This window comes from Lissotriton helveticus, chromosome 1_2, assembly GCF_964261635.1.
Source record: "Lissotriton helveticus chromosome 1_2, aLisHel1.1, whole genome shotgun sequence".
NCBI lineage: Eukaryota > Metazoa > Chordata > Amphibia > Caudata > Salamandridae > Lissotriton > Lissotriton helveticus.
The window spans coordinates 417,263,723-417,335,811 of NC_136058.1; the positions used below are offsets into that span (position 1 = coordinate 417,263,723).

The 72,089-nt window shown below is 48.2% G+C and overlaps 1 long non-coding RNA gene across 1 annotated transcript; it reads right to left on the reverse strand.

Moving 5' to 3' along the window:
• Positions 1 to 6,496: 6,496 nt before the first annotated feature.
• LOC144807296 (uncharacterized) lies at positions 6,497 to 26,450 on the reverse strand. Its single transcript, XR_013606178.1, has 4 exons — positions 26,374 to 26,450; positions 17,358 to 17,425; positions 7,588 to 7,658; positions 6,497 to 6,931 (listed from the first exon to the last, which is right to left on the reverse strand). It is a non-coding gene; the product is annotated as an uncharacterized LOC144807296 (long non-coding RNA).
• Between the last annotated feature and the right edge of the window lie 45,639 nt (positions 26,451 to 72,089).

The window sequence follows — 72,089 nt, forward strand, 5'->3', positions numbered from 1 at the left end:
TTGTGACGTGAATGTTTAGGCCACCAACTTTCGGACCACAACCACCTCAAAACGATGATTCAGTGGAGCAGAAGACATGCACCAGTACCTATTAGGAGGCGGTGAGCCCCGGCCCTACAGGACAGAGTCTTCTGTGATACTGTAAGTACACATATCGCCATCTTTGAGGAGAACAAAGGGACTGCCTCTACGACAGTGATAGAGTGGGATACCTTTAAGGGTGTCACATAAGGCCTGTGCATCAAGATGTAGCACGGTGTAAAACATGCCTTGTGAGCCAAGAACCTCTCCTATGAACAAACAATATGAACAGCGGAAATATATGTGTGGTAGCTGCATGAAACGAGAACCTAATCACCCCTCTCTGAAAGGAGTAAAGAGAGGCGATGGTCAGACTAGGAACACTACACTATCAAATAGTAGCAAGGCTCCTATGGTCGTTGACCCCAAAGACCCCAAGAAACGGCAGTAGATCACCGGTGGGAGAGATATTGAATGTGCAAGCAGATATAAAACAGGCTTTCCAGTAGAACCAGACGTCTGTATACCAGGCTGTGTTGAGAGTGCAGGCACCCCAATTAGATGAGTATTTGAAAAGACTGACGATCCCCAAACTTAAACATCTTCAGGGACATACATCAGATGAAACCCTGACCACTGAGGAAATTGGCTTCATGATTGACTAGATCGCGTGCAACAAAACTTCTGGGATGGACGGGTTACCGGTGGACTTTTACTTAACCTACAGAGCAACCCTCTCGCCAAAGCTACTCCAAATGTACCAACAGGCCAGGTAGGAGGGCACATTGCCGGGATCCCTATGGGAGGCTATGATATTGGTACTGCCTAAGCCCAACAGGGACCCACTGGAGCTACGCTCCTACTGGCCACTGTACACCAACCACAAGATTTGCAGGAAGGTCCTTTCAAACAGGTTGCTCCCCTGCCTCTCTACATTGGCATCAAGACCAGAATGGTTTCGTACTTGGGAGGAAAGTATATCTTAACCTATGGCGCCTCTCCGGCTGATGGAAAAGAATCTTCATGAATTGCCTCCATACACAGCACTCTCACTAGATATAAAGAAGGCCTTCAACACCCTGGAGTAGTTTTACTTAACGAAAGTGCTAATGTGCATGAAACTAGTCCCAGAAATATTACACTGGATTAATCTCCTCTACACCAACCCGCTGTCCCGCATCCGGACAGGCAGAAATATCAGTTTATTTTGAAGCATGCAGCAAAGATGCCCACTGTCGATTACTTTTGCCCTAGCCATGGATCTGTTTGCTGTCCTGTTTCGGTCACAGGACCCAGCAATCAGTATACCGAGTGAGCCAAATTGAGAGGACATATCACTGTATGCTGATGATGCATTTGTGTACCTCAGGAACGTGCATTCGTATCTACCACAGGTGATGGATGTTCTAGACGATTTTGGTAGGGCTTCTAGACTAAGGCTAAATTTGACCAAATCCAGCTTATATCCCATGGGCAAACTAACAACTTAAAACAGGAAGTGCTGCCACAATTAGCACTGGGGTGGAACCCTAACATCTTCAGGTATTAAGCGATGAACTTACCACACGAAAATGAACGTGTACAGGGCAACTTAGGTGATATCCAAGGTTTGCAGCTCCCTGTTGTTTTGGGGCTCACTGCAACTATCGACCCATGAGTAGAGTGGAAAAGCAAAAATGCTGTAAATACATTTATAGTGCTTCTCGACCCCTCTAGTTTACCTGCCTCTGCGCTTCTTCAGGCAGGAAATTGGACTCTGTTTCTGTTCTTATGGACTTAATCTGGGGAGCGGGCCACGAGAGAGTCGCGCTTCGCAAACTTTATTCTAACTTGGAACGGGATGAGGATGTACATTTAAAATACTAATAAAGAACTACAAACTAGTGTGTGACTTGGAAGACGATTATTTCTCAATACAGCCCTTGTTTGTGATCTCGTTACAGTTCTCACATTATCATCTGCACTAGAAGAGATGGGAGCCTGGGGTGTCTGATCACAGAAACTCATTTGCATACAAAGGGGGGTGAAAGCCTGTTCACAAAGCACAACACAACTTGTTTATGTAAAAGTTTGAACATTGCACAGGGAGTGTGATTCAGTGTGAGTGTTGTATGACAGGAGCGGGCAGTCTTAGTTGCTGAGACATGGATCTCTGACGGGTGCCTCTTGAGCTCTTTCAACTGTTTGAGACTGTTTGAGAGGCAGTCTCAAATTCCCGGGGCACAGCTACCAACAGCTTCCCTCATAATCTTTGATTTTTGCATCTACAGGTGATGCAGAAGCCACCTAAGACAGTAACCTTGGTGTGCTTTCTGGAGTCAGCCTGCTTTGCTTTTCCCAAATTTTGGCCAGCAAAGGTAAATGTGTCTTCTACTGAAGTGTTCTTAGCACGCTTTTGGTAACGTGGCTTGAGCAGTATGGCCTAAGGGGCGCTCGAAGGAAAAGCAAAACAGTGGAAGTCACACATTTCAATACAGTTTATTAAAAATAGACAAGGAACTGTAAGATTCAAACCAAGTTTAGAGCAAAAAGAATATTTAATAATTATTAAGAAGCAAAATCAAAAGGTGGGCTGTGATTTAAGGACAACTGTCAAAACCAAACAAAAAGGTAAATAAATAAAAAACAAGCAGTTCTACTAAATCAATCAGGAAGTCATCTACAAAATTGTAGCTGACTTTGGTAGCTATGCTCGAGAGGACAAAGATAAGTTTAGTCTCTGGTGATGATTAACACTGGAATTTGATGCAAGGTTTTTGGCTGAATCAGTCTCAGAAGATGACGAGCTGCACAGAAGTGGCTTGAAGTGCAAAATGCCCACAGAGTAGAGTTGGGTCATCAAGTTGAACCTGAATCCACGGCCATCAAAATGTGTGAAACTTCAATTACAACAGCTGCGAAGTCTTCGGAGCTTCCAAGTTATGGAGACGGTTCAAAGTTGATGATAAGAGCTAAAGCATGGAACCTGGCAGGCCTGAGGCATGGTTTAGGGGATAGCAGGTTCCATTGGAAACAAAAACAAGATGGAAAGAGGCCACTCATGTGGATCTTTGTAATACGAGGCTGTGTCCTTTTGGAACATAAGTCATTACGACTATTTAGGAAGGGGCCAAGAATCGTTTGCATATGGCTGACCTCATCTGTAGTTACACAAAGACTAGAGAATGATGTGGTGGGATGTTGCAGAGATTAACTACCAGTCCATCCATCACGTTTAGTTTTTCTCAATGATCAGCCCTACGTGGTACAGACATGAACAGATGTTGGTCCCATAGAGACCTATGCCAAAGGGACTCCTTCTGCAGCCCCCTGTGAGGCTCGTTAAGGCTGGAAACAGTTTGAGGTTCAAGCATTCCAGATCCTTGGGGGCGTGGCCTCAAAGTTCAGGATCGAATGGACTTTGTGGGTCAGTCATTGCTTATAAACACTCAGCAAACAAAACACGCTGAATGGAATGAGGCCACAAATAGTTACAAAAGAATGAGGTTAATTCAAGCATTTCCATTCCACGCTGTGTACTTTTCTCAGTAGACGGTTTGTTGGACAATCAATAGAGCGGTGTCTTTGTGGCTGCTTCATCTAAATGTTTTGTGATGCTGAAAGCTCCTCCTCAGGGTTGACAGTGAGCACCTTTTATTCTCCAACATTGTCTCTTTTATGTGGAAAGGTTACATTTACAACTGAAGTTTTTGTCACATTGAGAGCACGGATCATTTTCTTTCACGTTGTGGGTTCTCTCTTGTTGAATGAAACTGAATCTCCAGCAGACCCTTCCCTGGCATTTAGAACAATGACAAGGTTTTTTCCAGGTAAGTTCTCCCAAATTGAGTGAGACCAGATTTCGGACTGAAACTTTTCCAGCATTCAGAGAGCTAAGAAGGTTTTACCCCAGTGTGAGTTCTCTCATGTCTAGTGAGAGTTGTTTTCAATCTGAAGCTTTTCTGGGATTCAGAACACTGATACGGTTTGAGCCCAGTGTGTGTTCTTTCATGCACAGTAAGGTTGGATTTCTGACCAAAGCTTTTCCAGCATTCAGAGCACTGATAAGGTTTTTGCCCAGTGTGAGTTCTCTCATGGTGAGTGAGAGTCTGTTTCAGTCTGAAGCTTTTCTGGCATTGAGGGCACTGATATGGTTTATGCCCAGTGTGGGTTCTTTCATGCACTGTAAGGTTGGATTTCTGACTGAAGCTTTTTTGGCATTCAGAGCACTGATACGGTTTGAGCCCAGTATGGATTCTCTCATGTTGAGTTAAACCGGATTTGTGATAGTAACCTTTTTGGCATTCAGAACACTGATACCGTTTCTGCCCAGTGTGGTTTCTTTCATGCACAGTAAGGTTGTATTTCTGATTGAAGCTTTTACAGCATTCAGAGCACTGATAAGGTTTTTGTCCAGTGTGGGTCCTTTCATGTGCAGTAAGGCTGGATTTATGACTGAAGCTTTTCAAGCACTCAGTGCACTGATAAGGTTTTTGCCCAGTGTGAGTTCTCTCATGGTGAGTAAGAATTATTTTCCGACTGAAGCTTTTCTTGCATTCAGAGCACTGATAGGGTTTGAGCCCAGTATGAATTCTTTCATGTTGAGTTAAACCGGATTTGTGATAGAAACCTTTTTGGCATTCAGAACACTGATACGGTTTCTGCCCAGTGTGGGTTCTTTCATGTGAGGTAAGGGTAGATTTATGACTGAAGCTTTTACAGCATTCAGAGCATTGATAAGGTTTTTGTCCAGTGTGGGTCCTTTCATGTACAGTAAGGGTAGATTTATGACTGAAGCTTTTAAAGCATTTAGAGCACCGATAAGGTTTTTGTCCAGTGTGGGTTCTTTCATGTGCAGTAAGTCTGGATTTATGATTGAAGCTTTTCTGGCACTCAGAGCACTGATAAGGTTTTTGGCCAGTGTGAGTTCCCTGATGTTGAATCAGACTGCCACTAAAACTGAAGCTTTTTTGGCATTCAGGGCACTGATAAGGTTTTTGCCCAGTGTGGGTTCTTTCATGTGAAGTGAGATTGGATTTGCTACTGAAGCTTTTACAGCATTCAGAGCACTGATAAGGTTTATGCCCAGTGTGGGTTCTTTCATGTACCGTAAGGCTGGATTTGTGATTGAAGAGTTTCTGGCATTCAGGACACTGATAGGGTTTTCGTCCAGTGCTAGTTTTCTCATGTTGGGTGAGGTGGGATTGATAACTAAAGCTGTTCTCACAGTCATTGCTCTTATTCGAGTTGTTTGTTTCTCCAAGTTGGGTTTGTTCCTGGATACATGCCATCTTAAGACTAAATTTGATTTCTGATTGTGTAGTTGTTTATGTTACAACTCAGCATTAACTTCTAAAGTACATTTCAGATGCTCTTCTTAACATATATTTAACTAATGATAGTTTTTACCTGGAGATAATTTTTCTACCTTTAAAGGCACCAATCTAACTTGTCTTATTAACTTTCACCGAGGAGCCCCTTGTATTGATTAAGATGCCCTCATGGATTCATTTTCTCCAAGTTATGCCCGGGTGAATTCCCTCTAGTTTAATTAGTCTTATTTAGTGATTCTAGTTTATCACATTTGATTTAGGAGTTTTAAGGTCTTTGGGCTTTAGTGTTTGCCTGTTAGGTATGTTCGTTCATACCAGTAATGACCGATGATTAGGGCATGCCAGGGTGGTTTATGAATTATCAATAGCGTAACACTGGGCCCTTTTATACTTTCTGTGCCAGAATATGCTTTTTTGTTCAGTGGTTAATGATCGACTTTGGAGTTACAGGACACTTTGAAACCACTCGGATCGACCCAAGAGACAGAGTTGGTGGGGGAAAATCTTCCTATATTGGAAGTGGTAATCCAGCATCTTTGCTGTAACGACATCTAAGAAAGTGTATTTAAACAACCTTTTCTCTCCTCTCATCTTCAGGAGACAGAGACAAAAGCTTCCGCTTGTAAACCAGGGATATTAGTCTTTTTGACGGTTCTGTCACATCACAACACGTCTACGGATGCTGATCTGTTGGGGAGGGTTTGCGTCTCCAAAGCATTTCTCATAAATCATCAAACAGAATTTACAACACTGAGTTTTCTCAAGTGCACTGTGTAGGTATCAGTTGTGGCCAATGTTCTCCTCAATCTCAGTTTCCTGACACTTGATAAACATTTATGGTCATTTTCCTTTAGGGATTTGACAACTTTCACATTCACCAGTTTCTTCCGCACCAACATCCTCACCATTCCTGGCACATAGAAAATGTTTTCTTCTCAAGAGCTCGAGAATGTTTTAACTTATTTGAAATAATCCTTTTCGTTGCGTTTCACTAAATTTAAACCTTCTTTTTTTCTCTTCATGCTTCAGTCACCTGTAGAAACGGAGTCAGAAATTGTAAATGAAAACAAAGAAAAAATATTTATGACCTTATACTTTGCACAAAGAATGTATTGACAAAAACAAGCCAGGAAATCTGATAGTGGTGAAACAGCTCAGGGACACTGTAAATCGGGAGCTTCGGATCACTGGAACTCATAGATGTGAGAGAAAACGTAATTAATATTTAAGAAAGAAACACAAGTTGCACATATATTGTGACACAGATTCTCAGCAGCAGCCAACACTATCAATTTACAACTACTGTGGCAAAGGCTGGCATCACAAAGAGATATTTGTAATACTTTTAATTAATTATCTCCTGCCCACCTAGACTGTTAATCTATTCGTTTTTCCAGTGATCTAGAACAATTATTGAACAATTTATTGAACAAAGGTATTTGCTTTGTTGTAATCACTGCTTTAAATGCCACCATAGACTGACGCTGTGTCCAGTTAGGTCAGTGGAATTCACTATTTCAAATTGTGCGGATGATAAGGACTTACTTGGTGCCCAGAACTCATCACACTCCTCCGACAGGCCCCAGGCACTGCAACACCTGAAAAAGAGAAAAAAACAGCACAACAGTAAAGGAAACAAAAAGGGTCTAGAAAAGAAAAACACAAAACAGAAGAAAGAGATAAAAGGCTATCTTCCACTCGCACCACATGTTCCAGCACAGGAAACTGTGCAGCAGGTGCTTGTGAACCCATAGGTTACTTCTAAAGACAGTGCCCCCAAGGTCAGCACCAGGTGCAGCTCCACCGGTTGCACCACCCTAAAGCAAGCCTTGTGTGCATGTGTGTCCACACACATATACTGTGTCTTTTGCTTGTAGTAGATAAGACTGAAAAGGATAGTTTAGGAGGACGTAAAGAGATGGAAGTCAGATCAAGAGAGAAAGACGGCAAAAGAACAGTCAGAGGGGGGAGAGTATCACGTGGTGTAGAGGAGGAGACAAATGTGCCAATAGTTAACGAACTGCTGGGCAAAACCGACCTAAAAAGGAATCGGACCTGCACTACACCCCCAACATTTCCAGGAGGAATGTGGCTCCATCATATTATTATCAGAAGTTTGATAACAAGAAGGTTAGTATACAGAAGGAGTCAAATGTTGAAGCTGAAGAGACAAAAACAAAACAGAGATGAAGAAAGGGAATAGAGAAAGAAGAAACAGGGTAAAAGGAAACTTAAGAGTTATAGGAATCCTTACCTGACAGTTATATTATATTTTGTTCCTCCAAGGGTGGCAGCCCGCTGCACTGCCTGGTCAGCCCAGAATACCTTGAAAGCAAGTAAAGAAATAGTTTTGCGTCAGATGACTATCAGACTTCATCACATTTTACAAAAAAAGTCCTGAACTTACAAAACAAAAGAATCTCTTGTTCTCTGGAGGCCATTGTGAAGCAAATATGGGTATGAATAAACACTTTTTTGGTTCACCAAGAACCATGAACCCTAGCTGGAAAAGGTCTCTGTGAATATAGAGTGCACCCAGAGTCTCAGAGAACAAACCCTAACAACCCGGTCCATGTCTTCATAACCCCCATCTTTCCATTTACAACCTGTGAAACTTGCAAATCAAAACAATCTGGTTTGCAAAGGTATGTTAAATTCCTTGTACATAATTCTGCCCCGTTCATAAATCCGTCAACCAGACTCTTAGATTTATACAAACCATGCTCTCGGAGGAACTGCAATTCATGCTCAAGCTGATGCAGAGTTCGAATGCTGAGCAATGGAAGCAACAAAGCATCAATGTGTTGGCGCTTTGTATTTAAAAATTATCTGAAGGGATGATGCAGAGGGTCAGTGTCTAGTGAGCCCCACAAGATGGAATTCGGAATTGAACCTTCAGAAGACAAAGCTTAGAACATTGAAATGTTAAGATCTATTGAAGACAACGGAGCAGCAGCAGCAGCCTATATATACAACCTGATATTGGCCCGCTGCTCTCAACAATACAATGTCCTAATATACAGCCTCTGCCTCTCCAAAATAATTGGATTGGGCAAGAGAAGGCAGAAGATAGAGGCTGGAATCAGGGCACACAGGAGCCTCCCCCCTTCCTCCTCCCGTAGCTTGCAATGTCACTGGCGTCTCGGAAGGAGGGGGGGTTCTGCTCATCTCCTGCATCTCCCCGGCTCACGTGAATGATGAAAAGCAGTTTAGCCGAGCCCAGGGAGAACCAGGGGCTGACTTCAGCCTCCTTTAACAGCTATTGCTGTGACTGTTCATCAATTAACCACCGTGGTCCAGCTTGCGGCTGTTAACCTTTGAACAACAGCTGTGAAATAAAGGTTTCGGAGTACCGGAGGTGTTTCTACCCCCTTGGTCTCTGGGACACCATTGTTTTATTAATTAACACATTCTGCCCTCATTGTGCAAACAGTGAAACGGCCTTATAGTCGGCCGTAGCAGGCAATACTGCCCATTAAAGGACCGCTCCCTTGGTAAAGGCCCTTGCCTTTGGAGCTACAACAAGCTTCAAAGCTATATTAAAGGTTTCAAATAATTACTGAAGGCATAAACATGGTTACTCAGATAGAGAAATAATTATCATAATATTTGCAGGAGGATCACATATTGGTAACCTCTAAAGTATATCAAAAGCCAGAATCAGAACTAACTCTATCTGTAAAGTCAATAGACAGACCACACACAACAAATGTGTGCTAAGAAATAAGAAAACTTTTTTTATAATATCAAATAGCAAACTGGCATAGAACCTGCTTACTTAGAAATCAAGGAAAAGTTCTTAAGTTTTTAGACAGAGAGAACACATTATTGTTATGGTTCATGAGGAGGTAAAAATGACATCAATCAATGAATGTTCATGAAAACCTGACACAACAAAATGTAATTTAATAAACCACAAGTAACAAAATGAATAATTAATTGTGACTTTTTCCCAAAAACCCACAAGTCATTTTACAAGGTTATTGCCTAACTTAATAACTGGATCTTAATCACAGTTTAAGTTTGTGGCCATTCATTTATGACAAAATTTGTACAGGAACATTTGCTGACAGCTTATTAGTTGTTTATTAGAAATGCCTACAACTTGGACTCCTTTCCCAAGAGGGGTGGGTTGGGAGCTCCTGTCAGTCTGACTGTGGAACGGGAGGCACATTTATTGATTAAAAGTAATGCTGGATTCCCATTTTCTTCTTCTACAAAAGGGCCACTCTGGGTGACCTCCAGGACTGCAACAAGCATGCAACCCTTCTCCCGTCCCAGGCACCGTCATTGTGTCTGATTCAGTCCCGTAGAAACTCCTAGTGTAGATGCAAGTTGTGGAAAATCCTTATTAATCACTAATGGATTTTGTTGAAATCCTGATTTTGTTGAGAATTTGGCATTCTATTCTACTCTGGGCTGTGGGACCATCTGGACAGAAGGCATGTTCCAATTTATCTGCCTTTGATTCTGCATGCTCGTCACAGAGGCCAGTTGGGCTAGGACCATTGACTGAGACATCGCATTCTGTACCATCTGATTCATGTTCCAGTTTCCCAGGTTCCTGCGCAAATCGCAAGGATCATGTCTTATTCGGCACATTATTAGCGTTTGAGGTATTTAAATTGCCACTATTAGTAAAACCTATACCCTAAGCTGGCCGTAACGGGCTTCCGGTGTTTCCCCAGGAGGCTGGAACAGTGGAGACCGATTGTTCAGTGCTTTGAAACATATTGGTCACTGGGGGCTGGTTTTGCTGTGGTGCTGCTATATCACCCCCCAGCAACAAAAGAGGCAGGGAGCTGGTCGGTCATAATTGTCAGGCCTGGTTTGGGCTCCCTGTCTGGCCCTGACCCAGAGGAACAACATTTCCTCCTTGCGCATACTGAACATCATTACTCTGCACACCAACGCCGTGCATATCCAAATTCACACCAGCAACAAACCCAGAATCAAAACGAGAATACAATCCGTGAGAACCACTTTCGTCAACCGTTTGGAATAATTTTGTCTGAGCCATCATTATTTTTATTTTGATCTTCTTCTGCTTAGTAATAAAATTGTCACTAGAGTACTTTGGTTACAACAAAGTCTCATCCAGAATGTTGGTCTGCAGCCTCTCACATTTTGCTGGATATGTGAACTAACCTCTGGATGCAATGCTAAATGATGGGTCCTCTTTCACCCGGTCTTCGACTTTGCAATATTGTCTGTAAATCTGCATTAATCTCTTGTAATATATAATAAAATATTTTGAGGTGCTTCACTCTGTGGCTCTTCAATTGGTCAGTTTACAAACAACTTACACTCATTCCACAAATCTCTTGGGACAACAATTATTAAACTTAGACTCAGCTCTCGACCACCCCGCCTAGACGAACAGGCCTCATCTCCACTGCATCCCTCCTGGACAGGCCCCACCTTCTATGAACCACCCAAACACAGGACAGGCCTCACCTCATCTGCACCCCTGGACAGACCTCTCCCCCTCTGCACCCCTGGACACCTCACATCCTCTATACCCCTGGACAGGTCTCACATCCTCTACACCCCTGGACAGGCATCACCTCCGCTGCACCCCTGGACAGGCCTCACCACCTCTGCACCCCTGGACAGGCCTCACCTCCTCTGCCCCTTGACAGGCCTCACCTCCTCTGCACCCCGGGAGAGGCCTCTCCTCCTCTACACTGCTAGACAGGCCTCACCTCCTCTGCACCCCTGGACAGGCCTCACCTCCTCTGACCCCCTGAACAGACCTTTCCTCCTCTGCACCCCTGGACAGGCCTCACCTCCTCTATGTCCTCCTGGACAGCCCTCTCCTTCTCTGCATCCCTGGACAGGCCTCACCTCCTCTGCATCCCTGGACAGGTCTCTCCTTCCCCTGGACAGGCCTCTCCTCCTCTGCACCCCTGGACAGGCCTCACCTCCTTTGCACCCCTGGACAGGCCTCACCTCCTCTGCACCCCTGGACAGGCCTCACCTCCTCTGCCCCCCTGGACAGGCCTCACCTCCTCTGCACCCCTGGACAGGCCTCTCCTCCTCTGCACCCCTCTAGACAGGCCTCACCTCCTCTGCCCCCCTGGACAGGCCTCACCTCCTCTGCCCCCCTGGACAGGCCTCACCTCCTCTGTACCTCTGGATAGGCCTCTCCTCCTCTGCCCCTCCTCTGGACAGGCCTCTCCTCCTCTGCCCCTCCTCTGGACAGGCCTCACCTCTTCTGCACCCCTGGACAGGCCTCACCTCCTCTGCACCCCTGGACAGGCCTCACCTCCTCTGCTCCCCCTGGACAGGCCTCTCCTCCTCTGCACACCTCTGGACAGGCTTCACCTCCTCTGCCCCCCTGGACAGGCTTCACCTCCTCTTCCCCCCTGGACAGGCCTCTCCTCTTCTGCCCCTCCTCTGGACAGGCCTCTCCTCCTCTGCCCCTCCTCTGGACAGGCCTCTCCTCCTCTGCCCCTCCTCTGGACAGGCCTCTCCTCCTCTGCACCCCTGGACAGGCCTAACCTCATCTGCACCTCTAGACAGGCCTCACCTCTTCTGCACCCCTGGACAGGCCTCACCTCCTCTGCACCCCTGGACAGGCCTCACCTCCTCTGCACCCCTGGACAGGTCTCACCTCCTCTGCACCTCTGGACAGGCCTCTCCTCCTCTGCACCCCCCTGGACAGGCCTCTCCTCCTCTGCCCCCCTGGACAGGCCTCACCTCCTCTGCACCCCCCTGGACAGGCCTCTCCTCCTCTGCCCCTCCTCTGGACAGGCCTCACCTCTTCTGCACCCCTGGACAGGCATCACCTCTTCTGCACCCCTGGACAGGCCTCACTTCCTCCGCCCCCCACTGAGGCTCAGCAGCAGGAAGAGATGAGCTCTTCTGATGTCACCATGAATGCCAGGCCGGGGGGAATCTGATCCATGGATTAATAAATTGCAGCTAAGTGAGTTAGCAGCTCGCCTACCTGAGCAGAAAACTGTCCAGGCTCTCTCCTCCTCCTGGGGGGGCAGATCTGGGAGGAGGGGGGGCAGGGGCAAATCTGGGGTCTGAGAGGGGTAGATCTGGGGTCTGAAGATGGAGGTATCTGCCCACCAGACAGATCTTCCTCCTCTGCAGCACGCTGGACACACCAGGAGAGGCCGGAAGTGTTGTCACCGCCGCTGCTGGTGCTGTCTCTGCCGCCGCTGACCCGGAAGAGGAAACCCTTCTCCTTTCATCCAATGTGCAGCTCAGTGGTTTCATCAGTAGGCGAGGACCGCCCTCTGGTGGCCGCTGACAGAGCCGCCGCCTCCAGGCTCCAGGAGTGAATACATTTCACACAAACAAGCACTTATACCTGTAAAGCCCTGGGATTTCAGATGTCACAGACGTGAATGTTTTTAAGGGTCAGACAGTTCAAGTACAGGGCCTCACACTTTGCTGCTGCTGTAAAAAAGCATTTATAGCTTCACTTCTGATGAGCATCTTCCAAACACTGTAAAACCTTCCTAGCTGACCTAAACTTGATCCAAATATGCAAAAGTCCTACCTAGAACCTGGAAGCGACATTGGATCTAATTACCTCTAAAGCTAATTCCATTCAACTAGAATCTATCATTGCATGTGATTGGACAGACCACCACTGCATCACTTTGCTCATCACTGAATCACTGTCCTCAAAAAAGGTTCACATAAAACAAAAACACTGGAAAAGGAATTCTCGAAACATAAACCTGAATGAACTAATATCTATTAGCAATTATATCCTCCCCGCTCCCGAAGACATGTCAAATGCCTAGGACCTTACTGATCATTACACTAATTCAATGACAAACATTCTAGGCTCTATGGCACCCCTCCAACCAAAAAGAGTATCCACCAAAGACTCCGAGCCTTGGTACAATGGTAGTCTAAAAGCTGAAAGATGCAATCTAAGATTGACTGGATGGTCATGGAGATTCTCCTCCTCGCTTGAACACCTCCAGCAAGTGAGATCTCTAAGAATCATTTACAACAAACACATACATAGCTCAAAAGCAAACATCTTTAGGAAATAGCTAAACAATGCCAGGAATAGACCTAAAAAAACTGTTTGAACTCGTTAAATTGCAATATACCAGGCAGCCCCAACCTGCTTTCTGGGTTTAATCTGCAGCCTAACTGCGAAGAACTTGCCGCCTTCTTCCTGGGAAAGACAAAAAAAATTGAAAGTGACTTAAAGACTTCATTGGATCTACTCCCGACGCCTTCACACGTCAGCCCCCACCCACCCATGTGGCCTGAGCATCCTGCACTCCCCCCCAAAAAATATTGCCACGTGGTGTTCATTCAAATCCTTTGATGAAATGACCATACTACAAATTCTATCAACTTAGCCCAGGGGCATCAAGGCGCTGCGGATAGGGATCATGATCAGGGGTGTCCATAGATACAGGGCTCACAGATTCGTATTGGTAAAGAGCCAGGTCTTCAAGGCCTTACGGAATGAGGAATGAGTTTCCAGAATCGAAATTGAAAGAGGAAGGGAGTTCAACAAATTGGCCGCAGCCAGCGAAAAGGACCCTCCCCCATCTAGATTTCCTGAATCTAGGCGCAGTAACCGAATTCTTGCTGGAAGATCTTAACTGCTTACCAGGGACATATCTCCGAAACAGTTTTTTAATGCCTTCTGACCCCATATTATAAAAAGGCCTTGTGCACCAAACACAGGGCTTTAAACTCAATTCTCCGACCCAAAGGAAGCCAAGGAAGGCTCTTGATGGTAGCCGCAACAGAGAGGAATTTAGGAAGGCCCATCACCAGCCTGGCAGCATCATTCTGCACAAGTTGGAGTCGGTGTAGGAGACCCTTATTGATCCCTACATAAAGGGCATTGCAGTAATCCAATCTGGACAACACAAGGGCCACCACTGCCTGTTTCCACGCGAGGGGGAGAGAAATTGACATATCTTTCAGAGAGTTCTTATCATTCCGAAGCAAGTGGAGACTTCTATTTATTTGGGGGCCCAAGGAGAGGGCGGTATCAACTATGATGCCTGGATTTTTGGCACTGAGGCCAGGACGAGGGCAAGATCCAAGAGTATCTGGCCACCAGGCCCTGGACCAAATCTCCTGATTGTCTCCGAAAATTTAAATCTCAGTTTTATCCCCATTGAGTCTTAGATAGTTCTCTGTCATCCATGCAGCTACGGCCTGCATGCAGCTTTTAAAATTTGCTGCTGAAGCTTCAACACTCTCAGTGATGCTAATCATGATTTGAGTGTCATCAGCATAGGATAACACTTCTAGGCCAAAAGATCTTACAACCCTGGCAAGCGGGGCTACATAAAGGTTAAAAGGGTGGGACTCAATGAGGATCCCTGGGGAGCTCCGCAGAACAGCCGTTTAGGAGCAGAAAGGAATTGACCCATCGTAACTCTTTGAGCCTGTTCCGTAAGGAAAGATGTAAGCAAATTAAGGGCGGAGCACTCAATCCCTATTTCCCGGAGCCCCCCAGCCAATCTAAGGGGAGAGATGGTATCGAAGGCAGCCGTTAGGTCCAGAAGGGTCAGTAAGGTGGTGTATCCTTCGTCGACCTGTTGTCGAATGTTGAGCAACTGATGGTCCTCCAGATAGGTGCTAAGATGGAGGTTCAGGTGTTTCTCCAAGATTTTAGCTGGGACGGGCAACAGGAAATTGAACTGTAGTTCTTTGGTTCCGCCGGATCCAGAGAGGGCTTCTTTAAGAGAGGTTTAACCACAGCCGTTTTCCAGGCAGTGGGATACTGGCCAGAAGTAATAATGGCATTAAGAACTACAGTCAAAGTAGGAACAAGAGCCTCCATTCCTAGTTTCAGGATCTTCAGGGGACAGGGCTCCATAGGGGAGCCAGATCTAATTCCCCTTACCATCCGCTCCATGTCTTCTTGAAGTATAGGGGGAAAGGCGCTCAAGCGGCAATCCTTTGCAGGAGCTACCAGAGAATACGAAGGACGATCGGCCTTTGACCCTCCGACATTGGATATCTCCAGGGAGGAATATACGTCCTTGATTTTGTCAGTATAAAAGCATGCCCTTTTATCACATAGTTCCTGAGAGACCTCGGTGTTGGCAGAGGCCGAGGGGGCTAGGAGGGAATTAATCACAGTGAAGAGTTCCCTCTGGTATTTGATGGATTCCGTCATCTTGGGATAGTAGATGACCTTTTCCTCATTAATAGCTAGCCTGTATTCCTTCAATCAGTGTTTATGCATGTCCCTTTCGGCAGGGATAAGCTCACAGCGCCATATTCTTTCCTGCTGCCGCCATACCTGCCTAAGGTTTCTCAACCTTTCAGTGAACCAGGGCGCCGAAGGGCGTTTTCTGGCCACATAATGCTCCTTAAGAGGGGCATGAGAGTCCAGAGCTGCCAAGAGCCAGGTGGGGGAGACAGCAATAATTAGAAGACCCTCCTTATTTATGCGGCTATGGTTTCTCTTCATCTCCACCCTGTTCTTAAAATTGGGATCTGGGTGGGATTCTGCAATTCGCATAAAAAATGGAATGGTGTTTGATCAGACCAAGAGAGTGGAATGGGATCTTTCACCTCCATCCTCGGATCGTTAGAGAAGATCCCGTCCAGAATGTGTCCCGCCGTATGAGAAGGGCTCCTCACCAGCTGAGGAAGGCCACAGGAGTCCATAGTTTCCAGGAAAACCTGCGTTTCAGAGCACAGAGTTTTCTCCAAGTAGAAGTTAAAATCACCCAAAAGAGTGACAGTGGATCTAGCCAAATAAGGCTCAATACGATTGCTGAAGTCCTAATTAAACATTCCACTGGGTCCGGGAGGCCGGTAGCTGACCACTCCCACAAAACTATCAGTGGGTAGGATCTTCAAGGAGAAATATAGGGTCTGATAAGGATCTGAGGGAGTGGTGAGGGCCTCAGTGAAGCACAAGAAGGTGTCTTTATAAAGTACTCCCAAACCCCCCTATCAAGTCTGGACAGAGCATACCCTGAGGGGATGGCCTCCACCAGGTCAAGCTCTGACCAATCTCTAGCCCAGGTTTCAGTAATAAATACCCAATCAGGCCTACGGGAGGAGACAAAATCATTAAATTCTGCTCTATGTTTAATAAGAGATCAGGAGATACCCTGAAAAGGACTGTTTCATGGGTAAGGGTGGGGCTGACACGTTTCCCCTTGTTTTTTTAGCTACCCCCAATGGAATGACTGTCTTACAGTTACCACACTCATATAGCCCAATGCTCACAGTTCATTGACCTGAAATGCACATCCTTCTATCCTTCTCTCCTTGAAGCTCCAAGAGCTGTCCTCTCGGGTAAACAAGGAGCTTACCAGGGTCTGCAATAAAAAGGACAGCGTCCCTGGCACAAGGCGTAAACTTGGCAGAGACTAACACAGACAGGCGTGCCTTTGGTGCGCCTGCTGCGTGCGTTCACTGCGCGTCCTGATTAAATAGCTGGGCCAGTCAGGAACAACTAGAGCGCTGCCCATCGATCTGGGACAGGAAGTGGAGTAGAGCAGCAAGTGTGAAACACTCACTTCCCTCCATACAATTGGCGAGTCGTGGTGGATCGGGGAAGGAGCAAAAGACCCCCAAAAGCCCCCCACCCCCTTCCCCGAGATGAAGAAAAAAGCAGAAGAGTGCCTGGAAAGAATGCAGTAACCCCACACAAGTAGGCAATTATAATAGTTTTTAAAACATTCCCCCCATTAGAGCGCACACAATGATTCAATAACATTTTAAAATCACAGTCACTTTCTAAACGCAGTACAAGGCAACAGCGTGGCACCTCTAATCAGGGTGAACCACCATCACGTGGTGTAGAGGAGGAGACAAATGTGATAATAGTTAAGGAACTGCTGGGCAAAATGACCTAAAAAGGAACTGGGCCTGCACTGCACCCCCAACATGTGGCTCCATCATATTATTATCAGAAGTTTGATAACAACAAGAATAGTGCACAGAGAGGGCCAAAAGTTGAAGTAAAGAGACAAAAAAAAACAGAGATCAAGAAAGGGAAGAGAGAAAGAAGAAACAGGTGAAAAGGAAACATAGAGTTATAGGAATCCTTACCTGACAATTATTTTTTTCGTTCCTCCGATGGTGGCAGCCACGCTGCACTGCCTGTCATCCCAGAATACCTTAAAAGGAAGTAAAGAAATAATTTTGCATCAGGCGACAATCACACTTCATCACATTTTACAAATAACCGTCCTGGATTTACAAAACAACCGAGCACAGGGAGAACCAGAGTCTGACTTCAGCCTCCTTTAACAGCTATTGCTGTGAATGTTCAACAATTAACCCCCGTGGTCCCGCATGCGGCTGTTAACTGTTCAAGCTTCACAGCAACAGCTTTGAAACAAAGGTTTCGGAGTACTGGAGGTGTTTCAACCCCCTCGGTCTCTGGGACACCGTTGTTTTATTGATTAACACATTCTGCCCTCATGGGGCAAACAGTGTAATGACCTTATAGTCAGCCATAGCAGGCAGTACAGCCCCTTAAAGGACCGCTCCCTCGGTAAAGGCCCTTGCCTGTGGAGCTACAACAAGCTTCAAAGCTATATTAAAGTTTTCAAATAATTACTAAAGGAGTAAACATGGGTACTCAGTCAGAGAAATAATTATCATAATATTTGCAGGAGGATCACATAAAGGGAACCTCTAAAGTATATCAAAAGCCAGAATCAGAAATAACTCTAGCTGTAAAGTCAATAGACAGACCACACACAACAAATGTGTGCTAAAATATAAGATTTTTTTTTTTTATAATATCAAATAGCAAACTGATATAGAATCTGCTCAGTTAGGAATCAAGGAAAAGTTCTTAAGTTTTTAGACAGAGAGAACACATTATTGACATGGTTCACGATGAGTTAAAAATGACAGCAATCAATGAATAGTCATGAAAACATGGCACAACAAAATGTAATTTAATAAACCACACCTACAAAATGAATAATTAATTGTGACTCTTCCCCAAAAAGCCACAAGTCATTTTACAAGGTAATTCCCAAACATAATAAGTGGATACGTATACGTTTCTGGCCATTCATCATTGACCCAATTTGTAAGGGAACATTTGCTGACAGCTTACTAATTGTTTATTAGAAATGCCTACAACTTGGACTCCTTTCCCAAGAGGTGTGGGTTGGGAGCTCCCATCAGTCTGACTTTGGGACGGGAGGCACATTTATTGATTAAAAGTGATGCTGGATTCCCTTTTTCTTCTTCTACAAAAGAGCCACTCTGGGTGACCTCTAGGACTGCACCAAGCATGCAATCCTTCTCCCGTCTCAGTCACCGTCATTGTGTCTGATTCAGTCCAATAGAAACTCCTAGCGTACATGCAAGTCGTGGAAAATCCTTATTAATCACTAAAGGATTTTGTTGAAATCCTGCATTTGTTGAGAATTTTGGCATTCTATTCTGCATTGGGCTGTTCCAATATATTTGCATTTGATTCTTCATGCTTGTAACAAAGGCCAGTTGGGCTGGGACCATTGACTGAGACATCACATTCTGTGTCATCTGATTCATGTTCCAGTTTCCCAGGTTTCTGCAAACATCACACAGATCATGTCATATTCTGCACATTATTAGTGTTTGAGGTATTTAAATGACCACTGTTAATAAACCCTATGCCCTAAGCAGGGCCGGACTGGCCATAACGGGCTTCCGTTTTTTTCCCCAGGAGGCTATAAGAGTGGGGACCGATTGTTCAGTGCTGGGAAAGATATTTGTCACTCGGGGCTGGTTTTGCTGTGGTGCTGCTATATCGCCCCCAGCAACAAAAGAGGCAGGGAGCTGGTCCGTCAAAATTGTCAGGCCTGGTTTGGGTTCCCAGTACGGCCCTGACCCAGAGGAACAACATTTCCTCCTTCCACAACATCATTACTCTGCACACCAACGCCGTGCATATCCACATTCATACCAGCAACAAACTCAGAATCAAAACAAGAATACAATCCGTGAGAACCACTTTCGTCTCCCGTCTGGAAAAATTTTGTCTGAGCGCTCATTATTGTTATTTTGATCTTCTTCTGCTTAGTAATACAATTGTCACTAGAGAACTTTGGTTACAACAAAGTCTCATCCAGAAGGTTGGTCTGCAGCCCCTCACATTTTGCTGGATCTGTCCACTAACCTCTGGATGCAACGCTAAATGATGCGTCCTCCTTTACCCGGTCTTCGACTTTGCAATATTGTCTATAAATCTGCATTAATCTCTTGTAATATATAATAAAATATTTTGAGGCGCTTCACTCTGTGGCTCTTCAATTGGCCAGTTTACAAGCAACTTACACTCATTCCACAAATCTCTTGGGACAACAATGAACAAACTTAAACTCAGCTCTCTACCACCCTGCCTGGAAGAACAGGTCTCATCTCCACTGCATTCCTCCTGGACAGGCCCCACCTTCTATGAACCACCCAAACACAGGACAGGCCTCATCACATCTGCACCCCTGGACAGGCCTCTCCCCCTCTGCACCCCTGGACAGGCCTCACCTCCTCTGCACCCCTGGACAGACCTCACCTCCTCTGACCCCTGGACAGGCCTCACCTCCTCTGCACCCCTGGACAGGCCTCACCTCCTCTGACCCCTGGACAGGCCTCACCTCCTCTGCACCCCTGGACAGGCCTCACCTCCTCTGCACCCCTTGACAGGCCTCACCTCCTCTGCACCCCTTGACAGGCCTCTCCTCCTCTGCACTCCTGGACAGGCCTCACCTCCTCTGCACCCCTTGACAGGCCTCTCCTCCTCTGCACTGCTAGACAGGCCACACCTCCTGTGTACCCCTGGACAGGCCTCACCTCCTCTGACCCCTGGCAAGGCCTCACCTCCTCTGCATCCCTGGACAGGCCTCACCTCCTCTGCACCCCTGTATAGGCCTCACCTCCTCTGCACCCCAGGCCTCACCTCCTCTGCTCCCCTGGACAGGCCTCTCCACCTCTGCACCCCTGGACAGGCCTCTCCTCCTCTGCACAGATAGAAAGGCATCACCTCCTCTGCACCCCTGGACAGGCCTCTCCTCCTCTGCACCCCTGGACAGGCCTCTCCCCTCTGCCCCCCTGGACAGGCCTCACCTCCTCTGCACCCCTGGACAGGCCCCTCCTCTTCTGCACCCCTGGACAGGCCTCACCTTCTCTGCACCCCTGGACAGGCCTCACCTCCTCTGCACCCCTTGACAGGCCTCACCTCCTCCGCACCCCTGGACAGGCCTCTCCTCCTCTGCACTGCTAGACAGGCCACACCTCATCTGCACCCCTGGACATGCCTCACCTCCTCTGCCCACCTGGACAGGCCTCACCTCCTCTGCACCCATGGACAGGCCTCACCTCCTCTGCACTCCTGGACAGGCCTCACCTCCTCTGCACCCCTTGACAGGCCTCACCTCCTCTGCAACCATGGACAGGCCTCTCCTCCTCTGCACTGCTAGACAGGCCACACCTCCTGTGTACCCCTGGACAGGCCTCACCTCCTCTGACCCCTGGGCAGGCCTCACCTCCTCTGCACCCCTGGACAGGCCTCACCTCCTCTGCATCCCTTGACAGGCCTCACCTCCTCTGCACCCCAGGCCTCACCTCCTCTGCTCCCCTGGACAGGCCTCTCCGCCTCTGCACCTCTGGACAGGCCTCTCCTCCTCTGCACGGCTAGAAAGGCATCACCTCCTCTGCACCCCTGGACAGACCTCTCCTCCTCTGCACCCCTGGACAGGCCTCTCCTCCTCTGCCCCCCTGGAGAGGCCTCACCTCCTCTGCACCCCTGGACAGGCCTCTACTCCTCTGCACCCCTGGACGGGCCTCACCTCCTGTGCACCCTGGACAGGCCACTCCTCCTCTGCATTCCTGGACAGGTCTCACCTCCTCTTCACCCCTGGACAGGCCTCTCCTCCTCTGCACTCCTGGACAGGCCTCACCTCCTCCCCACCTCTGGACAGGCCTCACCTATTCTGCACCCCTGGACAGGCCTCAACTCCTTGCACCCCTGGACAGGCCTCACCTCCTCTGCACCTCTGGACAGGCCTCTCCTCCTCTGCACCCCTGGACAGGCCTCACCTCCTCTGCACCCTTGGACAGGCCTCACCTCCTCTGCACCTCTGGACAGGCCTCTCCTCCTCTCGACAGGCCTTACCTCCTCTGCACCCCTGGACCTGCCTCACCTCCTCTGCACCCCTGGACAGACCTCACCTCCTCTGCACCCCTGGACAGGCCTCTCCTCCTCTGCACCCCCTGGCAGGCCTCACCTCCCCTGCACCCCTGGACAGGCCTCACCTCCTCTGCACCCCCTGGACAGGCCTCACCTCTTCTGCACCCCTGGACAGGCCTCACCTCCTCTGCACCCCTGGACAAGCCTCACCTCCTCTGCACCCCTGGACAGGCCTCACCTCCGCTGCATCCCTGGACAGGCCTCACCTCTTCTGCACCACTAAACAGGCCACACCTCCTCTGCACCCCTGGACATGCCTCACCTCCTCTGCCCACCTGGACAGGCCTCACCTCCTCTGCACCCCTTGACAGGCCTTACCGCCTCTGCACACCTGGACAGGCCTCTCCTCCTCTGCACCCCCTGGCAGGCCTCACCTCCTCTGCACCCCTGGACAGGCCTCACCTCCTCTGCATCAACGGAGAGGCCTCACCTCTTCTGCACCCCTGGACAGGCCACACCTCCTCTGCACCCCTGGACATGCCTCACCTCCTCTGCACCCCCTGGACAGGCCTCACCTCTTCTGCACCCCTGGACAGGCCTCACCTCCTCCGCACGCCTGGACAGGCCTCACCTCCTCTGCACCCTTGGACAGGCCGCACCTCCTCTGCACCCCTGGACAGGCCTCTGCTCCTCTGCCCCTCCTCTGGACAGGCCTCTCCTCCTCTGCACCCCTGGACAGGCCTCTCCTCCTATGCACCCTGGACAGGCCTCGCCTCCTCTGCACCCCTGGACAGGCCTCACCTCCTCTTCATCCCTGGACAGGCCTCGCTTCCTCTGACCCCTGGACAGGCCTCACCTCCTCTGCACCCTTGGACAGGCCCCACCTCCTCTGCACCCCTGGACAGGCCTCTGCTCCTCTGCCCCTCCTCTGGACAGGCCTCTCCTCCTCTGCACCCCTGGACAGGCCTCACCTCCTCCGCACGCCTGGACAGGCCTCACCTCCTCTGCACCCTTGGACAGGCCTCTCCTCCTCTGCACCCCTGGACAGGCCTCTCCTCCTCTGCACCCCTGGACAGGCCTCACCTCCTCCGCACGCCTGGACAGGCCTCACCTCCTCTGCACCCTTGGACAGGCCTCTCCTCCTCTGCACCCCTGGACAGGCCTCACCTCCTGTGCACCCCTGGACAGGCCTCACCTCCTCTGACCCCTGGGCAGGCCTCACCTCCTCTGCACCCCTGGACAGGCCACACCTCCTCTGCACCCCTGGACAGGCCTCACCTCCTCTGCACCCCTGGACAGGCCACACCTCCTCTGCACCCCTTGACAGGCCTCTCCTCCTCTGCCCCATCTCTGGACAGTCCTCTCCTCCTCTGCACCCCTGGACAGGCCTCTCCTCCTCTGCACCCTGGACAGGCCTCGCCTCCTCTGCACCCCTGGACAGCCCTCACCTCCTCTTCATCCCTGGACAGGCCTCCCCTCCTCTGCATCCCTGGACAGACCTCTCCTCCTCTGCACCCCTGGACAGGTCTCACCTCCTCTGCACCCCTGGACAGGCCTCTCCTCCTCTGCACCCCTGGACAGGCCTCGCTTCCTCTGACCCCTGGACAGGCCTCACCTCCTCTGCACCCTTGGACAGGCCCCACCTCCTCTGCACCCCTGGACAGGCCTCTGCTCCTCTGCCCCTCCTCTGGACAGGCCTCTCCTCCTTTGCACCCCTGGACAGGCCTCACCTCCTCCGCACGCCTGGACAGGCCTCACCTCCTCTGCACCCTTGGACAGGCCGCACCTCCTCTGCACCCCTGGACAGGCCTCTGCTCCTCTGCCCCTCCTCTGGACAGGCCTCTCCTCCTCTGCACCCCTGGACAGGCCTCTCCTCCTATGCACCCTGGACAGGCCTCGCCTCCTCTGCACCCCTGGACAGGCCTCACCTCCTCTTCATCCCTGGACAGGCCTCGCTTCCTCTGACCCCTGGACAGGCCTCACCTCCTCTGCACCCTTGGACAGGCCCCACCTCCTCTGCACCCCTGGACAGGCCTCTGCTCCTCTGCCCCTCCTCTGGACAAGCCTCTCCTCCTCTGCACCCCTGGACAGGCCTCACCTCCTCCGCACGCCTGGACAGGCCTCACCTCCTCTGCACCCTTGGACAGGCCTCTCCTCCTCTGCACCCCTGGACAGGCCTCACCACCTGTGCACCCCTGGACAGGCCTCACCTCCTCTGACCCCTGGGCAGGCCTCACCTCCTCCGCACCCCTGGACAGGCCACACCTCCTCTGCACCCCTGGACAGGCCTCACCTCCTCTGCACCCCTGGACAGGCCACACCTCCTCTGCACCCCTTGACAGGCCTCTCCTCCTCTGCCCCATCTCTGGACAGTCCTCTCCTCCTCTGCACCCCTGGACAGGCCTCTCCTCCTCTGCACCCTGGACAGGCCTCGCCTCCTCTGCACCCCTGGACAGTCCTCACCTCCTCTTCATCCCTGGACAGGCCTCCCCTCCTCTGCACCCCTTGACAGACCTCTCCTCCTCTGCACCCCTGGACAGGTCTCACCTCCTCTGCACCCCTGGACAGGCCTCTCCTCCTTTGCACCCCTGGACAGGCCTCGCTTCCTCTGACCCCTGGACAGGCCTCACCTCCTCTGCACCCTTGGACAGGCCCCACCTCCTCTGCACCCCTGGACAGGCCTCTGCTCCTCTGCCCCTCCTCTGGACAGGCCTCTCCTCCTCTGCACCCCTGGACAGGCCTCACCTCCTCCGCACGCCTGGACAGGCCTCACCTCCTCTGCACCCTTGGACAGGCCTCTCCTCCTCTGCACCCCTGGACAGGCCTCACCTCCTGTGCACCCCTGGACAGGCCTCACCTCCTCTGACCCCTGGGCAGGCCTCACCTCCTCTGCACCCCTGGACAGGCCACACCTCCTCTGCACCCCTGGACAGGCCTCACCTCCTCTGCACCCCTGGACAGGCCACACCTCCTCTGCACCCCTTGACAGGCCTCTCCTCCTCTGCCCCATCTCTGGACAGTCCTCTCCTCCTCTGCACCCCTGGACAGGCCTCTCCTCCTCTGCACCCTGGACAGGCCTCGCCTCCTCTGCACCCCTGGACAGCCCTCACCTCCTCTTCATCCCTGGACAGGCCTCCCCTCCTCTGCATCCCTGGACAGACCTCTCCTCCTCTGCACCCCTGGACAGGTCTCACCTCCTCTGCACCCCTGGACAGGCCTCTCCTCCTCTGCACCCCTGGACAGGCCTCGCTTCCTCTGACCCCTGGACAGGCCTCACCTCCTCTGCACCCTTGGACAGGCCCCACCTCCTCTGCACCCCTGGACAGGCCTCTGCTCCTCTGCCCCTCCTCTGGACAGGCCTCTCCTCCTCTGCACCCCTGGACAGGCCTCACCTCCTCCGCACGCCTGGACAGGCCTCACCTCCTCTGCACCCTTGGACAGGCCTCTCCTCCTCTGCACCCCTGGACAGGCCTCACCTCCTGTGCACCCCTGGACAGGCCTCACCTCCTCTGACCCCTGGGCAGGCCTCACCTCCTCTGCACCCCTGGACAGGCCACACCTCCTCTGCACCCCTGGACAGGCCTCACCTCCTCTGCACCCCTGGACAGGCCACACCTCCTCTGCACCCCTTAACAGGCCTCTCCTCCTCTGCCCCATCTCTGGACAGTCCTCTCCTCCTCTGCACCCCTGGACAGGCCTCTCCTCCTCTGCACCCTGGACAGGCCTCGCCTCCTCTGCACCCCTGGACAGCCCTCACCTCCTCTTCATCCCTGGACAGGCCTCCCCTCCTCTGCACCCCTGGACAGACCTCTCCTCCTCTGCACCCCTGGACAGGTCTCACCTCCTCTGCACCCCTGGACATGCCTCTCCTCCTTTGCACCCCTGGACAGGCCTCGCTTCCTCTGACCCCTGGACAGGCCTCACCTCCTCTTCACCCTTGGACAGGCCCCACCTCCTCTGCACCCCTGGACAGGCCTCTGCTCCTCTGCCCCTCCTCTGGACAGGTCTCACCTCCTCTGCACCCGTGGACAGGCCTCGCTTCCTCTGACCCCTGGACAGGCCTCACCTCCTCTGCACCCTTGGACAGGCCCCACCTCCTCTGCACCCCTGGACAGGCCTCTCCTCCTCTGCACCCCTGGACAGGCCTCACCTCCTCCGCACGCCTGGACAGGCCTCACCTCCTCTGCACCCTTGGACAGGCCTCTCCTCCTATGCACCCCTGGACAGGCCTCTCCTCCTCTTCACCCCCGGACAGGCCTCTCCTCCTCGCACCCCTGGACAGGCCTCACCTCCTCTGCACCCTTGGACAGGCCCCACCTCCTCTGCACCCCTGGACAGGCCTCTCCTCCTCTGCACCCCTGGACAGGCCTCTCCTTCTCTGCACCCCTGGACAGGCCTCACCTCCTCTGCACTCCTGGACAGGCCTCACCTCCTCTGCCCCCCTGGACAGGCCTCACCTCCTCTGCACCCCTGGACAGGCCTCACCTCCTCTGCACCCCTTGGACAGGCCTCACCTCCTCTGCACCCCTGGACAGGCCTCACCTCCTCTGCCCCCCTGGACAGGCCTCACCTCCTCTGCACCCCTGGACAGGCCTCGCCTCCTCTGCACCCCTGGACAGGCCTCCCCTCCTCTGCACCCCTGGACAGGCCCCACCTCCTCTGCACCCATGGACAGGCCTCTCCTCCTCTGCACCCCTGGACAGGCCTCCCCTCCTCTGCACCCCTTGGAGAGGCCGTGCCTCCTCTGCACTCCTGGACAGGCCTCTCCTCCTCTTCCCCCCTGGACAGGCCTCACCTCATCTGCACCCCTGGACAGGCCTCACCTCCTCTGCACCCATGGACAGGCCTCTCCTCCTCTGCACCCCTGGACTGGCCTCTCCTCCTCTGCACCCCTGGACAGGCCTCACCTCCTCTGCACCCATGGACAGGCCTCACCTCCTGTGCTCTCTCCTCCTCCTGGAAGACATACAGACAGGGCTTCTTCCTCCTCTGCAACCGGCTGGACACAGAGCACAGGCAGGAAGTGATGTCAGCACCGCTGCTGGTGCTGTCTCTGCCATCGCTAACCCGGAAAAGGAAACCCTTCTCCCTTTCATTCAATGTAAAGCTCAATGAGTTTCATCAGCAGGCGAGGATCGCCCTCTGGTGGCTGATGACAGAACCGCCGCCTCCAGGCTCCAGGAGTGAATACATTTCACACAAACAAGCATTGGTGCCTGTAAAGACCTGGGATTTCAGATGTCACAGACGGGAATGTTTTTAAGGGTCAGACAGTTCAAGTACAGGGCCTCACACTTTGCTGCTTCTGTAAAAAAGTATTTATAGCTTCTCTTCAGATGATCATCTTCCAAACACTGATGTAAAGGACTTAGGAGTATTTACAGAAAGGTGACAACTTGAAGTGGCAGTCTGTATTTCAAATAATAATATATCTGTATTTTAATTAATATATCTGTATTTCAATTAATATATCTGTATTTCAATTAATATATGGGTATATGGGTCAGTTTTGCAATTAAACTGGGCAGCTTATTTATTCTTTTAAATAATTTATTTGCAGTTTTTCAAATCCACAACGTCCTAGATAGCAAAGTAAACAGAGGTAAATACCATGGAGTTTAAGACACCAGATCAGTGACAATGAGGCATAGGTCATGTGTCAAAGCGACAATTGAAGGAACAGCTTATTTCTAATTTTCCTGTGCCTGTGGCTTATACCTTATATTTAATACGGTTTTATATTCTTGAACAAGACTGAATTGTAGTTTCTAATTAGGTTTTGACTTTCTGGTTTAAGAGCACAGCGGTCTCCTAAAATATTAAGATAGCGGCCTCTTCCAGGCTTTGTTGTTTTGTTTCCAGTAACCACCATCCTCTCTCAACAAAGATTCACTGACAAAAATAAAGCAATATATCTTTGAAACAATTAATTCCTAAGATAGGGCAACCGAGTATGAACCTGAAATTTCTCACACGGTTTACACTGTATCAAAAAAATGAGTGGGTATTACTGGTCTAAAGAACAGGGGAGGGGCATTTCATTACTCGAAAATATTCTACTCTTTCACATAGGCTCTTATATCATAGTACTCTCGTCATCAATACACCATTGATTAGTGAGTGCGTCAACTCTTTGTAGCATTGTCATGCAAGCAGCCTTGAGTGCCTCGACAGTGACATTAGTTCGGAGGTGCATACATCAGAGCCCTCAAACCTCACTCATCACGAGTGACACTAGCACATTTGGAGGTCGTTCTGAGGGCTCACTCAAACCTGGCCCATTCTTCAAACCTATGGGGATTAACTAGAACTTCACAAGTGACTACTCAGCACAGAGCAGGCCCTCTGTCCCACATTTGGTGGCAAAACCTTTCTCATATTTCACCATGAGTACTGCACATAGTTCAGTAGAACGTTACATTGAATGTCTATTTTAGTGAGACTTGGTTGTAATTTTATCACTTTACATGTGCTCTGATAATATCTATAAATTCAGTAAAGTCTCTTCCTTTGGTATTGTCAAAGTCAAATGTTAAGTGACACCACTCCCTGTGTCTTTTTATACCTCAATTCTCTATTGATTTTTAATATACAATGAGCATATAAAAGGGATGGAAGTTTATCGACTCAGCAAGATACTGTGTAAACTAGAACTTATGAAAAGACATTGAAAACAGGAAAAACAGTAAATGAAATAAACCCTCTAGATAGAGGTGATGTGGCTCAGATGATCCCGCAGATGATCAGGGAAGGAGGATGAGGGAGAACACGAGGGGAAGGGACATGGGAACAGGAACAAAAATATGTTAGGGTGCCAGGCCCAAAAGTCGCCCCCAAAAAAGACAACTCCCACTATGAAGGCCATAGCCAGCTGACTCTTACAGTGGTGGGTAAATCCTGGAATACTAACATTTTGTGAAGCAAGGTCAGACGGGCCATCAATTGCGGTGCCACCCCTAGGTTGGTCATCAAGGTATCCCAAACGGAGGCCCAGTAGCACAAAGTACTGCACAGTCCCCAGGAAATGTAAAAAGTCACAGGTGAGTGCGCCACACCTTCAGCACCGCCAGCACTTGGAATCATCTGCCGTATGTGCTTTATAGATCCACTCCGGCGTCCAGTGCCAGTGGTGTAGGAACTTGAAATAACTGAATTTCAACCTGACCTCCTGGAGCAAACTGCTGTGGTCTTTCCAAAGGTCGTTCCCGTCCTGCTCAGAGAGTGAGAGGCCGAGCTGAGCCTCTGCTCCCACAAACAGCATAAAGTGTGGGCAGTGGTGCTTGAAAAAAGGCTCTCCATAGTGGTAACATACAATCCCACCATAGTGTCCTTGAATCCTTTCCACATCGGGATATAATTCAACATTGGGTCAGTCTCTAGATCATAAGGGGGAGCACCCAGCATGTGTGGCAGGCTCTGCATGAGCTGTCGGTACCGTCAGTGATGCGACTGTGGCAGCCCATAATCACGCATGAGTGTAGCAAAGGGGGCCAACTCACCGTCCCCTACTATATCGTCCACAGAGCGTATCCCTCTGGTCCTCCACTGTGTAATGGGAGTTCAGATCATACTTAGCCCCAAGCAGCTCCTTGAGAAGAGCAGGGATCAGCAATGCGTTATACGTCTGAGCCAGGTGAAGCATGAGGTCAGTCAACCAACGCTGTTGTGCCTCACATTGGCACTTATAGGCAGCCAAATCGTTCATCGGCCTTCATGCCCGCTCACAGCACCTGTGCAGAGGAGATGGACCCGGCGTTCTCCTCCAAATACTGGCTCAGATATTGGAACCGTCTGTGTTTGTTTTCAGGGGCATTATACCATGCTGTATACATTCTCCAATGGGCCTGAAGGGTTTACAACAGTCGAAGATTATGGTCGAGTTACAGAAGATCATGATCAGAGGTACTGTTTGGGAGGATCATGGAGTAAACGTTTACAATAGACGCAGGAGGTGAAAGTATAGTCCACGTCCCTCAGGTGCGTCGTTCACCATGGATCCATCAAAGCATGATCATCAATAATGTCAGAGAGGATGAACCGGTCTCGGGGCTGCCTGGTCGTATGGTTTCTGGACTCGTCAAGGTGCCATATTCCAGCACTCCCTCATGAATACCCTGGCTGTCCAAAGGAGAGCAGGAGTTTGGTCAGCCGCCGGGGCATAGATAGAGCCCACACACAAAGACTCATTGAGAATCTGAACCTTGGCAAAAATATATCTGCCCAGGGGTCCCGCCATGTCCGCAGTGTGCAAACCCCCAGGGATTTGTGAAAACAGATGTCCAACCCACTCTCCCTATGTTCCAAAGGAGTAGATGGCTGTGGAAGGGTAGTCAGGATCCTGCTGGCATGTAGTACCGTACTCATCCAATCCCTTCTGAATGTATCATGTTCACGAGGTGACAGGTGTGTGTCCTGGAGCAATGCTACATCAAGGCGGTGCATCTTCTGAAATGAGAGGATTTTCTGTCTCTTGATAAAATAGGTCAGGCTGTTGTCATTAAGGGGCATATTTACAAGGAAGTGGTGGAGCACGGGGTTGGCCTCCTTGGCTTAACGCCACGCTCTCCACTTCTGAAATGCAGGACTACACCGTATTTACAAGAATACGGTGCAGCCCTGCATTTCTCCCTGTGCTGGTGCTGAATTTAGCTGCTGAGCACCAATGCAGGCAGCCTTGCACCATACTGCAAGGGTGCCTGCGTTGAGGGGAGCAGGCCTGACAAGTACCACGCATCAGGGGTTAGAGTAACACATTTCAATGTGGTGGTCCGCATCACCGTATTGAAATGCAAAGACACACATTTTTATGGCTTCCTGAGCTGTCAAGTGCTGGAGCGATGGTATAATAATTAGAAGTCAAACTGAGCAAAGCTGACAGCGCACATTTAGGGGTTCTGGTTTAGCTACATTAAGGCATGTTATGTATGTTGTTATGTTAAGTTAATTTCTATAGCGCATGACTCACCCGTGGGCATCTCAGCGCTCGCCTAGAAATTTGGCCCAAGGACTGAAAGTCATAACAGAGTTAGAACAGGAATGCTTTTAGTTGTTTCCTAAAGGTGCTGTATATGGAAACTTTGTTTAGGGACAGCAGTAGTTTATTACAGTATCTTGGGGCCAGATACGAAAAAGCTTTTCCACCAGTCTGACTCAAACGTATACAAGGAACCTGTAGAAGGCCTAGAGTACTGGATCTGAGATTTCTGTTCGGTGTATGAAAGGTGAGTTTCTTTTGTAGATAGTAAGGGCCTCTGCCATTCAGCGCATTGTAAGTGAGACAACAGATATTGAAAAAGGATCTCTTCCTTAAAGGTAACCAATGCAGCTCTCTCAACAAGGGAGCAGAAGGAGAGCCTGCAGGGCGGTTCAGTAACATTCTGGCCGCCGTGTTCTGAATCACTTGTAATTTAGTAAGCAGGATCTCTCCCACTTCCGCCAACAGAGTATTACCATAGTCTAATTGGCTGATGACTATGGCTTGAATTAAGGTTCTGCGGTGATTAGTGGCAAGTAGGGAAGAATTTTGCGGAGTAAACGCATACTAGAGTAGCAGGAGCTAGTAGTGGCAGCAATGTGGTCTTTCATGGTTAATGACTGATCTAATTTCAGGCCTAAATTTTTAACACATTTTTTAGGAACAGGAGCTGGTCCCAATTGTGAGGGCCACCATTCATCAGACCAGCTTGCTGAGGCTTTCCCCGTTAGCATAACCTCGGTTTTTCCAGGATTCAACTAGAGGCAGTTCTGTGTCATCCAGCTAGAGATTACAAGCATTCCGCTGGAGAACCGCAATTTCTCTGCTTCTATCTTTGGGCCAATAGTAAATATAAGCTGAGTATCATCAGCATATGAAATTATCTCAAAACCTAGCTGTTCTACAATTTTTTTCTAACAGACATGGCCCTAGCACGATAGTTTGCGTTCTGTCTGACAAAGTTCTGCAACCACTTCAAGGCTGCCCCTTGAATGCCACAGGAAGCTAGTCTCTCCGCGAGCACTAAATGTGAGATGGTATCAAAAGCCGCCGAGAGATCTAGAAGGATCAGTACTACCGATCCTCCAATGTCTATTTTCTGTTTGAGGGAGGCAGTTACAGCGAGCATGGCAGTCTCGGTACTGAAGCCCGGTTGAAACCCGGATTGTGATTGATCCAGAATTTCCTTGGACTCCAGGCATAGACTTAGTTGCTTGTTAATTATACTTTCCAGCAGCTTGCCCAATAAGGGTACCAAAGAAATAGGGCGGTAGTTGCTGAGTTCTTGGGGATCCGCAGTTGGTTTCTTCAATATTGGACGTACGAATGCTTCCTTCCATGTTATTGGAATGGTACCTGATTGTATTGAATAATTATTGATATTTAGAATTGCTGGCACGCAACGAGTGGCTAATAGGGACATTGTCTTTGGAGGACAAAGATCTTGGGGTGAGCCAGATTTTCAGAAGGAGAGAGCATTGGAAACTTCCTCAAGCGTGGTTAATTCGAAACAATCTAAGGTGCTAGCTGCCATTTTTTTAAGCCCTCTGTTCTAATAGAACAGGGTATGCTCAGACGTGAGTCCCTTTCCTTACTTTGCCACTGGATTCAAGCAAGCCAGGCTGAAGACGGCTGGAATGCCAGAAACCGGTCTTCAGGAGCTTGTTTCCGGTCCAGGGAAGGCGTGGCTTGGCAGTTCGGGCTGGACTGTTCCCATGAGGCACAGGGTCAGACTGATTTGCATATAGCCATGTCTGAACTGGGGTGGCAGAGTGGGCTAAAGAACGGTGATGGATCAAACCCAGATCTTTTGACTGGGTGTGAGTGTTTGATTGGTTCAGATGCTCCGTCCATCACCACCCCCTTTTGTACCGCTTTGGCCGCCATAAGTGTGGCAGGGTATGCTCAGACGTGAGTCCCTTGCTCACTTTGCCACTGGATTCAAGCAAGCCGGGCTGAAGACGGCTAGAATGCCAGAAACCGGTCTTCGGAAGCTTGTTTCCAGTCCAGGGAAGGCATGGCTTGGCAGTTCGGGCTGGACTGTTCCCATGAGGCACAGGGTCAGACTGATTTGCATATAGCCATGTCTGAACTGGGGTGGCAGAGTGGGCTAAAGAACGGTGATGGATCAAACCCAGATCTTTTGACTGGGTGTGAGTGTTTGATTGGTTCAGGTGCTCCGTCCATCACCACCCCCTTTTGTACCGCTTTGGGCGCCATAAGTGTGGCAGGGTATGCTCAGACGTGAGTCCCTTGCTCACCTTGCCACTGGATTCAAGCAAGCCGGGCTGAAGACGGCTGGAATGCCAGAAACCAGTCTTCGGAAGCTTGTTTCCGGTCCAGGGAAGGCATGGCTTGGCAGTTCGGGCTGGACTGTTCCCATGAGGCACAGGGTCAGACTGATTTGCATATAGCCATGTCTGAACTGGGGTGGCAGAGTGGGCTAAAGAACGATGATGGATCAAACCCAGATCTTTTGACTGGGTGTGAGTGTTTGATTGGTTCAGATGCTCCATCCATCACCACCCCCTTTTGTACCGCTCTGTTCTAATAGAGGCTTCAAGGTCTTGAGAGGTGATCGATGAAAAGTTAGCATAAATATCAATGATCTTTTCTTGAAAATAGATTGCTAACAAATTACAAAAATCTTGTGTTTCCATAGGCAATTGTCTACAGACATGAAGAGATACAAAGTCTTTTACTATATTAAAAAGGGCCTTTGGGACGTTACTGGAACGTTCAATTTGGTTAATAATAAATTGACGTCTGGCTGATTTTAAATTAAGATTACAGCTAGACAAGAATTGTTTAAACCGTAGTTCGTTTTGTGGGTCTTTACTAACTCGCCAAAGTCTCTCCAATCTCTTGCATTTGGATTTTTCAATCTTTAGCTCCGAAGTGCACCAGGGGGCTGATGGTGGACATTGGGGAGAATCCAAAACTGTCACAAAGGCCGTATTAAATTCTTCCAACGTCGTAGGATCATCCTTATCCTTCTTTGGTGATTCCAGGTGAAAATCCTCATTAAAGGCTTCTACAGAGAGATTTCGCCACGGTCTTGCGCCACTTGATTTTTCCCTGCTCTTAAGTCTGAGCTCTTAGGGCATGGCTGTTGGATAGAGAACTCAATCATTGAATGATCGGTCCAAGTGAGAGAGTCTGGGAGGTTACAGGTTAGATGATCAATATTAGAAAAGATTAGGTCTAGCGAGTGGCCAGCTGGATGAGTTGGGCCTGTAACTCTTTGGGTGAGTTTAATCATGTCAAGAGTAGAGAGGAGTTTATTAACCTCAGGGTTCGTATGATTTTCACCATAAAAATTAAAATCCCCCAACAAAAGAAATGTATTTGAGGAGAGCACATGTATAGCAATTCGATCTATCAATTGGTCCGTGAAATTGGTCTTAGGAGAGCTCTTCCGGGGAACCTTCCCTGCTCCCGGGACCGATGTTACAGAGCCTAACAGCAACCTAGGTCTGCTGCCGATGCCAGACACAATTCTGCTGCTGGGCCATGGCCGAGCAGGGGAAGGTAGTAAAATAGGTTTCCTGTCACAGGGAGGTCGCTACCCACACTGCAACAGCACCACCTGTCTGCCCGTGTCTCCCAGCTCGCTGCTGTTGCCTCGGACACGAGTTCAAGGCCCTCCTTCACCCGCAGGCTACCACCTGTGCCTCATCCCTGGTGGCCAGTGGTAGGTTGCTTTGTGTAATTGTATTTCTTGTTGTATTGTTTATTTTGTTTGCTTCATTCCCCCTGTTACCTCTTGCTCTACTTCTGTGCCCTGTGCCATTCTGCCTTCTCGCCGGTCCTCCTGTGGTTTCCCCGCTGCTGCGTCCCCTGCGGCCCTGCCCCCCGCTCGGTACACTTAACCGTAGTGTATTTTGTATTGCATTTTGTTGGATTGTTAGTTCTTTTCCTTTCCATACCTCATTTTCCTCTTGTGTCATTTCTGTGCCCTTTTTGCTTTCTGTACCCTCACCGTTTTCCGTTTTCCTGCCGCTGCGCCCCCTGCAGCCCCAACCCCCCCACGCGCCCATTCATGCGCCCCCACCTCCCAGATGCTCCTCCCTCCCATCTTCCCTTCTTATGGCGGCTGCTGCACGGTGAGGAGAACGACCCGTGACTCTTTCACAGGCAGGTGGCTCCCCATGCCGCAACAGCACCATCTGTCTGCCCGTGTCTCCCAGCTTGCTGCAGCTGCCTTGGACGCGAGTTCGGGCCCTCCTCCACCTGCAGGCTACCACCTGCACCCCATCCCTGGTGACCAGTGGTAGGTTGCTTTGTGTAATTGTATTGCTTGTTGTATTGTTTATTTTGTTTGTTTCATTCCCCCTGTTGCCTCTTGCGCTACTTCTGTGCCCAGTGCCCTTCTGCCTTCTCGCCGTTCCTCCCATGGTCTCTCCATCGCTGCGTCCCCTCCGGCCCGCCCCCCCCACTTGCTACACTTCGCCTTAGTGTATTTTGTATTTCATTTTGTTGGATTGTTAGTTGTTTTCCTTCCCGTTCCTCCTTTTCCTCTTGTGCCATTTCTGTGCCCTTTCTGCTTTCTGTACCCTCGTCGTTCCTCCCCAGTTTTCCCGCCGCTGCGCCCCCACTCCCCCGCTCGCCCATTCGTCTGCCCCCACCACCCAGCTGCTCCTCCCTTCCACCTCCCCTTCTTATGGCGTCCGCGCCTAGACCGCGCCGACAGCCAGAACACCTGGCCCCCGCAAACGCCACGACGCCCGTCTCCGCTACTACTTCAGCCCCCTCCACGCACTCAACCCCGGACGATCATGCACCTGCTGCCTGGCTGCCCCAAAACGCACCCAAGGACCCTTCTCCTGCCAGAACTGCAGCTTCACCAGCATCCGGCCCGCCAACCCTCCTACCAGGAAAGAACCCAACTACCTTAGATGCATTCATCTCAACACTCGCAACACTAGAAAGCATGTTAAGACTCACTTACCAGCCGGGATGAGATGAAAACTGTGGATCAATGTTTTGTCCATGGGGCAAAGTAACATAATTAGGAAAATTTGTTACATTAGGATTGCTATATAAGATTCAGTGCCAAAGTTCATAATGCCATCTTTGATGTAATCTTTCCTAGTTTTTCAGTGCAGGGCAGTAGAAAAACAAATTTGCAGGAAGTTGCGCTGAGTGTGGCACTTCTTTACGATCCAAAAGGGATTCAATAAGGACAGTATCCACTTGTCCTAGCTCAAATTTACATTTTGTTACAATCAGTCAGGGAACTTAGAGTCAAAGAACTTAAAGTATAAGTAAAAGATTCATATATTCATTTGATATTTAAATGCTCCACGTTCGATTTCTGAAGAACTAATAAATCATTGTGGCTTCTCTCCGCGCTTCTGGTTAACGAAACACAGCAGAGAAGACCTACAACATAAGCGGGATGCAGTTGGCAGGCCCAGAGTGTACATCCACGTTTTTACAGTGTTCAAAGACGGCCAATCAGTTGGGTGGGGGTTTTGCTGCAGCTTGCTGTATGGTACAAGTGGGATGATACGAAGTATGCATCGAAGCCTACCCAAGGTTACAGTCCTGTTTTTCTATCAAAAACTTACCTTAAATGTTTAGTTTAATTTAAGTTATTCCTGTAACTGTTAAAAACGAAGAGATAGATCTTGAGAACACAATTTGTCACAAGGGGAGGCTGAGAATTAAGAAAAACAAATCTCCTGGTTTTATAGATGCCATCTTGTTTGTTATGTGGTAAATAAATAAATAATACCTCTATTTTTGGACTAGATATAACAATAACAGATAGCTCAATAAATAAGAGTCAAGATTCGAGGTAGTAGGAGTTTGCAGGTTTTAATACAGCATAACGGACAGGAACAGGACAACCTGCACTGGCAAGATCTGGGATGGCTAGCTAGCACAACTTTAATAACAGTGCACAAGCATATATACTAAAACAATTGCATTACAGTACATACGATAGGCGGAGCAGTGGGTGGGGTCAGTAACAGTCGCGAAAGATAAGGGTGAAAGTGGGTGTAACAGGAGGTGTGGACAGGGCGTATACATAGACATGTGATGTAAACGTAATAGAATATGTCATAAATGGGGCGGAAACATGGAGGGGGCTACCTAAGGAGCCGGGACCTCTAACCTAGTGGTGCGCGCAAACTGACAATGACGTGTTACTAAGGAGAAGCTGGGGGCTATGACTTCTGCGCTAGAAACAGAGACTGAAGTCTGGAGAGTCAGGGCGACATGTACCTAGACACTATCTAGTATCTGATGTTTAGAGAACATGTTGATAGAATCCAAAAGTTATCGGGGTAAAGGCTAACAGATTCTAAGACTGGTGCATGCATTATTCTACATGTAGTGCGTGTTGAGGAATATTAAATGACCATTAATACAGTATTTCTCTTACATGGAGACGTAAAGGCTAGACTGTGACGGAAACTATTGATGCGATTCAGTAGTTTAGGAATGCAGGGAAGGAGGGCTGGACTGATAACTAGGATCATAACGTACTCTTGGCAGACTGGAGGCAGAGCCAGGCCGAGCCGGGCACTGTGAGGCAGGAAGTAAGTGAAGGGTCAAGAATACAGGTGGGGGCTGTATCGCTCCTCAGCGAGGGTTCAGGAGACAGGAGCTGAATCTGGTGTCCGGGCCCTTTTGAGGCCTGGAAACGGGGACTTTTCAATGAAATAACGTGCACACTGTGAAACGTGGCAACGTAACTTTACATAGGCCTGATATTCGTAGTATTCACGAGAACTGGGGACTGGCATACTAGAGATGGACACAACTGTAATTGCGTCTTTAATCGATCATGGGGAATACATATGCATATTAATCATGCACATATGACATAAGATGGGGAACACGTAGGGACACAGAACATGGCAAAATTTACTTTTCCACATTCCCTCCTTGTCACTACGTTTCCATCAGGAAACATCAATATTCATGATACCATCTATCATTTCATACAGTATCATTTGCTCGTCTCGAATTTTCTTGGAATGGAATTTAGAACGGGACTTGGGACTAGGAATACAAGAGGTAGCACAAATGCCGCAAATCGCAGGGCCACATTGTATACAGAGGCAGCAACTGAATATGATCGCTACTGCAATACCTAGAAATGGCAATACTTTCCATCCCCAGGCAGAAATTATACTCCAGAACCAACCGGACCATGTCCAGGTGCCTGGATTTTGGTGTAACAGATGGGCAATTTTATGAAGTCTGGTTATAGCTGAATAAACAGACGGCGCGTTATTAGGAATGAAAATGCAGCAACTAGATCCGATGACTCTACATGCCCCGCCCCTATCGGCCAGTATGACGTCAAGAACGAGACGATTTTGGAGCACGACAATTCTCATAAAAGATTGCTCTTCGGTTAAGTTACCTAGAGCGGAGGTAGTCTCAATCACTACCGCTTCAAGGGTTCTGGTTAATCTACGTATCAATTTACTATTCACGACAGTACCTAAATAGGGAAAGACACCTTTATTGATATCTATGTATTGTTCTAGAGCAGTTTCAGTATAATCGACAATCGGAAGGTCTCTCTTGTGTCTAGTATGTACTAGGTGGGAGTTTCTATGATAGTCAGGTGGGGCTAGAAAAACAGGTGGCAGAAGGAATGCAATGTAACATGTACCATCCCAATCAAGGGGCAGACGAACATATGCGGTCTGACCACAAATAAAATAAGAATGACGTGAAGCTTTGAAAATAGATTTCCTACTGTCACTATACGTGATAATAGTAGTACAATCACTATGTCCTACATGTACGGAACCATTCTTTCTGACACATAATTCGCCTTTGACTGGTAATACTGACATAGCAGGTAAGTCTGGAGTAGAATCAGACTGAACATTCAGGACCATAAAATTCAAAGAATAATTACCCAAATTATCAACTTCATTTTCTAGATCTAACCCTGTTCTATGGGGAAGACCTTGCTTGTCTGGAAAACATGTACTGTTAAGAAAAGACATATCTGTTGAGGATGACGTTAACGTGGACCATGCTCCACACGAACCATTATGTGAAAATGGATAAGGAAAGAGTGGCAGAACTCCCTTCGGTGTCTGGAAAGGGGGGAGTCGACCACACACCCAACAATTAGTGGCATTGCTGGTCTGGTGTGAATAGTGCAACATACGGATAAATGAATTGTTTCTCATAGCAAGACGATAAGATAGTTCATGAGGAGGCAGATCACTAAACGTGTGCTCTACTGTAGCATTAGAAGACTTATTTACATGAGAAATTGGAAAACATAAATGAAATGCATAACTCGTGCAGCTAACCATCAGGCTGAAAAATAATATGAAACTTAGAAAAACGATACATCGGATTGAGTTTTGACTAACTCTCTCACTATGGGGGTCTATTTTATACATGTCAGATACCTATTTAACCGTTTCACCTAGGGGAGGACTTAGACAATTAAACTGGCTGACTTATTTTACTAGACCGTAATTTCAACTTATACTCCTGTTGCGGAGTTTTCTCTAACAGGGGAGGCTTGGTATCAATGTCATTTGCGGGACAGTCCTTAAGAATAGTATCTCGGCAGTCCTTAAAATCCTGACAATCCTTGGAAAAGTTCTTGGAAACAGTTCGTGGTCGGAGTCCGTGAAATGTCTTTACATGCGACAGGTGGACCCACCCCTTCCTGCCTTCCAACTTGACGGCAGTACGGGTGGTTAATAGGACCAACTTTGGCTCCTTCCAGCGAGGCTCCAGCGGACTTGAACGATCAAAATTCCTGACGAGAACGAAAGAGCCTGGAAGGATCTCGTGTGGCTTGACTTCAGTATTGTCGGGAAATGCAGCGGCAACCTGTGAACGACAAGAGTGTAGGGCAGACATCAAGGAAGCTAGGTAATCTGTCAGCATATTACTGGAAATATATGTAATACTTCGGGGTCTAGGTGTACCCCACATATTTGGGGGGCGGCCGAATACGACCTCGTACGGGGACAGACCTGATCTGGAATGTGCGACCATGCGCATATAGAACAGAGCGACCGGCAGAGCTACTAGCCAGTCTACACCCTTTTCTTGACAGATTTTGGCAATGCGGATTTTCAAGGTTTGATTATGTCTCTCTACGAGACCGGCTGCTTCAGGATGGCGTACACAATGGAACTTCCACTGGTACCCTAACAAAAGGGAAACATGTTTCATCAGTTCAGATGAGAATGGTTGGCCGTTATCAGAATATACGACCCTAGGGAGTCCATAACGGGGGAAGAATTCACGAACCAACTGCTTGGCAGTGGTCGCGGCTGTATAATCTGGGACTGGATATGCTTCTGTCCACCTGGACAAAGCGCATACAACTACAAGGACATACTTGAAACCTCGACATCGCTCCATCTGAATATAATCCATCTGGAGGACTTCAAAAGGGTGGTCAGGGGGCTGGAATCCACCTTGTTCCACCGGGACACTTTTACCTGGATTGAACTGGCAACATATCATACAGGTACGGACTTTCTGCTTGGCTGCAGCTCGTAAATGCTTGTTAAACCAAATGTTCTGGATACTGTCTAACATGGCTTTTTCTCCTAAGTGTGCTGGACTATGTGCGGTATTGATAATGACTTGAACCATTGAGTCGGGGAGAAACCATGTGGCTCTACCCTTCGTCAACCATCCTTGATCTGTCTGGACCCCTCCTTGTTCGGACCATTTCTTGATTTCATCGGGAGTAGCATGTAACTGGATATCTATGACATCTTGAGTAGGGTCCTTAACTGTCATACAGGTAGTCTGTTCTAGAGTGGATGTCGGTGTCTTGTTAACTGGAATGTCTGGTGTCTGAGCTGTAAGCTTGGCTGTTCGATCTGCTAGATCATTACCTTGGGAAATAATGTCTGTAACTTTCGTGTGTGCTTTGCACTTCATGATAGCAATAGATGTCGGTAAGTGTATTGCATCTAACAGAGCTTGAATAAGGAGACCATGCTGAATCTTGGTTCCATGAGAAGTCATGAAACCTCTCTCCTGCCAGAGCACTCCGAAGTCGTGTACAACTCCGAATGCGTAACGTGAATCTGTGTAAATATTAACTTTCAGGTTCTTGGCGTGTATGCAGGCTTGGGTCAGAGCAACTAGCTCTGCTGCTTGGGCAGACAGTGTGTCAATACGGTGTGTTTCAATAACTTCAGTGTCAGTAGTCACTGCATACGCGGCTACTAGTTCTCCTTTACTTGTTCTCATACATGAACCATCCACATACAGTGTCAGGTCAGGGTCTGGTAATGGAATATCTGTCAGATCTTGTCTTGGCTTAGTCATAGTGTTAACAACTTCCACACAATCATGTGTGGCAGGATTTGGATTAACTGACGGTAACAGTGTAGCAGGATTCAGAACATTGCAGCGTCTGATTTCTATGTGTGGCTGGAACAGTGTCAGTTCATAACCTGTCAAACGTGCAATTGTCAAGTGCTGGGTCTGTGTTCGGTTTAAAAGAACTTCCACGGAGTGTGGAACTTGTACTGTCAAGGAATGTCCTAATACTATGGAATCACTTTGTCTGATTGCTAGAGCTGTGGCTGCAACCGACTTGAGGCACGCAGGCAGAGCCTGGGCTACAGGATCTAGTGTGCTCGAAAAATAAGCACAGGGCTTGTATTGTCCTGCTTGATCTTGTGTAAGAACAGATAATGCTGTACCATCACGTTCTGTAACAAAAAGTGTAAAAGGCTTACTGTAGTTAGGTGTTGTTAGAACTGGAGCTTGGCATAAAGCTTTCTTCAACTCATTGAAACTAAGTGTATGTTCAGATGTCCAAGGGAGGACAGTCAATACGGCTGCCTCCTGTGTCGTTAACTGTATCAGTGGCTTAGCTAGAAATGCATACTGAGGAATCCATTGTCTGCAATAAGAAGTAAGGCCGATAAAAGCACGTACCTCCTTCTGGGTCTTGGGCTGAGGAAGACTCGCTATTAACTGGATACGGTCGGGTGTCAACTGCCTACCCCACTTGGACAGTAAGTGGCCTAAGTAGATCACTTGCTGGACACAGAATTGAAGCTTCGAAGGGGACACCTTGTGCCCCATCTCGGCAAGGAAATACAGAACTGTAAGTGACGCTCGCTCGCAAGCACGTTCAGAACGGGCTGTGATCAGTAGATCATCGACATACTGGAGCAGGGCAGTGTCAGCTGGCATGTGAATGTTGTCTAGTTGTCTCTTAAGTGCTTGACTGTAAATACTAGGGCTCTCTGTGAAACCTTGAGGAGCTCGTGTGAATTTATAGCTCCTTCCATTTAAACAAAAACCGAAAAGGTACTGACTATCTGGATGAATTGGAACACTGAAAAATGCATTTTTGAGGTCTATGACGGTAAAAAATATGGCTTCAGAATCAATGGCTGTCAATAGGGATGAGATATCCGGAACAACTGGGTACTGGGGAATAATACATTTATTGAGTTCTCGAAGGTCAATCACTAATCGATATACTGGGGGTGCATTTGGATCAGTACGTTTCATGACTGGAATGATCGGAGAATTACATACATTGGAGTCAGTTTCTACAACTACTCCTTGAGCCATGAGCTCGTCAATAATTTTAGATAAGGCTGCTACAGCCTCAGGTGGCAGTCTGTACTGTCTGATTCGTGGTAACACTACACCTGGTTTGAGAGTCACACGATGGGGTGTGATTTGCATATAACCTACATCAGTTGGACCTTGCGCCCATAAATGCTGCGGAACATTAGACAATCTCGGATCAAAATCACGTAAAACATAGTGACCCTTGAAGTCACGTAAAAACAAACGTATTCCCTCTGGGGAACAGCAAATGACTGCACCTAGTTCTTTCAGTGTCTTAATGCCTAACACATTTTCTGGACATGACTTCGTAAGTAATAGATCAGTAGTTCGGGACAATGGACCTACTTCTAGAGTAACTGGTTTAGAAATCTCGTTTACAATAGGCTTTCCTGAAAATCCAAGGGAAACATTTCTAGAGCCTGAGAGCGGAGCCCCTGGAACTTCAGCGTGACTTATGGTAGTCCTACTTGCCCCTGTATCAATCAGAAACTTTCTGTCTTTCCCTAGTACTTGACTATGAACGTAGGGACCTTCTTGATCTACAGGAATCTCGATGAGAGGCAAGCCTACCTCCCTCTCTAGGCTGTTTCATGAGTACGCTTGGTACTCGGGATACTCGGACTGTGCATACTGGTACATCTGCTGTGTAACATGCTGTGTAGCAGCAATAGGCTGCGGTGCTGTAACTGTCTGTTGTGCATTCTGTGGCTGAGAAGTCTGTGAAACTTGTTCTTGTCTAGGCGGACGTGGTCTTTCTTTAGTTTTACCAGTAGCTATATTGTGTTTCAGAACTGCACACTCGTTTATAAAATGACCTGGCTGTTTACAATAATTGCATGTCCCTTTAACGGGAGCTGTAGGATGACTGGCTTGATTCGTACCCCTCTTCTGACCGTCTTGAGGAACAGATTGTGCAACTAGTACTTTCATTTTCGTGTCTTTCATACGTTTTCTTTCATGTTCTTGCTCTTCTCTGATTCTATTCTGGTGATACTGAAGCATCTGAAGCATTTGGGACGGAGTATTAGCTTGCCATGTACTTTCGACTTTCAAAACTCGATTCTTAACTTGTGGACTTGAATTCTCGACTAATTTAGTAACAAAAAGATGAGGGTATGACTCACTACTCGTCTTCAATCCACTGTTTATTATGAAACATTTTTCAAATCTAGAATAAAAATCACTAGTGTCTTCGTCTTGTTTCTGTTTACAGGCTGAGATTGCATCCCAGTCTTCCTTTTTAGTGGCTAATAATCTAGGCAAAACTTGTATTAATAGTTCTGGTAATTCTTTACATTTCTCTCCAAGACCGGTACCTGGTACTCGTATCTTATCTTCAGCATCTAGAGCTGCCCAATCGATCTTTTTCTCTCCCACCTCCCATTCTTTTTCCTTGAGTTTTTCGTATACCCCTGCGGGCAATAGGACTTTCAACATTTTAATAATATCTGGATACGTGTATTCTCCCATACGGAGCATGTCTTTTAATTCTCGGTGGAACCCTGCTGGATCTTTGTCGTGACAGGGAATTAATTTCTTCATCTCTAGGAGTTCCATCTTGGTAACTGGGGTGTAAACAAATACTCTTTGCATTTCACCAGCCGCTGTCCTAACTGGGTGTACTTCTCGTAGCGGATGCTGTCTATCTATGTAAAACGGTTTGCTTTCTGGAGGTGAGACATGAACAAAATGCGGGTTCAGAAACGTACTATATTTGTGGCGCTGTTCTAGAATGACACTAATTAAATCGGTACCTAAACCTTTCCACCTATACTGGAGTAACTCGTTCAGGATATGATGTAACGGACCTGGATCAGAATGTTGACCCTCATACAATGTGATGAGGTGTTGGATCATATACATACCCACCAGTCGCTGTTCGGCTGGGGGCAATTTTAGAAACATTTGTGCCACTATTTCGTCTGGAAAAGTGGTATAATCAGTAGTCCATCGGACTGCTGATCGGGCTAGTTCTTGTTCATGCATAGTACTTAACTCACTATAACCGATTCGTGATTTCAGAATGTGATCTGTAGCTTGAAATACTTGTTCCAGAGAACCTTGTTCCGATGCTGGATGATAAAAGACTTTCTTGTGTTCTAAGCGTAAATGTCGGTCTGGAAATCTAGATTTACCTACATACGCTATTCTGGCAGTATTCTCGTCCTCTACCTCTTCAGTAGAAGAGTCATTTTCTTTCTCGCTTCCTAGAGCCTCACTGCGTTGTTCGTGTAACCTTATTATTTCTTTACGAATTTTCTTGTACATATGCTCTATACTATTGAGTGTCTTGTGCTTACCCTCGGCTATATTATCACTCCACTTTGTCAGAACTCTCATTTCAGTCGGATCTTTAGTCGGGGAATCTTGTTCCCGTATTAAACAATTGATCAGAAACTTTAATAACATAAACTGGGTTTCAGATTTCCTGTGAGACATGACGTCAGCAATACTTTCTGGGTCTTGTCCTGTACGGATGAAACGATACATTCTGTCTATATCTTCTTTCATGTCCGGTAGGGTGACCAAATACTCGGACACCTGCCTTATACGTATGGAATATATAACCATGCTATCCTCGCCTGGGACTGGATCATAACAGCATTCAGTAAGAGCACGCCTGATTTCTGCAACGGACTTAAATTTGGGCGTACGCTGTAACGCACGTTCATGTAACTCTACTGCTCCTAAACGCCTACTTGGCGGCGGGGTACCAGGAGGACCTCCTCCTGCGGCCCCTATACTGGCATCGTCGACTGATACTCTTCGTGCTGGCAGAGTGACTGATGTGGCGGGAAGTTGTACTACGGGCTGAACCGGGGGTACCGTAGCAGGTACTGCAAAAGGTGCCCCGGTGTCTGGAGGAGCAGGAATACATGATTTACAGGAACTGGCGGAACAGGATTTGCATATTCTGGGACTGTATCGTCCAAATAGGACGAGATAAAAATATCAGCTGCGGTCGGTTTGTGACGTAGTTTGGTCGGAACTAAGGGTAGCGGAAAATGACTAGATGCCTCCGGGGTTGCTTTTGGCAAGCCCTCAGCAAGAAGAGGATACATACCCTTAATGAGGGCATTCCTCTGTCTGTCTGACTGTTCGGTTTTAACTCGTTCACCTATCTCGATTAATTCCCTTTCTTGGGCTCTTTCTATGGATTCTCTACTTAATTCTGACTTTCTGATTTCTTTTTCGGTTCTTTTATGAGATTCTTTGCGCCATAACTCAATGGCATCTTTCTGTGACTGTCTGGCTTTCTTTTTCCATAATGCTTATTCTACTCGCATGATGCACTCGGCATCCCACGTACCTGATACGGGCCATCTATACTTTTCTTCTAACTCTTTGGTGTACTCCACCCATAAATCTAGATATAATATGGCACTTATGCCATGCTTCTGATACATAAAATGACCTGGACTGTCCCTAGGCGGGACAGGAACTGCTTCTTCTAACAGACCTTTTCTAGTTCTTAACTGACGTAATTTGGAAAACAAAGGCATGACTGGGCTGGAGCCTAGACACAATACAATACACAATGAACACAATAATGACTTAAAAATACACCACTTTCACACCACGACATTGAAATACATAAATAACATTTAAAATAACAGTTCGGACGAAATACTACCTGGAATACTGAAAACAGAATACAGAATTTCTCGAGAACAGAACGGACTAGAACAGAAACTGGATGCACTGCTAAAACAGTACGAAACTTACCGGTCTCATAAAGAGACACGTCAGGACCCGCATCCACCTATGTGGACACTTCGTGTTGGATCTGTGTATCCCCAGACCCACGGACCTGAGACAATTAAATTGACCCTGTCTAGATACTACACCAGCAACGGTACTCACCGGGCAGCAAGAACGGAAGGCCTCGGACTGGACTGGACTGCTACGACGCCGGACGGACGAACTTCGGACTTCTGTTACGGGTGGGACTCCGGATACCTCGGACCTTGGACTCTCGGCTTGGGCTCTGGTCGGGACTCGCCGCGTTCCTCCACCGCCTCGTCTGGATGCTGGACCGCAACCTCCGTCTCCTCCGTGGGCCTGAGGGATACTTGAAGCAGAAATATCTGCACGTGCACGGTATGGTTCCGTCACGGCTGCAGAGGATCAGGGGGCTTGCGTGGCTTCACCGGCGCGTGGGGAAAGGGCAAGTCCCTATTCGGGCGCCATTATGTGGTAAATAAATAAATAATACCTCTATTTTTGGACTAGATATAACAATAACAGATAGCTCAATAAATAAGAGTCAAGATTCGAGGTAGTAGGAGTTTGCAGGTTTTAATACAGCATAACGGACAGGAACAGGACAACCTGCACTGGCAAGATCTGGGATGGCTAGCTAGCACAACTTTAATAACAGTGCACAAGCATATATACTAAAACAATTGCATTACAGTACATACGATAGGCGGAGCAGTGGGTGGGGTCAGTAACAGTCGCGAAAGATAAGGGTGAAAGTGGGTGTAACAGGAGGTGTGGACAGGGCGTATACATAGACATGTGATGTAAACGTAATAGAATATGTCATAAATGGGGCGGAAACATGGAGGGGGCTACCTAAGGAGCCGGGACCTCTAACCTAGTGGTGCGCGCAAACTGACAATGACGTGTTACTAAGGAGAAGCTGGGGGCTATGACTTCTGCGCTAGAAACAGAGACTGAAGTCTGGAGAGTCAGGGCGACATGTACCTAGACACTATCTAGTATCTGATGTTTAGAGAACATGTTGATAGAATCCAAAAGTTATCGGGGTAAAGGCTAACAGATTCTAAGACTGGTGCATGCATTATTCTACATGTAGTGTGTGTTGAGGAATATTAAATGACCATTAATACAGTATTTCTCTTACATGGAGACGTAAAGGCTAGACTGTGACGGAAACTATTGATGCGATTCAGTAGTTTAGGAATGCAGGGAAGGAGGGCTGGACTGATAACTAGGATCATAACATACTCTTGGCAGACTGGAGGCAGAGCCAGGCCGAGCCGGGCACTGTGAGGCAGGAAGTAAGTGAAGGGTCAAGAATACAGGTGGGGGCTGTATCGCTCCTCAGCGAGGGTTCAGGAGACAGGAGCTGAATCTGGTGTCCGGGCCCTTTTGAGGCCTGGAAACGGGGACTTTTCAATGAAATAACGTGCACACTGTGAAACGTGGCAACGTAACTTTACATAGGCCTGATATTCGTAGTATTCACGAGAACTGGGGACTGGCATACTAGAGATGGACACAACTGTAATTGCGTCTTTAATCAATCATGGGGAATACATATGCATATTAATCATGCACATATGACATAAGATGGGGAACACGTAGGGACACAGAACATGGCAAAATTTACTTTTCCACAGTTACACAACGTGGATGTCACTGTCTGTGATGGTGGGACCGGGACTGTTCTTATCATGGAATTGCCACTGAGTGCAAGCTGCCCAGCCCTTTAATAGAGAGTTCTCAACAACAATATTTTGGCAAAGAGGTCAATCCAGGAATACATGGGTGGGTTTGTGGCTGCCCAACTCAGTGAACTAAACACCCTGTTGGGGGTTTGACAGGATTTTTTGAAGCACTCTGTACTTTAACAGAGCCAGTTTCCAAGCACTGAAACTGTTTACAGATAAGCGACTAAATGAATAAGGAGGTAGTGATGCCTAAGATTGTATTTCATACCAGTCAAGTTACTTCCTGTGTAAACTTGGCTCCCCAAATGCAGCAATAGCTGGCAGAAAAGGCTTACTTTAAGGTCCAGTATCTATGTTTCTTCTAAACATTAGGGGGTTCAACAAACTTTATCCGGTTTTATAAAAGAAAACAAACATAAGAGTCATACATAGTAAGCTTTTTTGCAGCAGGCTGCTGGGGTTCTGGACAAGGAGATTGAATTGGCTTTTAGACGATTATCTCGCTCACCTTCCCATCCTTCCCTAGTGGTTTCTTGTGTTGCTCCATATGCTGGTTCCCATACTCAGCCTCAGTCCTCTCAAGTAGACTTGGTGGACATACCTCAAGATATGCCTCAAGACCAGGCTGGGGGTATCGTCCTCCTTACACCAGTTGTTGTCACATGGGTCGGTGCCCAGTCGCTCAATGTAGGAGAGTAGGATCTGCTATCCTATGGTCACCCCAATTTTTGCTTTTTGCTTCACTGGTTTTCGACTTAATGTGGCTGTGGGCCTGCTAATCAGACCCCCAGCCTGCTGTTCTCTCTCTAAATTCACAGACATGTACTTTAGGTACATAACCAAATTGGAACTGGACTCCTTGTCAGCCCCTGTACAGTGCACTATATGTTCCCAGGGCATAGGGGCATCCAAGGCCTACCAGGGGCTAAAGCATAGCTTTTGCCACCCCTGGCTCGCTCTTAAATTGACACAACTGGCTGATCACTCAGCTGGGGCAAGGTGGTGTAATCACCCCTTGCTTAGGTATAGTATACCTATGCTTAAACCTATATTTGGACACATATATACCTATCAGCCACTCCTATGGCAGGCCTTAACAATCCTGGAGGCAGAGTGCTTGGTTTTATGTGAGATGGTGCTCTAGCATGAGCTGAGCCTGTCTGCAGCTTGCGGGACCATTTCCCTATAGCTGTTCCAATTATACTGCCATACCATATACTCTTAAGTGCATTATAATCCTTACGGTTATTGCAACTCTGGCTTTGCTTTATCAAAACATGTCGTGTTTGGTGTCGCAGTCAGGAGCGTTATCCATTGCGCAACTGGCCCCCGTGTTTGGTGTCATACAACGTGGAATGCTACCCCCTCGACGATTCTGGCGATGGGGGCAGCATCCCACCCCTCTAGGAGGGGAAGACATGTTACTTACTGCAAATGCGGTTAATCCAAACCAGTGCCCCAGCATCACAAAATGGATGCTGCTGCCACAGACACGAGTCTGGCCCCCTGCTGCTAACCGAAACTCGACAGAGGAGGCTTGATCAAAGGATCTCCTGTCACAGGGAGGTGTCACACCACCCCAGACAGGAGATAGTGGATTGTAGCAGGGATGGTTGAAAGAAACTAGACACTGCCTGGGGCGCACTAGGTGTCCCCGGGCAAATGCCAGCCAAACCGGTTCTGGGACTCTCCAGTCCCAGTCCTGGCGGGAAGCTGGAGAAAGGGAAAGGGGTGTAACCACCCCCTTCCTGGGTCCCACCCATAGGAGGGACCAAGCAGGTAATCCAGCCCCCAGATTTGGAATATAGGTGGGAGCAGTGCCAATGCACATCAGATTATCCTGACTGAAACTTATGAAACGAAACTCTGGACCCTTCGACATCCCACTCGACGTGGAAGACTGAAGAATCTCCCTTGTGGTCAAGGAGTGACCACCCTGTGCAAACAGGCACCATCCAGCACCTCGACGTTTGCTTTGTTGCAGTTCCCGCTGGAACTCGAGCGACAGAGATCGACAAGAGCCAGCGATCCCAACTTCTAACAGCCCGATCCACAGTCCATGCAGAGCTGGGACCCGTGGAGGCGGGGAGCGGCCATCTTGGAAAAACCATGAAGCACCGACCGTGCAGCACCCGAGACTCCCTCGAAGCTGTGCATTGGAGTTTAAGAAGCTCCAGCCCCGAGCAGCTTTTGCACTGAAGCTCACCCCTCCACACTCGACGAGTGCTGCGTGGGGCCCTTTTACATTTTCCTGCTCGACGCGTTGGTCCGGTCGCTTGCCCGTTGGCTAGTGGCCCCAGAACCAACGAACCTTTGAATTTACACAGCTGGTCTGGTTGCTCCAGAGTGGCACTCGCTTCCCTGAAAAGGAGCACCCGCTATGACCTTGCTGGTCTGAGTGTTAAGCCTTCTTCGAATCCTGCATGGGTTGCCTTTGCCAAGGTTTGTTGACTCCGATCTGGAAGCCGACACCGCCGACAGCGAGAGCCTTTGTGGGACAGCTCGTGATCCACTCCTGGACATCCTCGGTGCCCCAGAGTCCACGTGGCAGCGGAGACAAGCTTCACGACATCGACCTGATTGCGCACGACATTGCCTGGTTCCTTCCTGGTTCCTTCCTGGTCACTGGCTAGTGACCCAGACTCTGTCCCCTCTGCTTTCAGGTACTCTTCAACTTCGATCCACCCTTAGATCGCACCGGACACTTCTCTTCTGGACTCCTGCAGCATCTTCATCTCCAGGCACCCTAGAACTGCGTGACGAAACCCGACACATCTTTGCACCTATGCACCCGCTTCCTGTGGGTGAGGTAACTCTTGAACCCTGGTGCTCCTGTAGTGGTTTACACCTCTAGTGTCTAAGTCTAAAGTTTTGTCCTTCTAGTACAGTCGGAAGACTCTTAAATCTGTAAAACGATAACTTTTACGCACCATTGACTTTACATTGGTGCAAGCTTGTGCTTTAGGCACTGCACCCGAATCCCGCGGGCTACTCCCGTCTTAACTGTCGTTAGTCCACTGTAGTCCAAGCAATTCCCAAGGCCCTAGGCCTTACAACTGATCGATTAGTGATTGTTATACCACTTTTTTGATATATGGTTTGAGTGGCCACCGGCCTCATCCAAAAACGTGCAACTTGTATATGTTATAGTGTGCTTTTGTTTAAACGCTTGTGCTTCATTGCTCATAAAGAGTAGTGGGGATTATTCTGAGAATAAATACATATATTTTTATAATATATAACTTGTGTGGTGTCCTTTCATTTGATATTACAGGATTGCATATGGTAAAACAGCTGGCTTCACATGCCCTCTTGAGTTAAGCCTTTAAGGCTGCTTAGTCCATGCTACCCCTAGGATAGCTTGTCTATAAGGTTGACTTACAACCATCACCATAAGGGATTGTTTGGACTGATACAAGGTGCCCACAGCACTGTGGACATCATATACCAGGCCAACTTCTCACACTCAATTTTTAGGTCAGCCCCTGACATGACGCCAGTCAATGGGCTGGGCACAGGAGGCACTAAAAGGAAACGCCCCTCGGTTGGGGGCACTTGTAAACACAGAAAGAACATTGGATTGTAGTCATCTTCAGCAGTCCACCCAGTAGTGCCTAACCTGGATGCTATTTCGTTAGACATGCTCAAAGCAGCCTTGTGTCAGCACTTGGAACTAAATTGGACCCCATGCTACTACAGCTTTCTGAACTGGAAAGCAACCTGTCTGCACTGATCGCTACTTGCAAGGGGACAATGCCCTTCTCTCCACAAGTTTCCCTCCTACAAGGCCTACGATCTCGACCACCATTTCCAGGCCCAGTGGTAGTGGCACAGAAGCAGGAGACAGAGCAGTGTCTGTCACGAAGCGGCCTAGTCATATGGTAGTAGATACAACGCCACCTATTATGCCCAGGACTGACCCTAAAGACCGTCCAGCCAACCGGAGGTGGGCAGGGGTCACCTTGAACCCAGTTTCTTCTCAGTCTCTGAAATCTCAGGGTTTCAAAGTGGGCGGATTGTACAGTTCCGATGATAGGTGGGAAGCTGGAAGCCATGCCCCTGGGGACTTGAATAACTATCATCCTAGTTTGGGCTCTGTTCATCTCCTATCAGAGTCCACTCCACTTGTTGTGGTGTTAGCTAGAGTACCATGCCTCAACCCCGGGACCAAGGAAGACTTTTACCAGCTGAACAATAAGGTGGTGCACTGGCTCAATTCCAACATTGCCTCTGGGCTTAGGGTGGAAAACCAAATTCTCATGGTGCACCGGACACAGTGGGTTGGTAGCGCCAAGAAATCCTGGCTGGGGGACTGCATTATCATCAATTTTAACAATCCAGTCATGGTAAACCGAATCTTAAGCACGGTTGCCCAGTCTAACTACAGGTGTTGGAACTCAGCAATCTTGACACTCCCGCTGGGATACTTCTACAGACCCAATTATTATTATTATTATTATTATTATTACGAATTTTAATATAGCGCCTGGTTACCATAAGGCATCCCCGCGCTTATCCAGAGAATAGCAACGTCACATCAGCACAAGAAATCAGGCAGGGAGCAGAAAAGTTTTCAAGAGTTTACGAAAACGTAAAAAACTTGCTTCCGAACGCAGGTACAGAGGGAGGGAGTTCCACAGGGTGGCCACCCTTATGGAAAATATTCTTCCACCAGTTCTTTCTTTCCTCACCCTCAAAACCTGCAACAGGTGTTGATGATCGGAGCGGAGAGAGCGGGGGGCCTTATAGGATTGGACCATGTCCTCAAGGATAGGTGGCCCTTTCCCCTGTAAAAGTTTGTGGGCTATACAAAGTGACTTAAATTTAACCCTCTCTCTGACGGGGAGCCAATGTAGCACCTTCAGTGCAGGGCGAGCAGACTGACGCCTCGGGACATCCATCAGGAGCCTAGCGGCCGCATTCTGCACCTGCTGCAGTTTGTTTAGTGTACCTTCCGGGGCACCCAAAAACAGGGCATTACTAAAGTCCAACCGCGAGATGATAAGCCCCTGAATGAGTAACCTCCTAGAGGCTGCAGGCAGTAGAGGTAAGATCTTCCGGGCTGAGCGGAGCAGGCCAAAACACACGCCTGAGATCTTTTTCGCGTGAGTTTTAAAGGAGAGGTCCCGCTCAAGCCACACCCCGAGGCTCTTAATCTCCTGCTTAGGGGTGGGCACGGGTCCCAAACAACTGGGCCACCTGCTGGGAGATAGAGAAGGCGATGAATTCCCCAGCAGCATCAGTTCCGTCTTCGAGCAGGTAAGCTTGAGGGCTGAGCTACACATCCATGTAAAGATCTTCTCCAAGCATGTGTGCAACCGGTCGGGATAATGGGTCGATTGAGGGAGACCTACTACCAACTGGGTATCATCAGCATAGCTGATGATCTTAATACCCAGAGGCAGTACCACACTCTCCAGGGGGGCCATGTAGATGTTGAATAAAGTAGGGCTCAACGAAGAGCCCTGTGGCACACCGCACTGGAGAGGTACTGAGGATGATTTCTCAGGGCCTTCCCATACCTCAAATGACCGGCCTTCCAAAAAGGAGACGAACCACCTGAGGGCCATCCCGGAGACCCCCACCCCTGACAGCCGTCGGAGAAGCACCTGATGGTCTACGGTGTCGAAGGCAGCACTGAGGTCCAGGAGGATCACTGCCACTGATCCCCCTGAATCCAAAATGCTCCTTGCGCTCTCCATGACTGCCAGCAAGGCGGTATCGGTCCCCTGACCGGGACGGAACCCAGTTTGAGAATTGCCCAGAAGGACGTTAGACTCCAGGAAGCATGAGAGGCGACTATTCACCAGCTTCTCGGCCACCTTACTGATGCCGGGAAGCAGGGATATAGGCCTAAAATTGGCAAGGTCGGCTGGATCCAAGTTCGGCTTCTTTAAAAGAGCCTTCACCACCGCACCTTTCCAACTCGGGGGTACTACTCCTTGGGCAAAAGACAGATTTATAAGGTCCGTCACCGGCCCGCCGATGACATGAGCCACCTGCTTCAGGTATTTCATGGGAGCAGGATCTTTAGGGGAGCCACTTTTCATAGATGTTAACACTGTGAGAACTTCTTTCACAGTGACCGGACCAAGAGAATCCAACTCCACCGGTCGCACCCTGGATTGAAACCCTGGACTGTCCCACGAGGAAACATCCTCGGTTAGCCGGGGTAGGGAGGCAAGGATGTTATCAATTTTGGTTTTGAAGAAAATGGCCAGCTCTGAGCATTTCTCACGTGGGTCCCCGTGAGTGACCTGAGGTTCGGGAGCTTTCAAAAGTTCTTTGATGACCCTAAACGATTCCTTCGAGGAGTTGGCCGCAGAGCCAATTCTCTCCGTGAAGAATCCAGCTTTAGCTACCCGAATAGCAGACTTGTAGGTACTAAGAGCCGCCCGATATTCTCTACGGCTCGTTTCGCTCCAGTCTTTCCTCCAGGACCGCTCCAGCCTCTTGCAACCCTTCCTTAGCGTTCTCAGTTCGGGTGTGTACCAGGGTGCAGATCCTACTCTCTTACCCTTAACAAGTTGTTTTTTTTTGGGAAGGAGAGCATCCAGTGAGTTGGTGAACCAGATGTTAAGGTTCTCGTCCGCAACAAGTGGGTTGGGCTCCGGGGGAGGTCGTGACGCCTCCAAATATGCCGCCCAAGTATTCACTGGGAGCCTAGACCAGGCTCTGTCCAAGATGGAGGCCCTGGGGGCCAGCGCAGCTGAAATATCGAACTGCCACTGGGCAGACACCATAAAGTGGTCTGTCCAGGGTATTACCAACTACAGTCCCAGTGCGAGCGGCTCCAAGAGGTGGGCCATAGGGGTCGTGCAGAGGGGATGATAGGGGTAAGCACAGCAAATAGGTTTACTCCTCTGAGCTCATTGGAAGATTGCGATTGATGATGTGTGGGTCTCTCGGACCCTGTGGTACCCGCATCCCAGGGTAATGTATCGCCCCCGGAACAGGTATCAAGTGTGAATGGAGGGTGTTAATTTCTTTATAGGAAAATCGCGGGGCTGGAGAGCGAGATTGAGAACACTGAATGGTTGGCCTTTGTTAAGAGTTTTGATGTGATATGCTTCCAGGAAACATGGGCTGTAGACAATAATTATCACCGGGATGGCTATAAAACCCTCCTCATTCAGGCTACCCAATCCAGGTCAAGGAGAGCCAAGGAGGGGCTTATCACCTTTGTTTCTCTAGCTGTCCTTGGCATCTCTGCTACCTCACTATATGTCTCTCCCAATTTACATGTGATGTTGTTGTCCAGTGTGAGGTGCCGGGTTTTTAGGAACCCGGTGGTGCCAGGGGATAACACCCGAAGACCTCTGAGTTCTCCCTTGTTCCGGACCACAGAAACAATGAGTCTTCTAGTCGCAGTCAGAGATCAAGTTTTATTGGTAGCTACCAAGTAACACGTGTCCTAGAAGCATGTATTCTCAGGAGACTGTTTGTGTTCGTTTTTACAGAACCAGCCTTCTCCTTATATACGAAAATAATGGCTGCAAGCAAGAATTCTTGAGTTTATGGTATGGCTATAAACATATTTCTGCAATAATACAAAGTGCGGAGTCATGTAAGCAAGCCCACATTTTAGATGTCCAGTTCGTGATAGATTACCCAGCAAGATCTGGAACTCCCATCAGATATCGATGAAACACCAATAAAGAAAGGTACCACCCAGCCATAAAACTGGCCATAAACAAGGAATATGGACAGGTGCATGTTTGTAGAAAGCATGTTCTGTATGGGGTGAATGGTTCGTGGAATGTTATGCATTGATGCTATCGTATTCGGCCACTGGGCAAGGAGCTGCCCAAACAGGTTTGGCTTAAGGCAATGGAGTCAGTTGGGACAGGTCAGGGGGAAGTCAGGGAAGGTGGACGTGTCCCTTTTGGATCAAGCTCGACCTTTAATTGACTTAACATGAGGGCAAGACGTAAGATGGATGCCGTTCACAAAATGGAGACTAAGGGATTGGGACGGAAACTACGATTTGAGATTTGAGGGTGTTGGCAACCCTCGATTGTGACGAAAATACATAGGAATGATGTCCTAATCATTATCGGTTCATGGACACCAAATTCGTCATGGTACGTTGATATTTTGTGACACAGGTATTGAACCTCGATATTGGGATAACAACAGGGTCCAGATTTTCAGAACCACAGGCCCTCCTTTTGCCCTTATGTAAGGCAATAACTCATGTTAATCTGAGTCCAAATCGGTATGAAGAAATTCGTGGAGATGCTGCTGTAACATCATTCTGTTGCTCAGTTCGTCCCTTGACACAGGCTTCCGTACACATGAAGTAGCACAGAGGCCACAGAGTGCAGGAGCGCACTGTACACATAGGCAGAACATAAACAGAAGTGTTAAGATCATCCCAATGAAGATCAGTGTTTTCCATCCCCAGGCAGCGATCAGTCCCCAGAACCACCCTAGCAAGGACCAATCCCCTTTTTCCACGTGAAGGGAACCAGATATTTCATGTAGTTTAGAGATGGCTTGGTACACTGTCGGTGCGGTATCAGGGATGAAAATGCAACAACTAGATTGGATGACTCTACACACACCACCACGATCGGCGAGTATGATATCAAGGGCAATTCGGTTCTGGAGGGTCATAAGTCGATCCGACTGAAGCTCGGTTGTCAAATTGCCAAGTGCTCCGGCCGTTGTAGTCACGGCGGATTCAACTATCCTTTCTAACTGGCGGATATTCCTGCTGTTCACCATAGGCCCCCAAAATGTCAGAAAACCCATTGCGAAGTCAGCGAATTCCTGACCCGCGGTGTCGTCGTTACTCACGACACCTCTAGCTGTCCTTGTCCGATGGTAATCTGCTCGGGCCGTGTAGGTGGGAGGCAGCAGAAATGAGATGAAACACGTGCCTGAGAAGTCAGGGGGCAACCATGTGTAGGCTTGGTCGTGGCAGACGAAATACGTGCCTTTTCCTGCTAAGAGTATGGGGGAGGTTCGGGAAGCGAACACATATGTTTCAGTGCAAATGCTCTTTCCTAACTGTGCTGTGGGATTCCTACCAATACCTTGTAGACATAAGTGACCTCGGTGGGGCACTATCCAAACTGGGCGGGATTTCTTTGCTGCTTGGCTCTTGATCAGGTAAACGCCATGTTTAGTTACGTTCCAACGGGTGTATGGACTGAGTTCATCTTTGGGGATTGTCAGATATGTGTCGATATCCCTACTCATATTTCTTATCCCTGCAATTAGTGCCTTGTTACTGGAATCGCTCTCAGTGGAACGGGTCGGGTATGGTTCTAGGGCGAATAGGAACATGGTCTGAAAAGCCCACAGAGAACCATAATAACTAAATGGCAGGATGAAGTATGGGATACCCTTATCGGTTGTGTGTGGCATGAGTCCGCATATCCAACAGTTTGATGTGTTCATTATAGACTGGTGTTGGTGTAGGAGTTGGATGAAAGAGTTATTTACAAATTCGAGTCTTCTGGCAGACTCATGTTCAGGTAGAGGGTGAAAAGAGTGTGGGGAGAGAATGGGAGGAGGCGTTGGCAGAGTGTTATTTGAGAATAGGGAAACTCGAAATACGAATAGAGCATAACCAATCAAAAGTATCACAGTGCTACACAGCATTAGAACACATATTATAAAAATCTTCTCCTGGACAGTATAGTACACAATTGTTTTTCAAAGTTCGTAAGTTTGACAGATCTCTCTACCCTTGGAAACTCCATCCTCCTTTTCTTGCTGCCCGCGGTGGTAGGTTGATTCTGCCAGGGAGTGCGCTCCGTTCAGTCCGGGGTGACTCCCTTGGACCAACCAGAACCGTGGACCTAAAACTTCCTTGGTTGCACTCCCCAGACTTTCAACCGCGACCCTAGCAGCGGAACCGGATGGCGGTTCGAAAATCAAAAATGAGCTAGTTCCCTGGGACGAGAGAGCTGAAAAATCAAAAATAGTTCTTGGGGGAAGAGGGAAATCACATTAGATCAAGTTTTTTTTTATTAGTCTCTGGGGCTGGATCTCAGGTCGTATCGTCGCTTCTCAGGTACGGTGTGGTCTTTAAACAATGTCTGAGGTTCGGTAGTGTCCAACTGCATAGATGGTGACACAAGTCCTTGCAAAATACGATCACTCTCCTTTTCGGTACCAGTCTCTTTTAAACGTGCACCGCTGGAAGGGATGAAACGAGGTACGGATTCAGTCTCAGAGTCGGCAAGTCTTTTATCGACCAACCGGTCGTATGGAAGGGGCAGAGGGACCCGTTTGCAATGGGTCCCATGCACCCAGTTCTTTTTGCCGCCCACCCGAACAGCTGACCTCGTGGAAAGAAGCACCAAGTACGGTCCTGTCCACCTCGGCTGTTCGTTGCTGGTGCGCTGGAAGTTTCGCACCAGGACCCACGTGCCGGGTTTGATGGGGTGACCTGGATCGTCAGAGGCTGGCGGAGAGGAACTGTGAACCTGTTGGTGTAAAACACGCAATTTAGCTGTCAATTCGCACAAATAATCAAGCAGTACGGGGTGTTCTATTTCACTGAGTTTCTTTGGTCTTGGCACGCCCCAGACGTTGGCTGGGCGGCCAAACACTATCTCGTAAGGGCAAAGACCTAATCTGGAATGGACAGTCATCCTAGTTGACAAGAGTGCTAGGGGCAAGGCGTCAGGCCATTTAAGACCTGTACTGGCTTGGATCTTGGCTAGCTTGAGTTTCAATGTGCCATTGTAGCACTCTACTAATCCAGCTGATTGGGGGTGATTTGCAGCGTGGAATTTCTGGTGTATGCCTAGACACTCACACACTCTCTTCATCACTCGTCCGATGAATTCACTTCCATTATCACTCCAGACAATTCTAGGCATACCGAATCTCGGGAAGAACTCTTTGACAAGGGCTTTGGCAGTTGTCAAGGCGGTGTTATCCTTAAGGGGGTACGCTTTCACCCACCTTGAAAAGGCGCAAACAACAACGAGCACATACTTTAGATTGTTGCACCTCTCCATGTGGATGAAATCGAGCTGCAAAACCTCGAACAGATACGTAGGAGGCGCAAAATGACCAGCTGGAGTTGGAGTTCCTTTACCGGGATTGTGTTTCAAACACACCATACAGTTTCTGACCACATTTTCTGCATATTTGATACTGATGTGAGCCATGCCGTGAGCCATTGTTACTACTGCAAGTACGTATGCATTAGGTAGTAGCCATCGCTGGTGTTCCGATAATTCGACCCAACAACCATTCACATCTAATCTACCCTTACTCTTTCTCCACTCATTCAACTCACTCTCAGTTGCCTCAGCTGGTATAGATTTCACGCTTTCAATGGTGTCCTCACACATTCCCACATCAGCAATACATCTACCGGGACCCGCAACATACATTCGACTCATCGTGTTCCTTGCGGTCTCTTTCGCAACCTCGTCTGCAAATGCATTCCCGCGGCCAACATCGTCTTGAATTTTCTTGTGTGCACTGCATTTCATAATGGCAACTTGTAGTGGCATGGTCAGTGACTCAAGGAGCTCGTTAACTAGCTGACCATGTTGTATCTTTGCACCATGTGATGTAAGGAAACCACGTTCACGCCATAATCTCCCAAAACTGTGAGCCACGCCAAAGGCGTATTGGCTGTCCGTGTACACATTCACTCTTTTTCCTTTTGCTAACACGCATGCTCTGGTAAGTGCAATAATTTCGGCAGCTTGTGCAGAATTGTGGGAAATACGTGCGGTCTCTATAATGGTGTGTAATGTTGTTACGGCATATGCGGCAGTCGTATCACCATTCGGTAACTTGAAACATGAACCATCAACCCATAAAGTATCATTGCATTCAGGAAGGGGAGTGTCCTGTAAGTCTACTCTCCCTTTTGTCTCTTCTTCTGTCTTGAAGCAGCAGTCATGTTTATCAGTCTTGTCTGTGTCTGTTTCTGTCGGGATGGGTAATAGCGTAGCAGGGTTGAGTGTATCACACCTCTTTATGTATATGTGACTTGCTAGCAGTGTAAGTTCGTAACTGGATAGTCGAGCGCTAGTAAGGTGTTGTGTCTTTGTCCTGTTTAGCAAAATGTCTACTGCATGTGGAACCATAACGATCAGAGTATTATTCATGACTAATCCAGCAGACTGTGGAATGCAGACAGCTGCTGCGGCGGTGGCTCTCAGACAACTTGGAAGTGCCTTAGCCACAGGATCTAGAGTTGCCGAAAAATACGCGCATGGGCGCTGTTTGTCCCCAAAGTGTTGTGTTAGGACTGATAATGCACAGCCTTCCTTCTCATGGACATATAATGTGAAAGGCTTACTGTAGTTGGGGTTTCCTAACACAGGAGCCGAACACAATGCATCCTGCAACTTGTGGAAACTCGTCTGACAATCTTCAGACCAGGGCATAGGATTGAGCGTATCTTTACGGAGTAGTGCCAGCAAGGGTTTAGCTAGTAGTGAGAAATTCGGTATCCATTGTCTACAGTACGATGTAATGCCCAAAAAGGCTCGAACTTCTCTCTGTGTCCTTGGGGCACTCAGTTCTGTAATTGCCTGTATTCTTTCTGGTGTCAGTCTCCTTCCCTCCTTCGACAAGATGTGACTTAAGTAGGTTACTTCTTGTCGGCAAAATTGTAGTTTGGAAAGGGATACTTTGTGCTTCATGTCACATAAGTGACGCAATAATGACAATGTAGCTCGCTTGCAAATTTCCTCAGTGTCTGCGGCGATCAGTAGATCGTCGACATACTGAATCAGAGTCGAACCATCTGGAAAAATAATCGTGTCCAGTTGTGTTTTCAGGGCCTGAATGAATATTGATGGGCTTTCGCAGTAGCCTTGAGGAGCGCACTTGAAGCGGAAGCTTCGTCCTCCTAAATTGAAGCAGAAAATGTCTCTACTCTCCTCAGCAATCGGGATGCTGAAGAAAGCGTTCTTCAGGTCAATCACCGAGAACCAATTTGCTGAAGCTGGAACCATTGTCAATAAAGCAGTAATGTCGGGGACAACTGGAAACTGTGGAATAACTACCTTATTCACTTCTCTGAGGTCGATCACAAACCTGTATGCAGGCTGTTGTGAATGATCAGTGCGTTTTAAAATGGGCAAAACTGGACTGTTACAGACATTTCCTGTTGTTTCTTCGATGACGTCTTTATCAGTCAGATCATAAACAATTTTCAACAATGCTTTTTCGCATTCGCTAGATATTTTGTATTGGGGAATACGTGGCAACCTAACGTCGGCTTTCAAAGTTATGACATATGGTGCTATCTCCAAACGACCTACATCATTAGAACCATTAGCCCAAAGTATATCAGGAAGTGACAATAATTCAGTTGGAATATTTTCCTTTGACAAATACATCGGAGAAATGACCTCCTTACCTAAAGTAAGTTGTACTCCCGAGGGAGAACAGTACAAGGTCGCATATAACCTTTTTAGTAAATCCAAACCTAACAAATTTTCACCACAACCTGTCGTCAAAATGAGGGGTGCTTCTAATTCGCATGGGCCAACAGAAAGGGATATAGGACTAGAGATCGGGTTTCTAACAGGGGCGCCAGAGAAACCTACTGAGACATTCATTTCGCCAGACAAAGGTGCGCCAGGAAGTTTCGAGTGCATAATAGAACTTTTTGTAGCACCAGTATCCAGCAGAAATGGCTCCGACACTCCTGAGATAATCACCGCGACATAAGGTCCATTCTGATCTACTGGAACTGAAACAACTCCCTCTCTTTGTCCATGGCTGTCCTAGCAATCATTACCCTAATTTTCGTGTTCGGCGTAATAGTCGTCAGCATAGTACTGAGCTGACTTAGACGATGAATTATTCTGTTGGTCAAAGCTATTCATGGAATTCTGAGGCGGAAAAGAAGTTGTATTCTGAGTGAAATTTCCACGGCCCCTACCTCTAGGGGCATGCTGAACACCTCATCCCCTTACACCTTGAGCACCGTTTAAACGTCGCGTAAGAGCCGGACAATTACCTTTAAAATGACCCTCTTCCTTGCAATACGCACATTGATTCGGGCCATATGTAGGACGCTGATGGGAAAACTCATTACCTTGCGCGTTTCTCGAATACTGCTGTCGTGGTTGATAGTCGGGCTGACTAGCCGTGCGAGGCGGCTCGGCCAGCTGGAGAAGAACCTTAGTTTTCAAATCTTTCGTCTTTTTATCTGCTTTGTCTAGCTCGTCCTTACGCCTATTTTCATAGTACTGGGCTGTAGCTAAAATCTGCGCTGACGTGGAGACAGCCCAAGCACTCTCAGAGCCTTTTAGTTTATTACCTAGTTCAGGGAGCAAATTATGTACGAACTTGTCCACAAACAATCTTTGGCCACCCTCGGTAGCCATATCTTGACCACTGTGGTCGGTGAATGTTTCCTCAAATCTCGTGAAAAAGTCAGACACATTCTCATCTTTCTTTTGTTTACACGCGGATAGCTTGTCCCAATTTACGCGTACTTCAGGCATTATTGTTTTCATGTACGCTATAATTCTACCGGGAAGTTCAGCTATTAACGGTTCAGGTATAAAACCACCTACTTGTCTAGCATCTGTAGTCGCAATGTTCGCCCACGAGTCACCTAGTTCCTGATCGTGATCCGTATGACGTATCTTGCTCCATAAAGGATGTGGAACAACGTTCCCAAATAACATGTCTACATCCGCTAAATTCATTATACATGAGCTTGCAGTTTGCGATAACTCCTTATAATACCCAGTTGGGTTCTTACGAGGGTCAGGTAGTGACTGCTTGAGTGCTAATACTTCCGATCTTTTCCATGGGACGTGTACCCATACACGCTGGAAATGGGGCAGAATTGGCGGTACTGCATTCGCATCACCTTCCCTCCAAACTGGAGGAACCTCTCTCATGGGGTACTGTCTCGCTCTTTTCCCGCTAGACGTACCACATTCAGACGATGACCCAGAATTACCACCTGTACTTCGATATGATAATAATACCTCAACTGCTTTGTCGACATCGGGACCTACAATCATGCCTTCCCCAAATTTAAATCGTACATTACATAACTCTCGAGCGTTGCTCTCTTGACCATTATCTTCCAAATCCTCACACAGAAAAACACACATCTGTTCAAAAACATATCTTTGCGTTGGTTCGTCCCATTGATGGAAGACGTTCATGACAGACTCTACATCATATCTGGCTGTATCCATAGCCCAATTCCGTGCTAACTTATTCAACGATTCCCTCTCTTGATAATCAGGCATTTGGCTTTGTAACTGTCTTTGTCTCGTATTAGGGGTCGTTTTAGGCGACCGAAACAGTAGTGAAGGAATGTTAGTAACAATGCTGGCCATTTTATGCCAGACGGAAGGTGAAAGCGGAGGAATAACTGGTGGCAGAACAGAGTCACGCAAAGCAGAAACAGAAGCATTCGTAGAACTAGTATCAGAAGAAATAGAAGGTGCGCTAGGCGAAGTTGTAGAAGGAACAGTAGGACAAGTAGATGTGATCTGTGAGCCTTGAGGAGGCTGCACCAGAGAAATAGAAGCCAGCTGAAGAGTAGCTGGTGAGTGCTGTAGAGGAGCTGGTATAACAGCTACCAGAGGTGCAACTAAAGGTTGCGGAGGTGCGGTGGCATTTTGCGCATAGGGTGGTGGCGAACTTAGCAAATGCGTCATTAATGGATCTTTTTCACGCTCTTTTACTGTCTCTTGCTGAAGAGATGGTAAAACAGGATAGCATTTATCTATTGCCATTTTACGTTGCCTGTGCAACTGTTCACTTATTTGATCCTCTTCATTGTCTTTAAATTTTATTGCGGCTTGCATTACTGAAATACCTCTTTCCCTCTTATTCTTCTTTTCTAATTTAATTTCCTTTTGTTTGGCCTCTTTACGCCATAAGCGGAAAGAGTCAAACATCGCCGGTCGGGCTTTCTTCTTGAACAGTTTGACCTCTAGGTTATCTAAAACTTCTGAGTCGAAACTACCATATTGGGGCCATTTTAAAACACCATCCTTGCGGGTGTATTTTATCCACACTTCATTATATGTGATAGGACCTACGCCATGTTTTACATAGAGCTCATACGTTGGAGTTCCAATTGGAGGAACCGGACAAGAATCCTCTAATCGGGAGTCCTTACTACAACCAAGACAAAACAAGTTTCCAAGTCTGCTAAAACCAGGCATCTTCGCTCACTAGTCTAGCTTCAAACTTCAAAGGTTTATCTGTTACGATATTTCTCGTGAATACACGAGTCCTTCGGCTTTGGGGCTTGCAAGTACCAAATCAAGTCGTATCTCAAGGATACCAAAAACTAAGGACAAACTAAGGACTGGGAGACGCTCCACTTATACTTAACTGAAGTTTTTGAAGATCGGTGACGTCGCTAGAAGACTCATCTATCGTTTCGCTCTACCAAGGATCACTGGGTCCAAAACAAGGCGATAGTCAGGGCAGCAGTCCTTCGTAGCCGTCGGGACGCGGGGAACCTCGCAGCAAAGACCTTCGGAACCACGTCGACATACAGGGGTCGCTGAAGTGGCTGGCCGTCCTCCGGAATTTTCACACAAAGCTCCTCACGAACATCTGGCTTGGACCGTTGCCGCTTGATATGGCCCCGAGTTGGGCGCCAACTGAGGTGCCGGGTTTTTAGGAACCCGGTGGTGCCAGGGGATAACACCTGAAGACCTCTGAGTTCTCCCTTGTTCCGGACCACAGAAACAATGAGTCTTCTAGTCGCAGTCAGAGATCAAGTTTTATTGGTAACTACCAAGTAACACGTGTCCTAGAAGCACGACAAACACGGGTCATGTATTCTCAGGAGACTGTTTGTGTTTGTTTTTACAGAACCAGCCTTCTCCTTATATACGAAAATAATGGCTGCAAGCAAGAATTCTTGAGTTTATGGTATGGCTATAAACATATTTCTGCAATAATACAAAGTGCGGAGTCATGTAAGCAAGCCCACATTTTAGATGTCCAGTTCGTGATAGATTACCCAGCAAGATCTGCAACTCCCATCAGATATCGATGAAACACCAATAAAGAAAGGTACCACCCAGCCATAAAACTGGCCATAAACAAGGAATATGGACAGGTGCATGTTTGTAGAAAGCATGTTCTGTATGGGGTGAATGGTTCGTGGAATGTTATGCATTGATGCTATCGTATTCGGCCACTGGGCAAGGAGCTGCCCAAACAGGTTTGGCTTAAGGCAATGGAGTCAGTTGGGACAGGTCAGGGGGAAGTCATGGAAGGTGGACGTGTCCCTTTTGGATCAAGCTCGACCTTTAATTGACTTAAAATGAGGGCAAGACGTAAGATGGATGCCGTTCACAAAATGGAGACTAAGGGATTGGGACGGAAACTACGATTTGAGGGTGTTGGCAACCCTCGATTGTGATGAAAATACATAGGAATGATGTCCTAATCATTATCGGTTCATGGACACCAAATTCGTCATGGTACGTTGATATTTTGTGACACAGGTATTGAACCTCGATATTGGGATAACAACAGGGTCCAGATTTTCAGAACCACAAGTAGAAAGAGCAAGCTACTTCTGTTAAGCTTTTACAACGCAGGAGTTACACACACGGATAAGGGCAATATAACTCTGCTGGGGTCTGTACTTCAGCATAGCGTCTTGAAAGGTCAGAGTTATCACTGCATACGGGATTTTAACACTCATGTTGGGACATCAGGCAAGGAGGAGTGGAAGCTATGGGCTGTGCACGACAAGCAGGCTTACACATGGAACATACTCCCCAGGGTATTGAGCTTAACTCCATCTTGCTTGAATTTGATCTAACATCTGTAATGAAAAAGCTGCCTCCGAGGAAAACAGACATTACTCCCACCTTTATTGGGAGAGGGTGTGAGACCTTTATTGAATTCACCTTGGTATCTACCCCCCTTATTCTCTGGTTACCGATTTTTCTGTGCAGGCGAGTGAATGTAGTGACCACAACCCCATTTGTGTCTTAACAGGCTAGACCCGAACACTCGGACATACCGAGATGGGTGGGGGGCTGGTGGCCCCCTTAAAGTGGTGGAAGCGGGAAGGAGCTTAAAGTGGGTGTGTATTGTCCCAGAGCTACTCCACGAGTCCCTTTTAACTCAGTGTTGCAGGAAGTTCGCAACCTGTCTCGATGGACATCATGGGTGCATTTGGATCCATGTCTTCTGTCATAAGGATGTTACTACGGGCCTCGGGTGGGCCTATAAGCACCAGGTCCACGATGGTTCGGCGTGCTCCCAGGCTTCCAGGAACCTGAGACAGGCCTTGGGTGTTAAGCCCCGAGACTGGGTGGAGGTCAAAGGCCTACGTAGAGCATATAAGGCTGCTCTAGCAACTCGTGAGTCGGCCCTGAAGATGGAGGCCTGGATTGATTTAGTGGAGGCTAGTGCACTGCGTAATAGCTCAAAGTTCTGGGGCATTATTAACAGCCCATTTCTATATGGAAATAATGTTAATTTACTGGATGCCTATATCACTGAGGACAATTGAGTACATAATTTCGAGAGTATCTTCCAGTCGGATACCCCGCCAACTGAGGGGCAGGAAAGGGTGGAAGGCAAGTCGGAACTTATTTTCACCACCCAAGAGATGAGAGTCAGTATTCTGGGTCTGTCTAAAAACAAGGCCCACGCGCCAGATGGGATCCCGCCATATCTCTATATCGCCCACGTGGAAACCTGGGTGCCTGTCCTCACAACTGTTATCAATGCTGCAGTCCAGGTTGGACGCCCAGATTCTTGGGCTTGAGCTAGTCCCGGTATTTAAAAAGGGAGATCGGGACAGTACCTATCGTTATAGGCCCATTTCTCTGCTGGACTCTGTGGTGAAGGTGGTGTGCCGCATGGTACTTGCCACACTTGAATCCTGGGTTGATGAAAACAACATTTTATCCGATATCCAATACGGCTTTCGCCCAGGTCGTTCCACTGTGGAACAGTGTTTAAATCTGTACATGGTTCTGAACAAATACACTGTGGCTCGTTCCAGCCCCATATACCTAGCCTTCATGGACCAGTCCTCAGCATTCGACTGTGTCAATAGGTCCAAGCTGTAGCAGTTGATGTCCTCCTGTGATGTATTTACTATGGGTACTGTATCGATCCCCCTATTTCTGACCCTTGTCTGGTTAATAATTAACTAGCAGCCATTCAACGGCACAAAAACCCGTTATCTGATTAGCCATACAACGGCACAGAAGCCCGTTATCTGATTAGGTCATAGCGCATGCCATCTCATTAGGCAAGCACTATTTCTCCAGCCCCCTAATAAGGAGTTCTCAAAACAAATCAAACCTACAGCGACCTGGGAAATCCCCGCAGCCATTGTTTTGATTTAGCCGAGAACTTCAGTAAAGAATGTGCGAACAACCAGTTCTTATGACATCCTTATTGACGTATTTATGTCCATCCTTACGTCAATCTCGGCACCTTTCAGGTATAAATAATACCGACATTGCCTTAAGCAAACACACGGTGGTGGTGACAAGATTGGAGCAGCGAGACATGCCGAGGAGCCCAGCTGACAGCGAAGCCCACAGACGCTGCCCCTCCCTTCTGACGCGCTGAGAGAGAGACGCTGCCTTTTCTCCTGCCGAGAAATCCAGCCTCCGGCGTTTCCAGCCGCCCTCGCAGGCAGCTGGGATATCAAGCCCTGAGATAGAGATACCAGCCCTCCAGCCTTCTAAATCCCAGGTACAGAACTGAATAACCCCTTGCAGAGAATTCTTGAAGCAGATCCTTGGCAAAGCAAACTTAACTTAAACTGCTACTTATCTACTCCCTCCCACGTATTAGGCTTAGGTCAGGTACACTGGGGTAGGCGTAGTTAGAAGCACCAGTTGAGTACGATTAGTCAATGTATATATGTATGTATATATTTTATCCATTTTAAAGTATCATATGGCTAAGAAACCATATCAATGCTTTTACAGTATTATTTTATAATTCTGCTTTTACTGTATGCACTGTACTTAACCTTAAGTATTGCAATAATAGCGATTCATTTCTCTTGTACGAGAAAAGAGACTGATCAATAAATAACACCTTTTTATTGAACACGCCCGTCTCTTCCTTTTCTCTACAATCTGGTGAAACTAAGAATGCACGTACTGACTGAGTAAAATAAGTTGTCTTTTGTTTTCACACGACTCTAGAGATATACTCTTGATTAGGGGAGAGCAAAGTTGTCATGTTCTATGGTTGTCAGAAACTAAATCCCTTCTTGCCTATCCTGGGAGGTTAAACTCCTCCTTGTCTATTCGAGAAAGTTTCTAGTGAACTCTGAGCTAGCTGGCAAACACATAACTTTAAGTCTAATATCGTCAGTAGAAGACCTAGTTAACCTTGTTAAAAGTTAGGCTGCAAACGTCAACATTATCGGCGCCATCTTGCTCTTCTTGAACCCATTCGTGCACGTAAGCGGCAGCCATTTTGAGCACCATGGCCTCCCTGCCCCTCGCTGATAGCCAGCGCGTCTCTCTCTCTCTCAACCACGCTGACAACCCCCCCGCTCTCACATGCCTTGGGTCGTAAACCCCTCTTCAGCGCAGCTCTGCCCCGGAATCCCATCCTGTTCCCAGCGCGACACCTCCCTTCATTCCTTTCATGGTCCCAGGCCCTTCGATACAAACCCCCTTTTCCTGTGTGCCCGTTTGTCTTCCTCGTTCCCAGGTCGCCACCTGGCCCTGCGGATACTGTTTATTGCCCCCCCCGTACAGTAGGAAGCTTCCCCCATTAAAGGACCCTCGAATTGATCAAAGCCCCCTCCCTATGAGATCCGATCAACCCCACACATCCCGTGAATCGGCGGAATGTCCAGCTGCGCGATAATCATCACCTGTTGTGACCGGGGTGGGGACTTCAACTGTAAATGTGTGTGGGAACGGGCCTGAAGGGGAGATTCCGAGGATGTCCTTTCATACTTCAAAGCATTGCAAGAATGTGTTACCTGCAATAAAGATCATAAACCTGTGTATAAGAGGCCAGGCCTCAGAGATGCGGTTAGAGCACCTCGTGACGATACTTGCTGTCCGAACTGATGTGTTCTCCTCCGGAGAGAATAAACCCTTGTTTCCTGCCTTCCAGTCTCCAGCGCCTGCCTCTTCATTGATTAATATTTTGTGGGTTAAAGAGGCGATACCGCCGGGCAATACTTAAGGATCTTTGTTTATTGGTTGTTCCCTGACCTTTTTTACAATTGGCGTCCCATACGTGGGGCCCATCAGTGACTCGTTGATCCAGTGGGAGAGGTCCTGACGACAGAATGAATGACTGCAACGATCGGGAGTGCACCTGTCCGATAGACCCTCGTCTGACAGCCGATCATCCGAACTTCACTGGTTCCGAACAGACCTCTCTCGAGTGATCTACGGTCCTGACTGGGAACCATCAGGAGTGCCGCGAGGATTACGAAGAAAAGAGGACGATCGGGCGCTGGATTCGGAAGACAAGAAACTGTCCATGCGGTCCGGGTAAGGTCGTGTAAACACGACGAATTGCGAAATAATTGTTTGATTGTTTGGAAAATACTAGTATTACTCTTTGTCGATTTGTTTGGAGATTCGCTGTCTGCAAACGGAGAAACAACAGGCTCTCTCTTTGCAAGCAGTGAAGGATAGGTAACGCAGCCGTCGTGCCTATCTTTCTCCCTCACTGATTAATTATTTGAACCTGGACTACTGTTCACGGATTGTTTTCTGGAGATTCTCTGTCTGCAAACAGGAAAAAGCAGCCCCCCCCCTTTACAGATAGTGAAAGGGTAGGTAACGCAGACCTTTGCGGGCCTACTTATTCTCCCCACTGAATTGTTTGATTGACCGAACGTTGACTATTCGATATTGGTTCATGAGGTATTCACTGCCTGCAAACAACGTAGAATAGAAATATTCTGTCTAGTCTTTGCACGCAGTGATAAAATAGGCAGTGCTGACTTTTGTCCCCGTTGTGATCCGTCATGCCTGTCTTCTCCCCACTGATTGGTAGCCTGTTTAGCCCGGACCGCTTATTAGAGATGAACCATCCGGCTCCACTGGAAGGCACCCCTAATAAGGACATGTTCATGAAGCATGGATTGATCGCTATAGCCTATAACAAGCTGTGGCATAAATACACGAAAAAGGATCGAGAAAGTCAGTGGCCACTGATAGGATCCTTCGATAATGACAAAATAAACGCGCTAGAAACAGCCCTTGGTAAAAACAAGACAACGCCCACTATGCTTGATAGTTTCGGCATGTGGCGCAAAGAAACTGAACAACGTAAAAAGAAAACTGAGAGTAGGTTGGGAAAAGAGCTGCAAAAAGCAGCCCACCTAGCTGCTCAGAAACTAGAAGAAGAGATAAAGGAAAGAGAGAAAGCCAAACAGAAACTAGAAATGGAAACATCAAGCCAGTGTCCGGTTAGAACGTCCTCCACGCTCTACCCTGATTTACCCTCGAAACAACGAGCCAACGATGATCTGCTGTTAGGTCCTCCGATCATCTACATGCCCCCCCCATATGCCCCTTCCCAACCCTTAGCACAGCACCCACCACCCCCAGGTACAAACGAGGGTAGCGCCACAGCTTCGGCCCCCATGGCCTCTGTGCCGGCCGAACTCCTTGTATTAAATACTACGCAAACGACAACGTTAGGCGACCCTGAGACCCGAAGGGTTGGTTCTGCAAGAACAAGCAGACTAAGCAAAGATGAGCGAGCAGGGATCGACAAGATAGCAAGGACACTGGTAGAAAGGAAGGAAGATGAAGAGTACATCACGGATATGTTTAACTCGTATACAGGGAGTCACAGACGACATTTTACCGTACGACTGTGTTACCATGTCTTGAACGCATACGAGGACCGATATCGAGACAAAGGTCCCGAGAGCCTAACGACTCTGTACCGGAAGGTCGATATCGGGGATGAGGGCGAGTGTGATGTGACGGACCTCCTTACGTGTACGCTTGAGGTTTTCCGCCACCTCACGGAACGAGAATCGGGAGCTAAACCCACGACATCCGTAGCGACCGAACCACAAACTGAGCAATCTAACACCATGATGCCGATACGAGAGGCTGCCCCTTACTGGGTTCCTCCACAAGGTGAAGGGACTAACGATGATGCAAACCACAAAGATGCAAAAGGAAGGGTAGTGTACAACTGGGTCTACCAGCCATGGGACTGGCAAGAGATTCTGACATTCCGGAAATCTCTGCCTGACCTACGTAAAAACCCCACTGCCTTCTATACTGAATTGGGTACAGCCCTAGGTTCAACGATTATGACCCTGGCTGACATCGACTTGTTTTTCGGGTTATGTCTACCAGCTGATGTGTGGAAGCAAATCCGGAAAGTCGACCACCTTGAGCTGTTTGGACATACCTGGTCACAACTCGATGGCATTGATAAACAACGAGGACCTGGACAAAAGCCTTTGAAACCTATTCTAGACCTTCCAGATAAAATCGTACAGAAATTAAAAACCCTGATTCCAGAAAAGAAAGTGGACTGGTCGATAGTAACGGCCTGTCGCCAGAAACCCCAGGAGGATGTATCGGACTACTTCTCCCGGTTTGAAACGGTGTTCTCCGATTACAGCGGCCAGGACATGACCACTGCAACCAGACACCATCTGTTTGTCCAGAATTATGTTAAGGGTCTGTCACCGGAGGTCTCCCAGAAACTGCAGGCTAGCGAGAGTAGTTGGGCAGCCTCCAAACCTACGGCTATCCTCCAGATGGCCCAATATTATGAACATCAGAAAAATGAAAACGATAGAGCGACAGAGAAAAAGAAGAAGGACTTGAAAGAGAGGGTGATGATTGCCCAACTGCAAGGGGTGACTATAGGACGAGACCAATACCGGGGAAACTATCAGACGAACGTCCCTAAGACTGCACTTCCCAAGGACCGCACTTTGACTCCCCACATTGGACGTACAGACATTAGAGAGGACCAGTGTGCTTTCTGTAAAGGAACTGGCCATTGGAAATCCCAGTGCCCAGTTCTTCTGGAAATAATCAGAAGCAAAGACCCCAAGGACATAGCAAGTGGACCGAGAAATAAGGGACAACAGCGAGGGCCCCCAAATGACGCGACTAACGACAGATCAGGCAGACCAAATACATTTGATCGACCCAGACAGAACCAATGCCAGCAATCTGACTACGATGACGCCCACAACTTTGCATAGGACCGCCAAGGGCAAGGGAGGGATCCAGTCGAGCTCTATGTTGACCAGCAAGGCCCTTACGTCACTGCTAAGGTCTTGGGTACAAAGTCTCCATTTCTGGTAGACGCTGGCGCAACACGTAGTGCGTTATCTAAACGACTGATTCCAAGGGCACCCTTGTCTGGCTCACTTATAACATCGACAGGTTTCGATGGAACGCCCTCCACTAACCCTTTGTCCGCCCCGATCCTCTTCGACTTAGAAAACAACACCACTGACACCACGTTTTTGCTTTCCTCCAATAGCCCTGACGCCATTATGGGACTTGACTTATTGAAACACTTCCGAGCGACAATCAGACGTTCTCAAGATGGAGTCCGAGTTTTCCTTTACGACAACCCCGTTCTGCTTAGACATTGCCCTCCCCGACGCATGTTTTCCATCACCGACGCTGACACATCCCTGCTTGACACTCTGCCTCCATATCTGTGGGCCAAGACGGATTCGGACGTAGGGCGCATGTTGATTGACCCAGTGCACATTACTGTCCGACCAGACGCAACAC